General features: G+C 44.0%; 1 long non-coding RNA gene across 1 annotated transcript; it reads left to right on the top strand.

Annotated features, from left to right (window-relative positions):
* The first annotated feature begins 23,304 nt into the window (after positions 1 to 23,304).
* On the top strand, positions 23,305 to 36,287 carry LOC140578752 (uncharacterized). Its single transcript, XR_011983033.1, has 2 exons — positions 23,305 to 23,624; positions 36,094 to 36,287. It is a non-coding gene; the product is annotated as an uncharacterized lncRNA (long non-coding RNA).
* The last annotated feature ends 35,802 nt before the right edge of the window (positions 36,288 to 72,089 follow it).

Genomic DNA, 72,089 nt, shown 5'->3' with positions numbered 1-72,089 from the left:
TGCTACTTTGTGGTCCGAGTTCATTTGGAACAAATTAAAATATCAATTGGAATATAGCCTGGACTATGAGTAACAAATATTGGATAAGTAATAACAATAATAAGTATACTTTTAAAATAAATATATTATTAAAAATGGCTTCTCAAATGATGAAATTTAGCCATACACTGAGCTGTTTTACTAGTGAAGAACTTTTAAACATGATAAAATCATGAGGGAAATTTGTATATATGAAAGTACATGCTGACATTTGCAGATGTGCCTAATTGTTAAGCATGTTTTTAAACCCTGCAACTTCTGTAACATGGTTTCCCACTCCAAATGGAGAATGACCCAACCCCAAAATAATCGGTGTGCATCATTGTCTGTGTACTTGACAACACGATTCTGTCATTAAAAACGCCCCATCTTACTTCCATGAAAAGTCATTAAAACTAGAAAACTGAATACTGAATATGAGGCTAACTTAACCGCGGTGCAGTACCGTTGTTCGGGCTTGTTTTACTATCAGTACAGTCATTTCCGGGTCACGGCGTTTGTATTAAATGAAAAAAACAAAATCGGACATGAGCGCTCGTTATCCGTTTGTTTCTTTTTTGTTTTGAGAACAAAATGGGAAATCGGAAAACGAGCCATTATCCGTTTTGTCGTTTTGGTTTTGGAAACAAAAACTGATAAATACGAGTGGTTTTCCGTTTTTCTTGTTTTGGTTTCATATTAAAAACGGATGAACGAATGATACACGGATTCTGCAGCTTTGCCTCTTTTTCTCTACTATGAATGTGGGGATCGGTGGATTGTCATTCCCTGTTTCACTGCCAGGATTAATTGTATAGAGCGAGGGGTTTTATTATTTCTGTGTGTTTTAAGACTGTTTTTGGGTTGGGACGCCATTAGGGAGGAAGGGAACTTTGTGGTGGCATTTTGTATTGTGTGCAGCAGCAGGGCGCTGGTATATGTGTGCATGGGAGTTGTAGTGTTTTTGTTCCAGGCTGCCATCTTCTGCCTGACTGCTTAAGGGGTGGTTCCCCCAAACTCTGAGCCCAGCGCTGCGACACAACATTCATTTGGATAAATAAATAAGAAAAAGCTAACTCGTAACTATTTCTGGCTCCTTTCATTGAATATGTAGCAACTTTCATGTGTATGAATGAGCCATTGTCACCTGGCCACGTCCTACCCCCCTTTTATGGCGCTGATGGGGACATATCTGGATCGCGTTTCACCGCTGCGCTGTTAATCAAATTACCATGCGAATGTGATCTGAATACGCGCTAATGCGGCTACTTAGAATGTGAATAGCGATCTTCGGGTGAGAGCGGTACTACACGCCCCCGATGCCGATTTAACCCAATTTTAAAAACTGTAATACTTCCGACAATGGACGTTTTGAAAAGAAGACAGATTACGGATTTAGCCAGCATTTTTTTCATGATTGTACAGATGTAAGATTTCAGCGAGATATAAACTGAAATAGACGCGAAAACTCGACAACGATGCACTGGACCCCCAAGAGTTAAACAATGCAGTTAGTCCCTTTTGCTGGCCAAGCATGGCTGAAGCTCAATCGGTGGCAAGGCCACTTAACTTGTCAAATGGTACAGTAATTCAAATTTGTTCATTGCCAAAACAACTTGCTCAAACAAATCATCACCTTTGGTATGGCAAGCAATATGGCTTGCAAAGACAGCAATGCCTCGGTCGTTTCAAACTCAGCAGTGATTCCGCGCTCAAAGATGGCTATTTGGGCAGTATTTGTTATGTCTGTTGTTTCACAGCAGGCAGCCAGAGAGAAAAGTGGATTTTTTTCCCGGTGTCATTGTTTCTCGCGCCATATCGTCATTATGTCTCGCGCCATATCGGTAATTCATTCTGTATGTAATGGCAAAGTATTTATAATTTCGTTTCTTTTTTATTAAGTTAATTTAGAAAAAAAAAGTTTGGAGCATTTTTTTCGTTAAACGTAAGCTTTTTGTTTCTTAAAGTAAAGACCAAGCGGCAGACAGTGAGTTGACCTACTCTGTTTCAATTTGCCTTCTCAAATCACGAATTGGCTAAAATGAAATCTATAGATGTAAAATAATAGATATAAATAATAATAGATATAAATGTGCGCTAATAGGTGCATATCCAATCATTTGTGCGGAGAGTGAAAGCTAAAACACGTTTTTCGGACATGACGCAAGCGCGATCAGAAATTCATTATAAATTTCAACATTTTAAAGCAACATCAAATGAAGATGCGCATGTTTGACAGGTAGCTCGTCTTTTTCAGGGAACAACCCTGGACAGGGGGCCAGCCCATCACAGGGCACACTCGCACACCATTCACTCACACATGCACACCTTCGGGCAATTTAGTATCCCCAATTAGCCTCAGCGTGTCCCAGAGGTGTGAGGCAACAGTGCTAACCACTGCACCACTGCACCACCATGCCGCCCCGATAGCCTAAACAATCAAGTTTTTACTATATGACTGACAACGAATACAACTGTTAAGTATCAAAAGTGTCACGCCCATGTTCCTTGGAAACAGTGACTGCAGCAGGACATCTACGTTCAATTAGAACAGCCTGTAGATGGTAACATTAAAATTAGTGGTGAATATGATGTTCACACCGCAGACAGGCATATGAAGCTATACTGCACATGGCGCTGCTTGCGTAATAATAAAATAGCAAATACCCACTGATTTCTTTTTTACAAGTCGGGTAGTCCCTATCTTATTTTTGGTCTGTGGGCTCTGCTTGTTCTCTTTGCCAGAATTCTATTGAGACAATATGTATGACACATTTCTGATGATTGTATATTTCTGATCACTTGAATAAATAAGCTTTTTTGGCATTATTGTTGTTGAGAATATGCTGTTATCAAAAATATATAATAATAACAAAAATAACGTGTCCCGTTGTAAAGTTGTTGCCGTATTGTGTACAAAGTTGTAGCAATATGAGATCCTAATAGTCCATTTTGAGAATAAAGGCATAGCATTATGTGCGTTTGAGTGGCATATTAAAACAAAAATCTAAGAAATAATTGAGAAAACGGTGGTCTATGCTGGTGTATGACGATTGAGATTGCAAAATGGCCTTCAGAAGTTAAATTAAAAACTGCAGAGCATTGTATTTCGTAATTGCATGTTGGCCTATTCTTGTGATTCATAAACTATTACTGCGCAACTAACGAGTAACACAGCGCAGATATTCCTTGCTTCTTGGACTTTGCACCCTAGCAATACCTTATGGCTTTCACAACCCTTCAAATTACAAGATCTAACCTCACAAATGTTAATAAGAGGGGGTTGTTCGTGTCACTTTTAAACGTGCCAATTCACCTTCCCCCACCCTATGAATAAAGGTGAGAAGAGCAGGCTTGTGGTGCGTTCCATTTGCCCTGGGAACTCGGATTCCGAGTTTCGAAGCCGGAAGTGATGACATGCGCGCTCCCGTTTCTCGGAGATCCGAGAAATATCTCGGATAACACAGAGGATCCCGAGTTCATAATCGAAGATGGCTGCGCTCTTTCTCAACAGAAGGGAAAGTTGTAGCTTTATCCTGTTTAAGCACTACTTCTCATTTGTGGCTCATTAAATCGGTCGCACACACTATATCGTCCAATTTATCTGTGGACGTGTTGCTACGGAGTTTTATACGTGAAGCACCGCGCATAATGTATCAAGTAATGGCTACCAATTAACCGTTCTAGAATTGGATTTCATGATTAGTCGGATTATTTGTCGGATTTAAGGTAGTTCGGGCTAATTGTAAGTGAACGAAGATAAAGGCCATTTAAACTGAGGTACCTTAAATCCGACAAGTTGTCCGGCTAAGCAAAAAATCTTGCTTTTTCCATATGGATCCATGGTATTGCTACTTCTGGGGCAAATGGAACGCATCCGACTCGGTTTTTCCGAGTTTTTACCGGATGTGACGTAATCTAGGATTCCGAAAATCGGATCCCGAGGCAAATGGAAATCGCCATTGGCTCTGGGGGGGTTAAAATGTAATTTTAAAATGTAATAATTTTAAATTACTGCTGGTTAAAAATACTACTTACAGGCCTAATCACAGTGAGGTGATGCTCATGCTGAATGGCACAGACTGTATGGACTATTTAAATTGAGCAGTGCAACGTTTTATATGTTCCTTTAACTATATTTGATTTTGATAATGAACAGGTTGTCAAGTTAGCAAAATATATTGCGTGTACTGGAGCCTGCGTGATCACTGCATTTTTTAGCCTTCTATGAGAAGAGACGGTTACTCTGTAATTTATGGTCATACAGACAGAAGCTAAACATAATTCAAAACTAAAATATTTCACGAAATATATTTTTGTTTCTGTTTTATACCATTTCATTGATTGATTCGTTGTAAAATAATGCTTACATTGTCCTTGAAATAGGCTATAGGAATTAAAAGAATCGATAAAGGCTTGCTTTATGTTATGTTTGTTTATTAACCCGTGTTTTTTTTTCATCTACAGAAAAAAATAAACAATGTTTGATGGTTAAGCTCCAGCTTATAGCGAATGTTTTAACGGGTTTTCAGCTTTTAAAATGTATGTTTTCTAACAGGAAATAATACACCCCAACATACCCCTTATATTTAACGATCAAAAAATACTCCAAACGTTTTTCTAAATTAACTAAAAAAACTAAACTAAATTAGACTAAATATAATCACTTTGCCAATACATACAAAATTGAACTAACGGGGAAAATATTTTTGTCCCGTCAATTGCTTCGATATCACTGCCAGTCACCGCTCTTTCGAGAATGAACCCAGCATAAATATGCAGATGTAAATAAATATATTTAGCATAGCCAAATGTATTATTTTAAATTACTGCTGGTTAAAAATACTACTTACAGGCCTAATCACAGCCTAATGGTAAATGGACTGCATTTATATAGTGCTTTTCTACTCTTACGAGTACTCAAAGCGCTTTACAATTTATGCCTCACATTCACCCATCCATACACACATTCATACACTGGTGGCGGAGGCTACCATGCAAGGTGCCAACCTGCACACCGGGAGCAATTTGGGGTTCAGTGTTTTGCTCAAGGACACTTTGATGGGGTCAGGAGGAACCAGGGCTCGAACCTGCAACCTTCCAGTTGCCGAACGATAGCACTACCCCCTGCGCCACCACACTCAAAAAAAGGAAATTAGCTGGTTATTACCTTAAAAGAAGCGTAACGTGTAATTTTAACAAAATTATTTCATGTTTCAAAGGTGAACGTGATAAAATAATGTAGGATAAGCATGAAATTCAACAAATTAACATTTGTTAAATTCAGTCATGTTGAGATAACGTAATTCAATATAGTCAGACTGATCTTCCACCGAAAATGGATTAGTGAGATCACGCGAGATGACAAACCGCGCGCTTCGGAAAATAACGAGAATTATCACATGAAGAACTTGCCTGCCGTGCCTGGAGTTCATTTGGAAAAGGTAAGATAAAATCTGTTTTCATCCATCTACAAAACTATGTGTATAAAGTCATCAGCAGACTGTCCATCATTTTCAGCAATATTTGGGCATGATTGTTTGTTATTTTTGTACTCAGGCCGTTAATGTCATGCTGGCACATTCATGCTAACATACGTGACGATAGTTGGCTCGCAGTTAAAGGATAATTCTGGTATTTAGCACTTTGAGTCTGTTTTCTGGTTTATGGATGAACTAGAGTAGTGGACACAGAAATGTTGACGATGGGTCCTGTCTCGACTTTCTGACTCGTTTAGATTCGCCTTTGACCGCTTCAGAGTGGCTGGCTACCGGCATTCACAAACATGTCCTTAAAACAAGCCTTAACATTCGTTTTTAAAACTGTGCAACTCACTGAGTGGTTAGTGGTGTTCGTTGATGATTAAAAACAAATATATCCTCGCAATGTATGATTTCAAACTGTGTTATTTGCTATAGTGGAACTATTTTTTCAGATACCTCAAAACCGCGTATAAACTTCCGCTCGATATTTGAGTCTGAAGCGCAGTAATATCAACGAGCACTGAGTCCTCCAACAGAAATCAATGGGATTTTACGAAATGCCACATAAAACACAACAGAAACTGTATTTCGCTACGCTACTTGTTTTTAATCATCAACGAACAGCACTAACCACTCGGTGAGTTGCACAGTTTTGAACACGAACGTTAAGGGTTGTTTTATAGACATGTTCGTGAATGCTCGTAGACAGCCACTCTGAAGCGGTCAAAGGCGAATCTAAACGAGTCAGAAAGTCGAGACAGGACCCATCGTCAACATTTCTGTGTCCACTACTCTAGTTCATCCATAAACCAGAAAACAGACTCAAAGTGCTAAATACCAGAATTATCCTTTAAATAAAAACTCACTACCACATAAAAATTATTTGGCCTGTTTTTTTTCATCATGTAATTCTTCTGTACATGAACAAAAACAGTGTATCAAATGTCTGTTTGCGGTAAAGTAACTTATTACTGATCTTTTTGGAAATAACCGGGCCGGTTTGGGAGCCTCTCTCCTTGTCTTTCTCTCAGACAATAACACACACACCCCATAATTTTCCTTTAATAAGACAATATACCTTTATTCGAATGGAATAATTAACTCATGATTACAACAGACAGGCCCTTGGTATGTCTTAGTTGAACTATTTCACCAACTCAGCTAAACAATTTTAATGTCAATTGGTTATTTGATTACATTTGCATTATTATGAATATGGATCAAGTTAGTGATAGCTGTTTTACAGAAATACTGTAAAGATTGTGTGCTATAAATATACATGTAATGCACATCAGTAAAAAAATCTTTGTCCTTGTTCATTTTACTTTTTGTCACAGGATGTCGATGAAAGCACTCAAATGGCCATAGCGGAGACAGTATTTGGAATCTTTGTGATTCAACAAGAAGGTGCAGAGCCTGGCGATGACCCCGTGGATGTTGGTATTGTCCTGGAAGGGGTGGAAGTGATGAGTGAGTTGGGCAATGTAGCTTTTGCTGTGGTGATGTTGCTGGGGCTTGTCTACGCGCTAAACCTGAGCTACCCCCAGGAGCTCAAGTACACTTTTGAGGTTCTGCAGAAGATCATTATGGAATTGGATGGAAACAAACTATCCAACAAAGGACAAGTTCTCAAAACACTGCTTTCACGTTAAGAAACATCGGCATAGCAAAAGCTACACCAGAAAACATGTACCTTCTGTTTTGTTGTTTAGGTACTCCAGCACATTAAACTCACATTCCCCTTCAAGATTTGAACTTACACCTTTAGTTTAAAGACAGGGCCCCATTTCCCATATCAGTGTTGAGTTCATCTGGGGGGTTTTTTGTTCTCTGTTTTTATTAAAAAATGTTCTCTCTGATGCAAGGTCCAGTGTATTGGCACTTAAGGAAAGCTGTATGCTGAATTATTTTTTCAGTTTCTCATAAAAAATTAAAGGGATAGTTCGGCCTATCCCTTTAAGACTAAGCTATGTTTAATTTTTTTTAAGTTTAAACATTTACAAATTTCGGGAGTTTAACTTTATTGTAAGATCTCCATTTGTCTTGTTTTTACCCTTGATGCCAACCCTACTGTAGACATTGTTGAAACTTGTTTAAAAAATGTCCCTACGTTTTAATAAATTTAAATATATATTTATGCAAAAAATGTTCTAACTTTGGTAAATATTTTTTATTAAATTCTGTGTGAGTTCACCATCACATAAAACCACAGGTGCAAGATGCACAAAGTGCAAATGTTAAGAGTAGATCAAGTGGGATGCGAGTGAGAGGGCCCATTTCCCTGTATTCTCATAACAAACTTGAGATATATTTCCTTGTGTTATCAACAAGCAACTCAACTGTGTAAAACAATGTGCATTATAATTTTGGAAATACAATTTGATTGCACCTTTTCTCATTTGTTGTGTGTTGTTTCCACCATTAGAGTTTGTTAAAAAGGTTTTAATTTATTCACCTCAAAAGCTATTCTTTGAAGTAATGTAATTAAATCATGGAAAGGATTTCCATGTGATTAAATGGCTTTCGTTCAGCATTAAGCACTTTTGTTAGGCTAACTTAAATAAATTAGTTGGTCCAAAACATTGCTAATTAGTTGGGCTGACACTATTAATTTAAGCTGTGCCCAACCATAGTAAATAAGTTGAATCAAACTTAATAAATTAAGTTGACCCAACGTAAGTACATTAAATTGGAATAACAGAATTGCATAATGCTGAAATAAAGCAAGTTAATCATGTGGAAATCCTTTCCATGATTTTTTTATGTTCATTCAAAGAGTAATTTTTTTGAGTGCATCTTCACTTACAGGCCTAAACCACAGACTGTATGGACTATTTAAATTGAGCAGTGCAACGTTTTATATGTTCCTTTAACTATATTCGATTTTTGATAATGAACAGGTTCCTATGTCAAGTTAAAAAAGTGGAACAGAGCTCTGGAAGCGGAACAGATACCTACGAGATCAAATGCGGATATCGCGTTATTCACACTCACGTGCTGTGTTGCTGATAAACAAGATATAGTTTCAGTTCTGTTGCTTTTATATGGAAATAAATACGATACACAAGACATGATATTAGATTAAAAAATAAAACATTTTAGAAGAGAATGCAACATCACAGTTGTTTGAACAACTGTGTCCTCAGCCAGTCGTTTCCCATCGATTCCGCGCAGATTTGGCTCATCTCAAACGAGCCATTTACTGTACAGTAGCTCGCGGTGATGTTCGCTGCCGCTTCAGTTCAGTGCGTTACATGACTGCCCCCTACTGATCATGTCTTTCCTGTGTCAATGCATTTTCTGTGTTCACGGGAAATACTGTGGTGTCACGCGAGATCACTTTCCTTCCCGTGCGCAATTTGAATGGCCAGATCTGTACATCCTGCTGTGATGGTTCATATTTTAAAACTAACACATTACTTTCATCAGGAGAGTTCAGTGTGCCGCTCCAACTATACATTGATGAATTAGAAATTGCAAACCCACTTGGAACATCAAAAAAAATCCATAAACTATGTGCTATTTATTGGGTCTTTGCCAGCCTTCCCAGTAAGTATCGCTCAGCCCTGCATACAATTCAGCTGGCACTTCTATGTAAAGTAGCTGACCTTAAAAAGAGTGGGTATAAAGCTGTGTTCTCTCCACTGTTGAAAGACATTAGCATTCTTGAGGAAGAAGGTGTTTTTATTGAGTCATTAGGGCAGAATGTTAAAGGAACTGTCTTTTGTGTGTCTGCAGACAATCTTGCAGCACATGGATTGGGAGGCTTCACAGAATCATTTAGATCTGAGTATGCCTGTAGGTTTTGTTTAGCCACTAGAGATCAGATGAAATCTATGAGTGTAATTCAGGGGGATTTCCCCATGAGAACAGAGACCAGTCATGACATTCATGTTCGTGATGTTTTGCAAAGTAATACCCAAAGCAGTAAGTTTGGTGTAAAAGGAGACTGTGTGCTGCGTGAAGCATTGAAACATTTCCACCTTGTCACCGGATTTGCTCCAGACATCCTTCATGACCTCTTGGAAGGTATTGTACCAGTTGAGTTGTGTTTATGCCTTCACTTTAGACTACCTAAACAATAAGATTGAGTTGTTTCCATATGAACACACTGACAAAACAGACAAACCACACCCAATACAAAAAACCTGTTTCACAAAAGGTAGTGTTGGTGGAAATGGTCATGAAAACACCACCTTACTTAGACTGTTTCCGCTAATGGTAGGTAGCAAAGTTCCAGAGGGAGATAAGACATGGGCTGTCTTAATGGATTTAAAAGACATTGTTGAGCTGTCATTATCACCAGCATTTACGGAAGAAACTATCCAGTATTTGCAATGTAAGATCAGTGACCACAGGCAGATATTTTCTGAGGTTTTCCCTGAATCGTGTTTCCGCCCTAAACATCACTTTGTGGAGCACTACCCGAATCTTATAAGGTGTTTCGGGCCACTAGTGCATCTCTGGACAATGAGGTTTGAGGGGAAGCACAGATTCTTTAAAAGAGTTGTACATGACACCCAAAACTTTAAGAATGTCACTTCTACTCTTGCAACTAGACACCAGAACATGATGGCATATCATCTGAGCTCACCATCATATTTTAAGCCACATACACATACTTCAAGTGTCTCTTCAGTGCTAGTCTCAACACTGCCTGATTGTGCTAAGGTGTTCATTCAGGGACAGACAACTACTAGCATAGTCTACACCACATCTAGGGTCACCATAGATGGCACTGACTATGCCCCAGGAATGTATGTGTCTGCAGAAGCCTGTGGTGGATTGCCTCAGTTCTGGAGGTTTGATGAAATCTTTCTTGTCAATAAGAATGTGTCGTTGCTCTGGAGTTCATTTGAGTCATGGTATGTTGAACGTGCGCTGTTATGAGCTGTCACCAATGCCAGGAAGACACTCTGTTTTTCGGATTTCGGATCTGAATGACACGATCACACTTGCTGCGTACTTCATTGATGGTCAGTTAATGCTGTCTCCCTGGAGATACATCTTGCAAAGGTATTGCTGAAGTTCAACATGGGTAGTTTAATGGGAAATGTTTCTGATCTGTGTTACAAAACACATTTTCAGATGTTGTGCATGTGATTGTTCATTTAATTTTTATTACTACTCTTCAGTCCATAGAAAAATGGCAGCTTCTTCCTGTTTGATGCTTCGTGTCATTGTTGATGCCAGGACTACTCGGAAGATCACACTCGCCTCCTATCCTGAATCCACCGATGAACTGAAAAATGTTTTAAGAGAAAAACTGAACTTGGATAAAAACTTCAGCATACAATACAAAGACCCAGATTTCGATGGACAACTTGTATCTTTGGTGGACATCAACGAGTTGCCACCAAAAGCTACTGTTAAGCTTTTTTTTGATGGAGGAAGTAGTTCTACATCAACAACAGACAGTGAATTATTAACTGCTGTTTCCACACCTGAACGTGTTTCAGGGTGGCCTCAAGGCAATTTTCCAGTGACAGCATTTTCTTATGAGGTCGAACACATACTTAGAGAAGGAAATTCTGCCTTTGAAAAAACAGGAAAAGTGCTGCAGCTAACCAGAGACCAGAAGCATGATGTCCTTGACAAATTAGCAGCTGCAATCTATAATTTTAAAGCCTACCCAAGTGACAAAGAGCTGTCAAAAGCAGCAGAAGCTCTGGTCACCAAACACCCATGTCTGAAAGAGCTGGGTTCAGACACCGGATGGTTTGGATGGAAAACTAGCATCAAATTTAAAATGGGAAATTACCGAAACAAGCTGAGGAGAGCAGGATGTATGGAGGTTGCAGTGAACACTGGAAAACGAAGCAAAAGCAGTCCAAACAATGAACCATCACACTTGAATATAAAAAGGGCAAGACGTGCCGAAGTAAACTACTTATCAGACTTCCCCCAAGGGAAGTATTATTGTTGTTTAATGCTTCAACAGACATTGTTTTGACTGTATATACTGAATATTATCACTTGATTTAAATATATGTCTAACTATGACTTGGATTTATCATGTACTAAGTGATGAGTAAACCTTTTTCAGAATTTTTTGTATTTAATTTAGAGCAGTGGATCTCAAACCTGTCCTGGAGGACCCCCTGCCCTGCACATTTTGTATATCTCCCTAATTAGACGCACCTAATTTAGTTCTTGCAGTCTGTACAAGGAGCTGATGAATGGAATTATGTGTGTAGATGGAGACATACAAAATTTGGAGGGCAGGGGGTCCTCCAGTGGCCTGTACTACGAAGGGGGTTTAACCAAATCAGACTTAACCCCGAGGTAATTTGCGAACGCGAGGTTAACAAAATCATGTTGACTCCATCAGGGCTAATCAGTACTACGACGCCAGTTAAGAAGTTGATTTGTTAAATCGGTGTTAACTGCATTGGAGTTTGTGCGCGTTCACATATATGGAGCACGTTCGGCAACGCAAGGCACCGTTTGACTCATAGCGCGATCTCCGTCACGGAGGAAGACTGCATGCTAATTATGCAGCGTTATGAGGAGTTTAAATCAACCCTTTAAAGAAAGTCCAATACCACTGCAGGTAACAAAAGCAGGCAGGCTTGTTGGCAACGTATTGACGACGAAGAAAATGCATACGTACATTTTCACGGTCATAAAACGTGGTGTAAAATATCCCACGACCGAGTATTAGACAATGTAGTGTTTTCTGAAAAGAATTGAAATACTGTTAATAAATACAGAGGCTAACAGATGCGACACAATTCAGAAGTCACCTATTATATGCTGCTAAGTAATATAATGCTCCCTGAAGTTCCATTACTATATGTTACTCATAATGAAACCTAATGTTAACAATAACTGATCCGATTTCAAATGCAATAGTAGTGGAAAGCGTTCGTCGCAGCAAGTCAAGATGAAATATAGAAACATCATGTCAAGTGGTAGGGCTATGTATTCATATTTCTACTCATTATGAAAGATTTGTTGTGTCTAGCCTCCACTAATAGCGTGTTTCTATGTTTTACAGCTAATAATAAAAGGTGTCTGTTAATATGACACTTAATAGAAGGTGAGCCACTGTTTAACAAACAATTAAATGATTTACAACAGGACAAAACGAAAAAAAGAAGCATGTGTGTAGTGAGAAAATGACTTGGAACCTGTCACCGCGGTTAAGTTAGCCTCATATTCGATATTCAGTTTTCTGGCTTTAATATCTTTACGGAATTAAGGTGGCCGTTTTTAATGACAGAATTGTGATGTCCAGTACACAGACATCGATGCACACCGATTATTTTTCTGCTTCAAAACATTTTGTGATTTGTGCCAAATCATGTTAATCGCTAATATAATATAGGTCCTTTCAGCTGTAATTATATATGGTGGTTTAGTATTTTGGGCTCATGGCGACTGTTGCACACCCCTTTGTTTCCCAGATTGCTTTACATGCAAATTTTAATTAATTTTTGTATCCGTATACTGTGCAGGCGACAATACATGAATGGGTTAATAACTTTAAAACTAGACAAGACAGGCACATCTAGTTACGTGTGCTTTGATCAGTGGACAACAGGGAACAATGCACACCCCTTGGGTTTTCAGAATAACTTTCTCTGTAACAGTTATTAATTAATACAATGAATGCATATTATATGCCATTGCTCCATTTCATACATATTAACAGAGAGAGCCCCTCACGATTCGCGCGCCAATGTGGTACGGATCATCCAGGTACGCCGGCATTGTTTTCAGAGAAATTGTAGTGGGAGGGGCGGTGCTCATATAGGGCTGGCTTACGCAGAAACCTCGACTTAAACAAGAACAAAAACTGCTCGGAGCAGTTTTGAGACTTAGGGTAAATTGCCATAGCAACATGTCTCGACTAAAACCTACCCACCTTTCATAGTACGGGTTAATCGCGAAGTTACACCACACGTACGTCATCAAGTTACTCGCAAAGTTACCCCGATAAGCCAGTAACCCTGCTTCGTAGTACAGGCCACAGGACAGGTTTGAGAAACGTTGATTTAGAATACATTAAAAAAAAAACTTCTGATGTATCTTTGTGTCCTTTTAAAGGGATAGTTTATAGGGATAATGAAAATTCTGTCATGAATTACTTGCTCATTGTTCCAAATCTGTATAACTTACTTTGTTTGGATGAACACAGAGGAAGACATTTGGAAGAATGCTGGTAGTCAATGGGGTCCAGTAATTGTTTGGTTATAATCATTCTTCCAAATATCTTTCTCTGTGTTCATCAGAACAAAGACATTTATACAGATTTGGAACAACTTAGAGTAAATGATGAGACAGTTTTTATTTTTGGGTGAAGTATCCCTTTAAGAATCAGGGCTCTTCTTGTGATTACTTATTTTATCTATGCCTTAATCAACTTTTTGGCATTCATTCCATGTCAAGTTAGCATTGTTTGGTTTTGTGCTGGCTAAAAAGTGTGTGTTCCACTTTTAACACTGTTTTCAATGTGAACTTTAAGGATCAACATGATGTACACACAAGGCGAACAACAGTGCTCTGTGCACTTCCTGTGTATCAGAGAAGACACCTCAAAATTCTTTAAAACATGCATGGTAAGTCACTTATTCTGCATATTTCTTAGGATTATATTTCAGCATATTTTTCACACTGGTAAGATAGCATTTGGTAATTGTATTTCAATAATTTTTACATCCAGATTGAAGATGATTCAGAAGAGCCAGATGTTGATTCATCAGTTGCCCTTTTGACAGTCGTCTGAGAACTCCCAGACGTTGCTTTTCAGTACAATCCAGAGAAGATTTTGATCATCCTTGAGAAAGAAGTTGTCATAACAAACCTTCAGAGTCTATCTGATGCTTTCCTTTTGATGTTTGGCTTAATCTATGCATTGGATCTCTCATATCCAAAAGAGATGGCCAACACATTTGAATTTATTCAGAAGGTTCTTTTGGGTCTTGATGATGGCAAACTTAAGCCAAGGGTGCTGGCTCTAAAGAATGACTTGCTGTTTCATGCACAGTAATTTTACACTGTGTGCCTGTGTTGTGTTGTTTTTTTTTATATCAGGCGTATGTGCAAGATTTCAACAAGAGTTCTAATAAAATTGGTGCTCTGCCTAAAATAAAAACAAAAATAGCAATTTCTTCTGTCGCAAAGTTAAAAAAAGACAGCAGATCAAGAAAGTTTAATCCTGTTTTGTATTCATTAAGGTAATATTTTAATTTATTTTCTTTGACCTGGTGTGCCTTTTTGTTGCACAGTACTGTTGTCACTAATTTTGTTTGCATAATGCATATTCATTTATGTAATATGACAATTGATTTTCTTTGACCAGGTATGCCTTTTTTTGTTACACAGAACGGTTGTCACTGTTTTTGTTGGCATAATGGCTGTTTAGGTATTATTTCAGTGTATTTAATCTGGTGTGCCTTTTTATTGCACAGAACTGTTTTAATGTCTCGTTTTATAATAAATTTTTGTACTTTAATGATTTCAGATTTGTAATTTGTACTGTTAAGTTGTAAAATGTAGATATTTGAGTACAGGAAACTTAAAAAAAACAAGGCAATCATTTGCCACAAAATATTTAACATTACTACTACAATTTAAGTTACGTAAATTATATAATTTAATTTAGTAACACTTAAAGTTCCTTAAACTAAGTTTAGATAAATTAAAAATTGATATATATTTGAGGGATATTTTAATTAAGTGAAATAATTAAAGTTGTCAGTACTCAAAACTTTGAGTTGCACTAAAGTAAAGATGAACAAAACATTAAATATATATTTTGATTTAAATTAATGTTTGTTTATAATTTACAGGTACTCAAGTAAGTAGCTATATGCTTACTGATGATATTTAAGTTTTGTTGTGGTAGGTGAGCGAGCGAACCGGGAAGCAGGCGAAGCAAGCCAAGAGTGCAGGCAAACGGGGTTTATTCCGGATAACAGGGTACAGACACCAACAAACATCAATGACGGATCTGGGGTAACAGACTCAGACGCGGACTAAATACAGCAGACAAGCCACGATAACAAGGAACAGCTGGGCACGATCGGGAAAGCACACGTGGATAATGAGGGGGCGTGGCACACATCAGGAGCGGACGGAGCAGGGTGTGACATAACCCCCCCCCAAAGGCGCGCACTCCGGGCGCGCCAGAGAGGAGGCGACGGACGAGACGAGACCGGGAAACAGGACCTGAAAGACAAAACCAAAAACCATCAACGAAGAACAGGGAACAAGACCGAAACACAGAACAAGAACAAGGACGAAACGAAAGACAGGACCCGACAAAGAACAGGAAACGCGGACAGGCAGACAGAGAAAGGAGACACAGAGGGGACAGAAAACGGAGGAACAACAGGGCGAGGAGTGAACACAGGAGACACCGAGGGACGAGGAGCAAAGACAGGCGGGACAAAGGGACCAGAAGGGAACGGAGGAGACACAGAGGGACGAGGAGCAGAAACAGGCGGGACGGAGGGAAAGGGAGGAGGAAGCAGGGGAGCCCAAGGGAACCCAGGCGGGCGAGGGAAGGCAGCCGCAGGGGCCGCAGGCGGAAGGGAGGCCGGAGCAGGAGGGGACCACACAGGGGACAAGGAGACAGACGGAGGGACCGACAAAGGAAACGAGGAGGGAGCAGGAGGGAACCCCGGCGCAGGCAGGCAGAAGGGGGAAGCCGCAGCAGGCGGAGGCGCAGCCGGAGCCAGGGAAGGCGCCGTCCGACGCCCAGCCGAAGCGGGGGGGCCCGGAGGCGGCCGACGAGGCGCCGACGGAGGGACCGCAGGCGGGCGACGAGGCACCGGAGGGGGACCCGGAGGCGACAGCCGAGCCGGAGCCGTAGGACCCGCAGGCAGCCACCGAGCCACGGCCAGGGGGCGCACGGGCGAGCCAGGGGGCAGGGCGGGCGGGACCCGGGCCCGACGCCTGTGTCCCCGTCCCCCACGGGAAACGGACAGGCGGGGTCCTGGGGGGTGTCGGCCTCGCTGAGGCAAGGGCGTGGGAGTCAGGGCCTCTAAGGAGGCAACAGGCGGGGCAGTCGGCGGCGTGGCCGTGGGCGTGGCCGCAGGCGGGGCAGCCAGAGCCGCGGACAGGACTGGAGAGCTAGCCTCAGGCGGGGCCGCGGGCAGAGCGGCGGCCTGGACAGGCGAGCAGGGCTGGGCCGACCGGACAGGCGAGCAGGGCTGGGCCGACCGGACAGGCGAGCAGGGCTGGGCCGACCGGACAGGCGAGCCGGGCAGTTCCGGCGAGCAGGGCTGGCCGGACAGGACAGGCGAGACGGGCAGGACCTGCGAGCAGGGCTGGCCGGACAGGACAGGCGAGACGGGCAGATCAGGCGAGACAGGCAGGTCAAGAGCCGGCCGGACAGGCAGTTCAGGAGCCGGCAGGACGGACGAGACAGGCAGTTCAGGTGCCGGCAGGACAGGCAAGACAGGCAGGACCGGCGAGCAGGGCTGGCCGGACAGGACAGGCGAGACAGGCAGGACCGGCGAGCAGGGCGGGCCGGACAGGACAGGCGAGACGAGCAGGACCAGCGAGCAGGGCTGGCCGGACTGGACGGGCAGGTCAGGCGAGACGGGCTTGGGCATGCGGCCAGCAGGGGACGCCTCTGCGGGCACCTCGGGCGTGCGGCCAGCAAGGGGCGCCTCTGCAGGCACCTCGGGCGTGCGGCCAGCAGGGGGCGCTGCAGGGGGCGCCGCCGTCACGCGGCCAGCAGGGGGCGCCGCGGGTGTGGCTGCTGGCGAGCAGGGCAGGACGGGTAAGTCAGGCAGTTCAGGTGCCGGCAGGACGGGCGCCGCCGTCATGTGGCCAGCAAGGGGTACCTTGGGTGTGCGGCCAGCAGGGGGCGCCTCGTCAGGCGCTGCAGTCGTTTGGCCAGCAGGGGGCGCCGCAGCAGGCGGCCAGCAGGGGGCACCGCGGCGGGTGCCGCAGCCAGAGTGGTGGCAGCTGCAGGGACTGCAGGCAGGACAGGCGGGTCAGGTGGGTCGAGCAGAACAAGCGAGTCAAGCAGGACAGGCGGGTCGGGCTGGACAGGCGGGTCAAGGGGTGCTGCAGGCAGATCGGCGGCGGCAGCAGGCAGCGCAGCCGTGGGCAGATCGGCGGCGGCAGCAGGCAGTGCAGCCACGGGCAGATTGGCGGCATCAGCAGCAGCAGCTGCGGGCGGATCGGCGGCGGCAGCAGGCAGCGCAGCCGCGGGCAGAGAGGCGGCGGCTGCAGGCAGCGCAGCCGCGAACAGAGAGGCGGCAGCTGCAGGCAGCGCAGCCGCGGGCAGCTCGGCGGCAGCTGCAGCAGGCAGCGCAGCCGCGGGCAGCTCGGCGGCAGCTGCAGCAGGCAGCGCAGCCGCGGGCAGCTCGGCGGCAGCTGCAGCAGGCAGCGCAGCCGCGGGCAGTGCGGCGTCAGCATCAGCAGGCGCTGTTGCTGCAGGCGGTGCAGCGGCGGTGTCATCCCAGGCGGGGAGTAAGGAGCAAGCCCCCAAGAAGAGCGTCGGGGCGGCTGCTTCTCCTTTCCCCTTCCGCTTCTTTTTTTTCTTGCGGCTGGGGCACGTCGCTTGCGGCGGGGTAACCTCGGAGAGGGTGAGCGGTTGAAGCCGCTTCTCCGTAACCCTGTCGACCAGCTGCCGGAGGTTTTCGCGAACCTCCGCCATGACAGGCGCTGCCGTGAGCGGGGTTACCTCCTGTAGGAGGGTCCCGCTTTTGCTGGCTAAGTCCAACAGTCCGGAGTCCTCCTGGACCTCCGGTTGGTGAAGCCAGTACAGCACCTCGTGCAGCAGATCGATGCGCTGGTTATCGACCTGCGGAGGTGCGTTGGGGAGATCCGTCATTCTGTTGTGGTAGGTGAGCGAGCGAACCGGGAAGCAGGCGAAGCAAGCCAAGAGTGCAGGCAAACGGGGTTTATTCCGGATAACAGGGTACAGACACCAACAAACATCAATGACGGATCTGGGGTAACAGACTCAGACGCGGACTAAATACAGCAGACAAGCCACGATAACAAGGAACAGCTGGGCACGATCGGGAAAGCACACGTGGATAATGAGGGGGCGTGGCACACATCAGGAGCGGACGGAGCAGGGTGTGACAAGTTTGCAAACTTAAAAAAATAGCGCCAATCAGTTGCCTCAATTTTTTTGAGTTAGTAGAACTTATCCGGGTTTACAGTGTGGTTAGCTGGGTAATTTTAAGCTTAGTCTGACAAACGAGTAATAAGGAGACAGTATAGTGTGTGACTAAAGTGATCAGATCAAACCTCATTTTAAAATTGAGGTTTAAATGTGTATGGAAGGGGAACGGAAGTTGTGATGCTGTTTGAGAATTATATGAGTTTGAATTTTATTTTGGAATTATATATTTTGTGTTTTGCAGGCATGGATTTGGTATCATCTAGCAACATTAATGAGAGACCTATCATCTCTGAGGGTAAAGATTAAACTGCACCACACGCATGCGGCTAGAAACTAAAAAACCGGACATGCAGTTAAAGTCTCACATATCCACACATCTGCTCAGTTTATAAATTATATAAGTTGTTTAATTTTCACAAGATACATAAAGACCTTTTTATTAGTTGATCGTTCCAATCTAAAACTAAAAAGCAGCCAATACAAAGAAGCCAAGATAGAAGTAATGTGCTCACATTTACGAGTCCTAGCCTAGCTGCTGCACTCGGACAAGCTGAAGGTGAGGTAAAAGGGATATATTCACTCCAAAGTGCAGTGAGTTACAGTAATCAAGCTTAGATGATACAAAGGCATTAATGACTATTTCAGAGTCATTAAAGCAATCGAGAGTTAATCTTATGGGCATTTTTAACTGGAAAAAAGTCCAAGTGGTCAGTTGCCCTCAAATGCTGATAAAGAATTTCTACTAAACTTTTTACTGTATCTGGGATGGTACTTTATGATATGTACCATGGAGTGACAGGGTATACAGGTTTTCATTACTATAATAATGAGCTCCATATGTAGTAAGCACCTAGTGATGTTTAACACCATTCCTCACAGCCGCATGACTGTTAGTTGTGCAATCACCATGCTTACCAAATCAACTGAAACCTCCTAGTAAATTATTGTTCATTCGTCTATTAACCCTGCGGTACCCCACTATGAACGGAGGCCCACTGTGACATTGTGCCTCTAATAACTACTCGCTGCTTCCTGTCAGTTAGCCAGTTTTTGATCCAAGTTGCCACAGTTCCTAAAATCCCTGCAGCTTTAAGCTTTAGCAAGAGACGTTTGTGGGGGACAACATCAAAGGCCTTCTGGAAATCTAAGTAAATCACATCATAGGCCTTTTTGTGATCAATTTCACTTGTAGCTTCCTCAAAGAACTCAAGTAGATTCGTTAAGCAGGATCTACCTCTCCTAAATCCATGTTGGCTATCCTTTATGATGTTATTTGCATCTAGGTAATCTACCATTTTCACTTGAATTATAGCTTCCATTATTTTTCCAGTAATGCTAGTTAAACTGATTGGCCTATAGTTTGCTGGATTACTTCTATCCCCTTTTTTGAATATGGGTGTTATATTAGCATGCTTCCAATCTGATGGTACCACACCCGCAGATAACGATTTCTGGAATATTAAAGTTAAAGGTTGGCTAATAATATCCCTCATCTCTTTTAAGACTATTGGTAAGATGCCATCAGGCCCATGCGATTTATTTATTTTGAGTTTAGCTAGGCTTAGTATCACATCAACCTCAGTTATACATATATTGGTCATAGACGATGCTGTATTCGTTTTAATTGGTGGTAAGTTACTTGTGTTCTCTATTGTGAACACCCTTGAAAAATAATCATTAAACTCATTTACCATATCAATTTCATTATCAATTATAAGTCCCTTACTATCCTGCAAATTAGTGATTTCAGCTTTTAGTGCTCTCTTGGAGTTAAAATATTGGAAGAAACCTTTACTGTCATGCATAGCCTCCAATGCAATTTTTCTTTCTACATCCCTCTTGGATAGCCTAATGTCATTTTTTAACTCTGCCTGTAGACTTAGATACTCATGCTTAATTTTGAAATCATTAGTTATTTTCCATTTTTGGAACAGAGCCCTTTTCCTCCTGACTTTATTCTTAATTTCCTTAGTAAACCACCTTGGTGTCGTTTCCTAGATTTAGTTTTGCTGGAAACAGGTATGAAGTCCTCTTGCACTTGCAACAATGTGCTTTTGAAAAATTCCCATGCTTCTTCTACTGTTTTGCTATTTAACTCTGTCCAGTTTACAGTTTCTAATTTCCGTCTCATACCATTAAAGTTAGCCTTCCTAACATTGTATACTTTTAATTTAGACTTTGCTCTTCGGACACTAAAATTAACCTCGAATTTAACCATGTTATGATCACTACCGTATAATGGGTCTAAAACCTCTAATTTTCCAATCCTATCCTGGTTATTACAGAAAACCAGATCAAGAAGGGCTTCTCCCCTGGTAGGAGTATTAACAAACTGAGTAAAAAAACAATCCTGTACTAATTCCACCATCTCAAGTTCATTTACAGAAGAGCCAGAGATTGTGTCCCACTGTATCCCAGGTAAATTAAAATCACCCATAACCACCACATCATTTTTATTACTCATAATCCTGATATCATCATATAATATTCTGCTTTCCTCTACAGCTACATTAGGTGCTCTATAACAAACCCCGACAATTAGGCCATTTGAATCTTTAGCATCAAGTTTTATCCATACAGCTTCTGAATTTTTATTTTTATCAGTGAGATCCCTTGCCTGCAAGTTTTCTTTTACGTATACTGCAACACCACCTCCCTTCTTGCCTATCCGGTCTCTACGGAACAACGTATAACCATCCATATTATATTCATCACCATCATTGTCACTCATCCATGTTTCAGTTATTCCTATAATGTCATAATTGTCTGAAGAAATTAAAGCCTCTAAGTCAGTAATTTTGTTTCTAATACTCCTAGCATTCAAATACAGACCACTAATGGTAGGCCTTTTACAGTGTCTACTTTTAATATTTATTTGGGCATTCCGTCTCTCCCCACATAAATTCTTAACTGACCTCCCTGCCCCCCCAGTCCCTAGTTTAAACATTCCTCAACTATTCTGCACATACGCCTCCCCAATACACTGGTTCCCCTATGGTTCAGGGGTAACCCATCCGGCTTGAACAGGTCCCACCTGTTCCAGAAGGTCTGCCAGTGCCCCATAAACCTGAACCCCTCTTTCCTACACCACCATTTTAGCCACGCATTTAATCCCCTTATCTCAGCTAACTTTGCCTTACTTGCACGTGGCACGGGAAGTATTCCAGAGAATACCACTGTGGATGTTCTGCTTCTAAGCTTATCCGCGACTTCTATAAATTTATCTTGCAGAACAGCCCTTCTTCCCTTTCCTATGTCATTGGTGCCAACATGCACCACGACCACTGGATCCACCCCGGCTGGGGCCAAAAGCCTGTCCACTCGATCTGGAAATATGGCGAACACCCCACAAGCGCCGCAAAACCACGGGTACACACACAAGCACGCACTCAAGGGTAGCCCCGGCGAAACAGTTGTAATTTTCTCAAGCCGACAGTAGACGCGCCTTAACAAAATGGGTATTACAGGGCCCCTAACAGCCACAACTTCACTCGCCTTATAAAAAAACACCAGACATATATAGTTCACGCTTTTCTTAAAATTGCATAAGGATTGTTTTGTCATAGCGAAATTTTAAATTAGGATGAGTGTGATATAAATCAGTTAGGCAACAAGAGCGGTATATATCAACATACATCAAAACATTTTAAAATCTTTGGTAGAATAAATTAAGAATTATCTTAATTTAAGGGATAAAAAACATTAGTTGTGCTTGTCAACGTGCTATTTTATGTAATAATGCATTATTTTCTAATGGCAAAAACACTGTCATCATGTTTTACGGTGAAATTATATGGGCTAGTTTTGTTTTACAAGACATTACAGGATACTGATTCACACTATAGCCGTTACAAGGCACCCCAGGCATGCAGAAGTGTGAAGTTTTAGCACGAGTCAAGGATGGGTTGAGGGGGAGGTATGGGGAACGGTCAAGAATTAGCTTTGCTTCACAAAAGTTTAGTCAAGAGGTGACATGCCACTCTCTTTGAAAATGAGCAGGGCATAGCCACTGATGATTCAAACAAGGAATAAAACAGTTTAGCAGTAAGTGTTATTTCGGTATTTTGCTAAGAAATTTAATGAAGTGGCCATTAGAGGTTGATCATAAAACTGAATCAAAAAACACCAGACATATATAGTTTATGTTTTTCTTAAAATGCATAAGGATCGTTTTGTTATAGCATAATTTTAAATTAGTATGAGTGTGATATAAGTCATTTATGCAACAAGATTTGAGGAAGCACCTAAATAGCGGCTAGAAATGATCGACCAGGCAGACAGAAGGGGGGCTTTCTTATCTTACAAGCCATGGAAGGGTAGGGGGATGCAGGAACTGCGGAATCAGGCAAGTGTGTAAGAATTTAGGATATACACTCACCTAAAGGATTATTAGGAACACCATACTAATACGGTGTTTGACCCCCTTTCGCCTTCAGAGCTGCCTTAATTCTACGTGGCATTGATTCAACAAGGTGCTGAAAGCATTCTTTAGAAATGTTGGCCCATATTGATAGGATAGCATCTTGCAGTTGATGGAGATTTGTGGGATGCACATCCAGGGCACGAAGCTCCCGTTCCACCACATCCCAAAGATGCACTATTGGGTTGAGATCTGGTGACTGTGGGGGCTATTGTAGTACAGTGAACTCATTGTCATGTTCAAGAAACCAATTTGAAATGATTCGAGCTTTGTGACATGGTGCATTATCCTGCTGGAAGTAGCCATCAGAGGATGGGTACATGGTGGTCATAAAGGGATGGACATGGTCAGAAACAATGCTCAGGTAGGCCGTGGCATTTAAACGATGCCCAATTGGCACTAAGGGGCCTAAAGTGTGCCAAGAAAACATCCCCCACACCATTACACCACCACCACCAGCCTGCACAGTGGTAACAAGGCATGATGGATCCATGTTCTCATTCTGTTTACGCCAAATTCTGACTCTACCATTTGAATGTCTCAACAGAAATCGAGACTCATCAGACCAGGCAACATTTTTCCAGTCTTCAACTGTCCAATTTTGGTGAGCTCGTGCAAATTGTAGCCTCTTTTTCCTATTTGTAGTGGAGATGAGTGGTACCCAGTGGGGTCTTCTGCTGTTGTAGCCCATCCGCCTCAAGGTTGTGTGTGTTGTGGCTTCACAAATGCTTTGCTGCATATCTCGGTTGTAACGAGTGGTTATTTCAGTCAAAGTTGCTCTTCTATCAGCTTGAATCAGTCGGCCCATTCTCCTCTGACCTCTAGCATCAACAAGGCATTTTCGCCCACAGGACTGCCGCATACTGGATGTTTTTCCCTTTGCACACCATTCTTTGTAAACCCTAGAAATGGTTGTGCGTGAAAATCCCAGTAACTGAGCAGATTGTGAAATACTCAGACCGGCCCGTCTGGCACCAACAACCATGCCACGCTCAAAATTGCTTAAATCACCTTTCTTTCCCATTCTGACATTCAGTTTGGAGTTCAGGAGATTGTCTTGACCAGGACCACACCCCTAAATGCATTGAAGCAACTGCCATGTGATTGGTTGATTAGATAATTGCATTAATGAGAAATTGAACAGGTGTTCCTAATAATCCTTTAGGTGAGTGTATTTTTGTCATTTTAAAGAAGGTGGACATGGTTATTTAATTACATTTTATAGGAACTAGTAAGCTGCATTTAGCATCACGCATCAAATACACATTAAAAACTTTAAAGAATAATGCCTTACTTATTTTAATGAAGACATTTTTCAGTAAATCTCAGACATCCTACAAGGTGACCCCACGGCCCCAGCTTATATCATCTACAAGCTTGATTTGAGATGCGTGCTGGAGTAGCATGTTAAGTTGACAATGGTAACTGAGATGCAGCCTGCTTGATAGTTAATGAAACATAGGCCACATTCAACAGTGCTAGCAGTCATCCACTATGCAGCGAGACTACAGATTGACTATAACCCGTTTACCCTCTGGCGTTATTTTTCTTTTTAATTTTGACAGAATAAAGCCTTAGTTATTTTAATAAATACGTTTTTTCAGTAAATGTTTGTTCATGCTCATGTGCACAAGCACACACACACATACGGGTTTATGTGGTTTAGAAGGACATTTTTCTCAAACCTGCCCCATTGTGGTTTATGGGGACTACTGTACCCTTTCCTCAGCTCCTAGAGCTATGTCACATAGATAGAACTGCTTCAAAAAATCAGGGCTACAGAAAGCTCACTTTAGATTTGCTATACACCCTACACAGACCTATACACATCATCCTGAAGTTATGGTGGTTTGCAAGCCCTTTTCTCTTGGTGACATATACACGGCTTATAAGGTCAAAACAATCACTAGTAGGACTTTAAAGGGCCATTTAAATGGAACTTAATATGCACACATACTAACCTGATAGGATACAGCATTACGAGGACTGGCATTTTAATTACTACAGAAATGTACACTCTCTTACTAAATAAGGCTATATTTCTTATTGGGCGAAGAACCGTATTTTGGGACTTCAACGGACATCCAAAATGGCCTCCCCATGCCTCTCCCTGAGGTCGTGGAACTACATTTCTCCCAGGCAATCAGCGAACATCAGTCAACGTCACAGATAGTGATGTCATGACATCTGATCAATCAGCAGTGGCCCGGAGCATTTCAAACTAGAAGAAGGGTTGTGCGCCCCCTACCTACTCCCACATCAACAGTCATCGAACAACATTGAAACTAACAATGGTAAGTCGATGATACTCACATTATATGGTTGAGTAGTTGAGCTAAATATTGATATAGGTGTTATTTGCATAGGATTTCTAGAAATCAGTGAATTTTTGGCATGAAAAATAGTGTGACCATATTTGATCCCCCCCCCCGTACACCTAAGTAGTACGTAAATCCATTTTTAGACATATGCCTGATGTGTCTAGTAAGCCATAGTTAGGGATTTTATTTAAATATTATTTTTACACAAATAATGTACTACGTTATAATACAATCTTACTCAATATGTCACCAGTGATGATGGAATCCTGGCCCTCAGAAGGAAGGACAACAAGATCATCATTCTGCTGTCAAAAGACATGGGGGTGGAGCCATACCACTGGGGTGGGGAACCTGACCATGGAGAGCCAGTATGGGTCAGGTTTTTGGGATTACCCCCTCAATCAGCCAATAACAGTGGGCCCCCAGGACTGGGGTTGGGAACCACTGCTTTATTACTGGCTGATTGAGTGGTCATCCCAAAAACCTACATGCACAATGGGTCTCCATGGATCAGGTTCCACACCCCTGGTCTACCAGTACTGCAGTGACAGATGGGACTGCAAAGCTCTTGCTGTGGATTGCCTGTCACTAAAGAACTTCAAGATCAAAGTGTTCAGGGGTGCCAGCAGCCAGAAAGCAATCACATCTCTCACCTGAAGAAGCTCAGCATTTCCAGGCAGCCTCAGCACCTCTGCTGATATCCCCAAGCCTGCCTAGGAACACTACAGGCAAGCCCCAGATGGCTCTGTACAGCAGGGATCGAATTTATCGACGGCAAAAGCCGCCGTGCCTTAGCAATTTGCCGTGCTGCCCTGAATAACTTGCAGTGCCCTCTTCCTCAGATGCCTTTGTGCCCTATTGTGTATGTTTAGATCATAATAAAGTCAATAAACTTATGAAATCAAGAACAAGTTCTTCCGTTTTTTACTTCTCTGTCGCCATGTCCATGATATCTGGGTTGATAAGCGCATCCCATAATTTTACGTTAGCCACGCCTCCATGGTTAAATTATTCAGAGCGGCTATTCTAGCCGATGCTTACCTCCCTCCGAAACTAATAGCAACATGTTCATAGAATAGGGAGGGTGAGAAGGTTTAGAAGTTCTTTTGAAAGTGAGGCTGTATTGGTGGTATTTTTGGCACGTGAACAATCATCAATTTACATCGACAAATACATGTTTAGGACCTGTTATAAGGCCACAAAGTTCCAATTAAAATGCCTACCAAAGATCGGGTGAAAAAAAGAAAGCAGGCTGAAATGACGGCCGCTGCTTCTAAGACCCTGAAAATAACCACATTTTTTAGGTAATTTCGCTGGTTATGCATGTCTTTCCCAATCATACCGCATCTATTGTTATGGAAATTATCTGTCATTACTTGACGTTGTAATAATTTATAATAGACTGTAATAATTCATAGAAGATTGAAATAATTGATACCAGATGTGCATTGAATTGAAGTGAAAACGGAGAAGGAGTTAGAGCATACAGTAAACTGTACTGTCCTGCAGCTGCTGTCACGGGACAGTTCGTAGTGGCTCGCGGAAGTGTTGCGGGACAGTTCGTAGTGGCTCACGGCACTGGGCGGGACAGTTCGTAGTGGCTCGTGGCATTGGGCGGGACAGTTAGCGAGTGGCTCGCGACAGTGTTTGAGTGGCTCGGGACAGTTGGCGAGTGTTAGTTAGTTGGCTTGAATATGGTCACTCATGCATTATTTTGAAGTTCTGTTAGTCATGTTAGTGTCAATGTCTCAGTAAAAATAATGTTCATTAAATTAAAGTTTTTATCACTGACAATAGCTGGTTCTGTTTTTTTTCATAAAACATTTCGTCATTACTGAGTAGGTGAATGAAGGCAACAGCATCTTTTTTTCAATAGCTAGTCTAACACTATTTCACAGGGTGCTAATGCATTTATTGCCCTTGAAAATGTCAGAATGCTAAATATTTCATGCGTCCGGCTATATACCTTTTTGCCTCTGTGCCCTGGCCAGTAATTCTTGGTTGCCTTGGTGCCCTCCGAACCTACGGGAAAATGCCTTAGTGCCCTCCTATATTTGAGGGGATAAAAAGCAAACATTGCTGTGCCCCCCGAACAAAGTAATTCTACCCCTGGTACAGTTTGACCTATCCCTGTTCCATACCCCTGTCTACACCAACTGCCAGACCTGCAAGTACTGAGGCTGGAAGGAGAACATCTCAAGGTCCAACGCGGCCTACAGGGTCTGCAAGGTCCATTTGTGCCCTACCTGTCCTGCCTGCCCTGCCTTCCTCGCCTATCCTGCCTGCCCCAACAACCTCACCCGCTTGTCCTGCCCTCCTGTCTGGCGTCTTTCCCAAGGACTGATCCTACCCGGCTACCGACCTTCTGGAACGGTCGCCGACATCGGCTCTTGTCTCTCGTTTTGGCTTTGGTTGTTACGGATCCAGTAATAAACTCCTGGTCTCTTGCATATTGGGGTCTGTGTCCTGTCTGCTTCGCTGCTATCACAGAAGTAAAGTAATATCCTCCAACAACACTCTAGGGCTCAAAATTTGAATTTCCAAGTATTTCAATTAGTGCCCTATAAAGGGTTAAGTTACATGAAGTGACCCATTGTGCATGTAGTAAACTAAAAAAGGAGTACATCAACTTTTGCTAAAAAGCTCTTAATGACCATGGCAGTACCCAAAAGATCACTAATCCCCCCAAAAATGTTAGGCCTAGTGATGGAGACATCACTAAAATGTTATATTATGCTTACAGTCAAGGGCGTAGATTTGCTCTGGACATTGGTGGGGACCTATGACTCCACCCCTCCCCCCGCCCCCACACCCATCCCCTGCCCCACCCACCAACCCCGCCACCCCAACTCCGTCCACGGAATGCATGTTTTTTTAATATGCTGCAAAATGCAAAATCACTTTACATTAATACTAGCAATGCTTCGACTGGTACCTGACAGGATTGCCACCTGATGAAATAGCGTGACAAAAAAGTGAGACATGTCAGTTCAAAACTTTTGCCAAAAACACTAATGAATCACTTACATCCTCAGCCTATCACTCCTCATAATGTTAAATATTAGTATAATCAACATGTATAATACACACACACATATTATATGTTATATATAATCAACATTCAGATTCACCTCCTGTGACCTTGCCTCTTCACCTGAACTACAACATGGCTGATCTGCTTCTGTCCCCTAATAAAAAAACATTGAGGGATTCCTTATGAGCATTGACAGAGAATGCCTCAGCCTATTATTGGTAACAATGTTAAATCTCAGGACAACTAGGTATAATAATATCAAGTCATCGTTCAACATCACCTGTGACCCCTTCTCTCCATCACTGTCTGATACACAGCACAGTTGTTTAGGTTCTGTCACCTGACAAAACAGGATAAACACATGCCATTTAAACAGCAATCATTTTATTTCACTTTTTCTGAGTCTTAGTGTGCAAATCTCGAATCAAATCATTAATGTTTGCCAAGTCAGTGAATGCATTTTAAAAACTATTTGTGCGAAGTGGATTGTCTATTGGTGAACTGTCAATAAAATTCTAGCCATGGCAATATTAGTATGTAGCATACTGTATCAATTTCTTTCACAAGACTGATTTCTGACAAATAGTCGTCATTAGATTAGGAGAACTGACATGGATCATATTTATACTTTTACATTTAGCTGTTTAATCTGCTGTTAGTTTTAAGTCCGTATTCACAGACTATAGCCTGCCCTGCTATAATGAATGTGCGTCAAAGCGGTAAAAAAAAACCCACTAGCATTAGCGTTAACTGTTGTCGTTACTTTGATGGACTTTGATGGATTCACTAGCGAACTTGAAGAGACTTACACTTTTCTTTGAAAAAAAGCTCCTTATGTCCAGCTTCTTTTTTTTTTCTGCCGCCATCCTCACATGTGTCACCCAACACACCTTCTTGCACGAGGAAAAAAATCCACTGCATTTGGCGCTGCTTGTATCTGAACGCAGCCACAGCCTCTCACATGATAGCTGGGAAATGCACAGCCAATCAAAATGTTCATATGTGTTTTGGAGGCGGGAGGACTCAAGGAGAGAACGTGATTTATCCCTTTCTGCGTGTCTAGGTTAATGTTGACAGCACGATTGTTTTTTTTTTTTTTTTTTAAGTGGATTAAATTATTGGTGGGGACATTTCAATGGTCGGAGAATATTGGTGGGGACACATCCCCTCCGTCCACCCTAAATCTACGCCCTTGCTTACAGTACAGTAAAATTGCTGATAGGATGCCAAATTACACACTATATTGATTGTTGTTAGCATAAAGCCCCAATATAATCTATAGATTTTTCTCTGATTGCCTTTTAAACGTTATACCCCTGTTCCTCTCTAAGTCTCTAATATTTTGAATTGTTCTACCATCTAAAACTGGATGCTCAGCCAGTCTACACTGGAGGCATTCGTTTTTAGTCGCCAGCTTTCCTCTTGTTACATGATTTTAAAATGCTTCATCACAGCAGCAACCTCTGCTTTGGACCATGCTTTCTTCTTCTTTGAAACATCAATGCCCTTAATGGCATTACTTCCTAAAAGAGATACAAAAAAAGGTTACAAAAATCATACTTTTACTACAAATATACTAAACTAATGTAATAACTAAACAGAACAATTCAGTCAAGTGTGGATAATGACCATTAACATTATTTAACAGCATCACCTCTTGAAAACAACTTGTTTAATAGTCACAACATTATTTCTGGTTGTTTAAATTTTAGGACCTCTATTGTTCCTAATTTACATTAATGATATTGACACAAATACATACAGTAAACTGGTTAAATATGCAGACGACACCAAGGTGGGCGGGGTAGCAGATACTAATCTAGCAGCAGAGAGGCTTCAACGGGATCTGGATTTAATTAGCGAATGGGCTGATACATGGCAGATGAAATTTAACACAGATAAATGCAAGGTAATCCATGCAGGGAGCAGAAATATAAAGTACAGATATTTTATGGGTTCCACTGAAATAAAGGTAGCTGATTACGAGAAATATCTCGGTATGTATGTTGATGCTTCCATGTCCCCCTCTCGCCAGTGTGGGGAAGCAATAAAAAAGGCGAACAGAATGTTGGGTTATATCTCTAGATGTGTGGAGTTTAAGTCAAGGGAGGTGATGTTACACTTATATAATTCCTTGGTAAGACCCCACCTAGAATACTGTGTGCAGGTTTGGTCACCATACCTCAAGAAGGACATTGCTGCCTTGGAAAAGGTGCAACGAAGAGCTACGAGAATGATTCCTGGTCTTAGAGGAATGTCTTATGAGGAGAGGTTAGCGGAACTGAATCTGTTTAGCCTTGAGCAAAGGAGACTAAGGGGGGATATGATTCAGGTCTATAAGATTCTAACGGGTCTGGATGCTGTTCAGCCAAATGACTATTTCAATATTAGTCTAAATACTAGAACTCGTGGCCATAAGTGGAAATTAGCGGGAGAACATTTTAAAACAAATTTGAGGAAGCACTTCTTTACACAGCGTGTAGTTAGAGTATGGAATAGTCTTCCTGCTAGTGTAGTGGAAGCTAAAACCCTGGGTTCCTTTAAATCAGAGCTAGATAAGATTTTAACAACTCTGAGCTATTAGTTAAGTTCTCCCCAAACGAGCTTGATGGGCCGAATGGCCTCCTCTCGTTTGTAAATTTCTTATGTTCTTATGTTCTGTAGTTAAGGCTGAATTTTTATACCAATTTAACAAATACAGCTAAAGTTTTTTATACCTTTAACACTAGAATCCCTAAAGCCTACGAAAAATCTCGGACGCACTTCTGGTGGAGCCCCCCTCACTCCCCACACAAACTGCCCACCCCCCTCATTAGCGCCAATCAACACCTATTGTTTTGCAAATGAAAGCGAGTTTCACGGTTTCAACCTCGGATCTGCTCAGAAATGTCTTTCTAACAGTGTGGTCTGAGGAATCGTAAAATAAATGTGTAGTATAATCGTAATTTGAAATGCAATTTAATCCCCATTTCTCTTGATTCAGCAATTGCGATTTCAGTTTCCCGAAAGTATTTGAAAGAATAAATAAATGCATTTGCTTACTGACTGTAACAATCGGTGTTAATCTCTTTTTCAGTTTTAAAGTTCGATCAGGGCTAAAAGACAAATTAATTAATTTATGTCGTTAAAATTACCCTGGCATGATATTAGCGCGATATATGCATTATAAATGTGCCGACAGACAAAGCATTTTTATAAGTAATGAAGAAAAAAAATGGAACTTGCAACTTAAAATGTGTAAAGACCGTATGAAGTCCAAGTATCTTACAAAATACAATAGAGGTATGTGCTAAAACACACATTCAGCCTGTTAAAAAATGGCACAGTGCACCTTTCAGGGAAACTTCGTACGTTACATGTGAAACATTGCGTAGTTATGAGCACAAAAAAGACTACTGATTACTATGTCCATCTGTTATGAGATGGCACAATGCACTTTGCAAGTATAGGCTACACACTGACATCGCTACGTGCGAAAAACATTGCGCAGTTATGAGCACACAAAAGATTATAAATTACTCCGGACGTATATGCAATGCAGTGCTCCTCCTTGGATTGCCACCTTATCATGGTGGAGGGGTTTGCGTGCCTCCATGAACCTGGGGATGCTTCCAGAGATACATCCGACTTGACTTCCGTTCATCAGACTGGAGGGCTGCATAGACAGCCTAAGGGAACATTGGATACTGATAGTTACACGCACACAACTGTTACTGTGTTTTCTTTATTTAATTTATTCAGTGACTGTCACCTCCTCCTTGGATTGCCACCTTATCGTGGTGGAGGGGTTTGCGTGCCTCCGTGAACCTGGGGGCTAGGTTGTCAGGGGCAATAGCCCCTGGTAGGGTCTCCCAAGGCAAAAAGGTCCCAGGGGAGGGGCCAGACAAAGAGCAATCCGAAAGAACCCCATGAAAAAGTTAAAAATCAAAGTCCCGTTTCCCTCGCCCGGACTAGGGTCACCGGGGCCCCACCCTGGAGCCAGGCCTGGGGGAGGGGCCCGTTGGCGAGCGCCTGGTGGCCGGGCCTTGGCCCGTGGGGCCCGGCCGGGCACAGCCCGAAAGAGGCACGCGGGACTGTCCCCAGGTGGGCCCACCACCCGCAAGGGGAATGTCAGGGGTTCGGTGTATTGTGGATCGGGTGGCGGCCAAGGGAGGCCCTGGCGGTCCGATCCCCGGCTGACAAAACTGGCTTTCGGGACATGGAATGTCACCTCTCTGGTGAGGAAGGAGCCTGAGCTTGTGCGTGAGGTTGAGAGGTATCGACTAGATATAGTCGGGCTCACCTCAACGCATAGCTTGGGTTCTGGAACCAATCTCCTGGAGAGGGGCTGGACGCTCTTTTACTCTGGAGTTGCGGCGGGTGAGCGACGCCGGGTTGGGTTAGGGCTATTGGTGGCCCCACAGCTCGGTGCATTAACACCGGAGTTTACCCCGGTGAACGAGAGGGCTGTTTCCCTGCGCCTTCGGGTCGGGGATAGGTCTCTGACTGTCATCTGCGCTTATGTGCCGAATGTCAGTTCGGAGTACCCGGCCTTCTTGGATTCCCTTAGCGGTATGCTATTTGGCGTGCCGCAGGGGAATTCCATCGTTTTGCTGGGGGACTTCAACGCTCACGTGGGCAATGACAGTGTGACCTGGAAGGGGGTGATTGGGAGGAACGGCCTCCCTGATCTGAATCCGAGTGGTGTTCTGTTATTGGACTTCTGTGCAATGCATGGTTTGTCCATAACGAACACCATGTTCGAGCATAAGGGTGTCCATAAGTGGACATGGTACGAACATGCCTGGGGCTACAGGTCGATAATCGATTTTATAATCGTATCAACTGATCTGCGGCCCTCCGTCTTGGACACTCGGGTAAAGAGAGGGGCAGAGCTGTCAACTGATCACCACCTGGTGATGAGTTGGCTCAGGTGGCGGGGGAGGAAGCCGGTCAGACCTGGTAGGCCCAAGCGCATAGTGAGGGTCTGCTGGGAACGTCTGGCAGAGGCTCCTGTTTGCTGGAGCTTTAACTCATGCCTCCAGCAGAATTCCGACTGCATGCCGGGGGAGGTAGGGGACATTGAGTCCGAATGGACACTGTTCCGGACCTCCATTGTGGAAGCGGCTGTACGGAGCTGTGGCTGCTGGGTGGTCGGTGCCTGTCGTGGCGGTAACCCCCGTAGCCGAAAGTGGACACCAGAGGTGAGGGGGGCCGTGAAGCTGAAGAAGGAGGCTTACGGTAGGGTGACCAGATAATCCATGTCAGGGAGGACACTCTGAGCTAGGACAGGAATTGTAAATTACCATTTCAATTAAAAGGACCTGGATTTCACTTGAGCACTGAGTTCTTGCTGTGTGCTGATTGGTCAGTCTCCTATAATCATGCATGTGTCACTAATGCTAATGTGAAACAGCTGGATGAGTCTTTCAGTCAAGGAAACAAACCAGTCAAAGCACAAGAAGAGCTGAACTATTTAGCCGAGCACAGGAGCCTTTCAATTTGAAAGTAGTTTGTAAAACCCGAAGTAGCTCAAAGTGTCCTCCCTGACATGGATTATCTGGTCACCCTAGCTTACGGGGAATTATTAGCCCGGGGGTCTCCGGAGGCAGCTGACGGGTACCGGCGGGCCAGGCGGAACGCGGCTCGGGCGGTCGCAGAAGCAAAAACCCGGGCGTGGGAGGAGTTCGGTGAGGCCATGGAAAGTGACTTTCGGTCGGCCTCAAAAAGGTTCTGGCAAACCATACAGAGTATCAGGAGGGGGAAGCAGCTCCTGGTTCCTACTAATTATAGTGGGGGGGGGGGGGGGGCTGTTGACCTCACCTGGGGACATCATCCGGAGGTGGAAGGAATACTTTGATGACCTCCTCAACCCTGCCTCAGATACATCTACACATACTGCCTTTGAGACATCTGAGGGCACAGAGCCCAAGGGTGCTGGGGGGGGGCTTGCCCATCACTGAGGCTGAGGTGGCCGCGGCGGTTAAACAACTCTGTGGTGGCCGGGCCCCGGGGGTGGACGAGATCCGCCCGGAGTACCTGAAGGCTCTAGATGTTGTGGGGCTGTCGTGGCTGACACGCCTTCTCAACAGTGCGTGGAGGTCAGGGACAGTGCCGCTGGATTGGCAGACCGGGGTGGTGGTCCCCTTATTTATGAAAGGGGACCGGAGGGTGTGTTCCAACTACAGGGGGATCACACTTCTCAGCCTCCCTGGGAAGGTCTATGCCAGGGTACTGGAGAGGAGGGTGAGATCGATAGTCGAATCTCGGATTCAGGAGGAACAATGCGGTTTTCGTCCTGGTCGTGGAACACTGGACCAGCTTTATACCCTTGCAGGGGTACTGGAGGGGGCCTGGGAGTTTGCCTATCCAGTCTACATGTGTTTTGTGGATTTGGAAAAGGCTTACAACCGGGTTCCCCGAGGTGCTCTGTGGGGGGTGCTTCGAGAGTATGGGGTCCGGGGTCCACTGTTGTGGGCGATCCGGTCCCTGTACGAACGGAGCAGAAGCTTGGTCCGCATTGCCGGCAATAAGTCGGACGTGTTCCAGGTGCGTGTTGGGCTCCGCCAGGGCTGCCCTTTGTCATCGGTCCTGTTTATCATATTTATGGACAGGATTTCTAGGCGCAGCCAAGGCGTCGAGGGTGTCCAGTTTGGTGACCTCAGGATTGCCTCGCTGCTTTTTGCAGACGATGTCGTCCTGTTGGCTTCATCTGCTGGGGATCTCCAGCAGGCACTGGGGCGATTCGCAGCCGAGTGCGAAGCGGCAGGGATGAGGATTAGCACCTCCAAGTCCGAGACCATGGTTCTCAGCCGGAAACGGGTGGTTTGCCCTCTTCGGGTTGGGGAAGACGTACTGCCTCAAGTGGAGGAGTTTAAGTATCTCGGGGTCTTGTTCACGAGTGAGGGTAGGCGAGATCGGGAGCTGGATAGACGGATCGGAGCGGCGTCTGCAGTTCTGCAGGCGCTTAACCGGTCCGTCGTGGCTAAGAAAGAACTGAGCCAAAAAGCCAAGCTCTCGATCTATTGGTCCATCTTTGTCCCTACCCTCACCTATGGTCATGAGCTATGGGTAATAACCGAAAGAACAAGATCGCGAATACAAGCGGCCGAAATGAGGTTTCTCCGCAGGGTGTCTGGGCTGTCCCTTAGGGATAGGGTGAGAAGTTCGGATATCCGGGAGGGCCTCGGAGTAGAACCGCTGCTTCTTCACGTCGAAAGGAGCCAGTTGAGGTGGTTTGGACATCTGGTGCGGATGCCTCCTGGGCGGCTACCCGGAGAGGTTTTCCGTGCCTGTCCTACAGGGAGGAGGCCCCGAGGCAGGCCCAGGACTCGCTGGAGGGATTATATCTCTCGGCTGGCCTGGGAACGCCTCGGTGTCCCCCCCGAGGAGCTGGTGGGGTTAGCTGGGGAGAGGGAGGTCTGGGTGCCTCTACTGAAGCTGCTACCCCCGCGACCCGAACCCCGGACAAGCGGCAGATGATGGATGGAGTGACTGTCACGCCCACGTCTGTCACGCCCACGTCTGTCACGCCCACAGGGGCGGATCAGACAGGTGTGGGGCATCAGGGACTGATTACCTCCTCAATATAAGGAGAGTACCTCACACAAACAAACCGTGAAGTATTGCGCTATGTACAGCCTTACTGAGCGTTATTCTGTCCTCTGTCTCCCTTTAATCCCGTCCCTTGCCTGTCTGCCTGTTGTACAATCCTTACCTCTCATTCCTTGCCTCCTCAGTTCAGCTCCCGTCCTTGACCCGCCTGTCCTGCTGAGCCCGGCTTCCCCTGTTGTCCAGCCCGCCTGTTCCCCCGTCCTGTGTGTGCCTGTTGGACTGACTCCCCGGCTTTCGACCCCTGCTCCTGTTTTACGACCACGATTTCCGCTCGCCGTCTCTGGACTTGTTAGCCTGATTAAAGCTCTGTTTCCCTGTACTTCTGGATCCGTGTCTCCCTTATTTACCCGGTGTGACAGAATACTTCGCCTACGGATGGATCCAGCGGGGAACCTGGAGACGCGGGTCTCCGCAGTGAAACGGATTCTCTCCTCTCAGGCGGCGCAGATTCCTCTTCCGGCTTCTCCCTCTCGCCCCAGCGCTCCGCTGCCTATTGCCCTTCCGGAGCGATACGACGGGAACTCCGACCAGTGCCGGGGATTCTTGATACAGGTGGGCTTCTATGTGGAGGAGCACCCAGAGATGTTCACCACATCTGGAGCAGAGGTGCGTTTTACCATCTCGCTGCTGACTGGAAGAGCACGCGAGTGGGCAACCGCCCTATGGAGCGACAACAGCCCGTTACTGCGATCCAGTGGTGAGTTCCACTGCGCTTTAATGGAAGTGTTTGATTATCCGGCGGTTGGCAGACGCCCGGGATTCCGACTACTTGAGTGTCGTCAGGGTAACCGGACAGCAGCTGATTTCTCCCTAGAGTTCCGTACTATCGCCGCTGCGCTAAGGTGGCCAGATGACTGCCTTCAGGTAATCTTCCTGCGTGCCCTGAACCCTGACTTATAGGACGAACTCTCCGCGAGAGGAGAGGCCCCCTCGTTTGAGGAACTGGTGCATCAAGCCGTGCGATTAGACAGTATGGTGAGAGACCGTCGACGCAGAAGAACCCAAGCAGAAAGCATGTGGGCCGTGGCCGGTCCCGGGCCGGACACCTCCGAACCCATGCAAGTCGGACGATCCCCTCTCACCTCAGCAGAACGCCGAAGAAGAACGCACGGGGGGTTGTGCCTGTACTGTGGGGGCGCAGGTCATGCTGTCGCTGCCTGCCCCATTCGGCCCCTACGAGAGGACCAACCTCTGCCGGTAGGTGCTTTCTCTTTGCCACTTTCCTTGCTAACACAATTCACGGTGCCGGTGTTAGTGGGGTGGAAAGGGAGGCAACGACCTGTGAGGGCCCTCATTGATAGCGGAGCAGCGGGTAACTTCGTGGACGCTAACCTGGCTCGCCAGTTGCGTATTCCCCTCAAAAGGCTAGCGTACCCCATCAATGTGCAGGGAGTGACTGGAGAACGCATGATGGAGGGAACACTCAGGCACCGAACACACCCCTTCGGGCTACAGGTGGGAGCCCTGCATGTTGAAAATGTAGAGGTGTTTGTCCTACTGCAGGCTAAGGATCCATTAATTCTGGGCCTCCCCTGGTTAAGGAAGCACAATCCACACATAGACTGGCGGACCGGAGAGATAATGTCTTGGTCGAATCGATGCCTGCGAGAGTGCATGTCTCTTCCTTGTAAGGCTACAGGAGTGGAAAGCCCTGAACCGGAGAATCTGGCCCTCATTCCGGAGGAGTATCAGGATTTCAAGGACGTCTTTAGCAAGGAGAAGGCCTTCTGCCTTCCCCCCCACCGTGACTGTGATTGTGCCATTGATCTACTGGAAGGAGCTACGTTGCCTCGTGGAAGGCTGTACCCTGTTTCCCTACAGGAGCAGGACTCCTTGGAAACTTACATCGAAGACGGACTACGACAAGGCATAATACAGCCTTCTACCTCGCCCATGACAGCTGGATTCTTCTTCATCAAGAAGAAGGATGGGGGCCTTCGACCAGTGATTGACTACCGAGCCCTGAACGCTATTTCAATCAAGAGACGTGAGCCCCTTCCCTTGATTCCGTCCTCATTGGAGCAGCTACGTGAGGCAGTGATATTCACCAAGTTGGACTTACGCAGTGCTTATAACTTGGTGAGAATCCGTAAAGGTGATGAATGGAAGACGTCTTTTATCACCAGTAGGGGGCAGCATGAGTACCGGGTTATGCCTTATGGATTAGCAAACAGCCCGTCGATATTTCAGTCATTTATGAATCGGGTGTTTTATGACATGCTGGACAAATTTGTAATTGTGTACATCGATGACATTCTCATTTACTCACCATCCGAGCAGGCACATGTTCAGCATGTGAGGCAAGTACTGCAGAGGCTCCGGGAACACAAGCTGTATGCCAAGGGTGAGAAGTGCGAATTCCATCAAAAGAAGGTAAAGTACCTGGGATATGTTATTCAACCAGGGGAGGTAGCCATGGATGACCAAAAGGTCACTGCCGTTATGGACTGGCCAGCGCCCCGGACTCTGAAGGAGCTGCAGCGCTTCCTTGGTTTTGCTAACTTCTATCGCCGTTTTATTCTAAACTACAGCCAGATTGCAGCGCCTCTCACTTCCCTCACCCGCGGCAAACCGACCCGATTACCCTGGACACCAGCGGAGGACCGAGCCTTCACCCGTTTGAAACATGCCTTTTGTGCTGCTCCTGTCTTAGCACAGCCTCGACCAGAGCTCCCGTATGAGGTGGAAGTGGATGCGTCAGAAGCTGGGGTGGGTGCAGTGTTGATCCAAAGGAACCCAACTTCCGGACGGCGCCATCCTTGTGCTTATTTCTCACGAAAATTGTCCTCTGCCGAACGCAATTATGAGGTGGGTGATAGAGAGCTCCTGGCGATCAAACTGGCCTTGGAGGAATGGCGGCATTGGTTGGAGGGGGCACGGCATCCCTTCTTAGTACTAACCGACCATAAGAACCTGGAGTACCTCCAATCCGCGAAACGTCTCTCCGCTCGACAGGCTCGATGGGCACACTGGTTTTCTCGCTTTTCGTTTCGTGTAAGCTACATTCCCGGGAAGACTAACCTAAAAGCCGACGCCTTATCCAGACAGTTTGACCCCCCCGAGAGTGAGGATCGCGCTAGCCCCATCCTCAATCCGTCCTGTTTCGTTTCTTCTATTACCTGGGGTTTAGAGGAGACCATCCGGATGGAGAATGAGCATAGAGCCACCCCCTCGGGGTGTCCACCTGGCCTAAGGTACGTCTCTAAGGCTCATCGACTAAACTTGTTACAATTGATTCATTCCCAACCAGGTACCGGTCACCCTGGAATCTCAGCTACTCAACGCCTGGTATCACGCCGCTACTGGTGGCCTGGGTGGCGCCAAGAGGTTCAAGCCTTCGTGGAGAGTTGTCCTGAGTGTGCCCGTTGTAAGGCCTCAAACCTTAGCCCTGCAGGGCTTCTGCAACCTCTACCTGTCCCCTCCAGACCCTGGTCCCATATAGTGATGGACTTCATCACAGATCTACCTCGTTCTGCCGGTAAGACCGTGATTCTTACTATCGTGGACAGGTTCTCCAAGATGTGCCGGCTGGTCGCTCTCCCGAAGTTACCTTCTGCCATAGAGCTCGCTGAGGTCTTGATCCAGGAGCTCTTCCGGTTCACCGGCATACCCGAGGACATTGTGTCGGACCGAGGGCCACAGTTTGCTTCCCGGGTATTCCGGGAATTCTGCCATAAATTGAAGATTACTCTCAGCCTTACCTCAGCCTATCACCCCCAGTCGAATGGACTAGCCGAAAGAACTAACCGTGAAGTATCCAAGGCGCTTCGCTTGCTGGTCCAAAATGACCCCACCAAGTGGACGTCTCACCTGGTGTGGGCTGAATACTCCCTCAATTCCCGGGTGAGTCCTTTAACTGAACTTACCCCTTTCCAATGTGTATTAGGGTTTCAGCCTCCCTTGTTCCCGTGGGATGCTCCTGTCGGGGCTATTCCTACAGTGGAGACCTGGTTCTGGGAGAGCAGAGACACCTGGCGAAACATACAACACGCTCTACGCACACAGGCAGCGCGAACTAAGACCCAAGCAGACAAAAGTCGACGCCCAGGGTTCCCCTTTCGAGTCGGACAGCAAGTTTGGTTATCTACCAAGAACCTTCGGATCCCGGGATGTCGTAAGCTTACGCCCAGGTATATAGGGCCCTTTCGGATACTGTGAAGGGTAGGTCCAGTGACCGTGAGGCTCCTGTTGCCTAGAGTGTACCGGATATCTCCCACGTTTCACGTTTCCCTTCTGAAACCAGTCAAGTACAGCAGCCTGCGTCCTGGCTCAAACTCACCTGAGGTGGTCCTCCCTCCGGTGACCACTGCCTCTCCTTCCTCCAAGATGCGCGCCCTCCTCGACTCCCGACGCAGGAAAGAAGGCCTGCAGTACCTCGTCGACTGGGAGGGTGAAGGGCCTGATGAACGTAGCTGGGTTCGGGCTGCGGAGGTGACGGACCCTGCCCTGAAGGAGGACTTTCACAGGGCTCATTCCGCCAAACCTGCGCCCCGGCCCCGAGGGCGCCCTCGCAAGCGACGTAGGTCTCCAGGAGGCGCCCGTCAAGGGGGGGGTTCTGTCACGCCCACGTCTGTCATGCCCACAGGGGCAGATCAGACAGGTGCGGGGCATCAGGGACTGATTACCTCCTCAATATAAGGAGAGTACCTCACACAAACAAACCGCGAAGTATTGCGCTATGTACAGCCTTACTGAGCGTTATTCTGTCCTCTGTCTCCCTTTAATCCCGTCCCTTGCCTGTCTGCCTGTTGTACAATCCTTACCTCTCATTCCTTGCCTCCTCAGTTCAGCTCCCGTCCTTGACCCGCCTGTCCTGCTGAGCCCGGCTTCCCCTGTTGTCCAGCCCGCCTGTTCCCCCGTCCTGTGTGTGCCTGTTGGACTGACTCCCCGGCTTTCGACCCCTGCTCCTGTTTTACAACCACGATTTCCGCTCGCCGTCTCTGGACTTGTTAGCCTGATTAAAGCTCTGTTTCCCTGTACTTCTGGATCCGTGTCTCCCTTATCTACCTGGTGTGACAGTGACCTTGACTTGCCTTAATTTCGTCATTATTGATAAGACCCTCTATTCCAGCTTGGTGCAGAATCCTTAGAGTGCTATCAAGATTAATAATTGATCAGTTATAGTAAATATAGTTGAGTCTAAAATTAATGAATTGCAAAGGGGCATACTAATTAGAGATTTATGAAAGTAAACTAAAGTAGCCACATACCTGTCCACATTTAAAGGCGGTTTTCTTCTGCAGCCACATATGAACCGTTCTTTTGTAGCCTGGTCACTAACACCAGCACAGTCTGTGTGTAGCCATCCTTTGCAAGACTCACACTGTACCCAGTGGAGATTCTTTACCTCAGGATTCAGTGAACTATATGTGGAAAGTACATTATTTGTCCAACATCAACAACCAAATCTCTGTTGTAATTTAATACACTCAATGAAATATCAACCTTCCACTCCCCAGCCTCTGGAAAACACAGACGTTTATATCAGCCGCCATGCACTCTTTTTGTAAACTTTTCATAATTTCCTAGGAATAAAACACGTCCACTTATTTACTTTGAAATATGTCTCATTTATGTTGCTTTGAGATGACACTGACTTCATTCCTTGCCTTTCCACAGGTGTCTCAACATTTTTCTCACTACAGTTTTGTCCTTGATTTCATCCTTTGTTATTTGTCTTTCAATTGTCTAGGTTTCTTCTCATTTATTGTGTATAAATGTTTTCTGTTTTTAGTACACAGTTTTTAGGCCAATCCTCATTTTGGATTCTGTTTTTTACTTACAAAATACATGTCACAGCCTACCTCCAGCATAACATCACAAATTAAAGAAGTGGCATGATAACGACGGAGATATTCAAGCTGAGGTCCACTCAAGGTTTCTTTGATTGGTTTTATCCCACAGACTTCCATTTCGGCCATCTGTGTTAAAATGAGTTTTAAAATGAAAATACAAAGAGGCCTGCAATAACAACATAAGAAATAATAATTATAATAGTAATTATATTAACTACTTACTGTGCAAACAAATACACCACAGTCCTTTTGAATCCACTGCTGTGGGTAATGTATGTCACACTTTGCAAGTTCCCATGTCTCCTGAAAGGCCTGTCTGTATACAAAAAAATAACTTTTTTTTTAAAAATAGATTTTTTTATAACTGAATGCAAAATCCTTTCTTAATTAAATCAGTTTATTTTAATTACCTTAGTATGTCCATCTACCATTCTTCAGGAGAAGGATAGAGATGCAGAGAGTCATATACCCTAATTTGTTTCAGTACTCAATCTATAACCTGAGAACAAGTAACAAAACAAATAAAATTCCAGTTTTTTTCTGATGAAGTTTTGGAACAGTTTTGAATACATACCCAAAGAATGAAGTGGTTCCCTCTTTCAGGTGTTTTGCCACTGACAATCCTTGGGAACAATATGAGTGTGTCTGGCTGGATGTTCTGTTGTAAATTGTAATACGAGAGCATATACACTCACCTAAAGGATTATTAGGAACACCATACTAATACAGTGTTTGACCCCCTTTCGCCTTCAGAACTGCCTTAATTCTACGTGGCATTGATTCAACAAGGTGCTGAAAGCATTCTTTAGAAATGTTGGCCCATATTGATAGGATAGCATCTTGCAGTTAATGGAGATTTGTGGGATGCACATCCAGGGCACGAAGCTCCCGTTCCACCACATCCCAAAGATGCTCTATTGGGTTGAGATCTGGTGACTGTGGGGGCCATTTTAGTACAGTGAACTCATTGTCAGTTTCAAGAAATCAATTTGAAATGATTCGAGCTTTGTGACATGGTGCATTATCCTGCTGGATGTAGCCATCAGAGGATGGGTACATGGTGGTCATAAAGGGATGGACATGGTCAGAAACAATGCTCAGGTAGGCCGTGGCATTTAAACGATGCCCAATTGGCACTAAGGGGCCTAAAGTGTGCCAAGAAAACATCCCCCACACCATTACACCACCACCACCAGCCTGCACAGTGGTAACAAGGCATGATGGATCCATGTTCTCATTCTGTTTACGCCAAATTCTGACTCTACCATTTGAATGTCTCAACAGAAATCAAGACTCATCAGACCAGGCAACATTTTTCCAGTCTTCAACTGTCCAATTTTGGTGAGCTCGTGCAAATTGTAGCCTCTTTTTCCTATTTGTAATGGAGATGAGTGGTACCCGGCGGGGTCTTCTGCTGTTGTAGCCCATCCGCCTCAAGGTTGTGCGTGTTGTGGCTTCACAAATGCTTTGCTGCATACCTCGGTTTTCGCCCACAGGACTGCCGCATACTGGATGTTTTTCCCTTTGCACACCATTCTTTGTAAATCCTAGAAATGGTTGTGCGTGAAAATCCCAGTAACTGAGCAGATTGTGAAATACTCAGACCGGCCCATCTGGCACCAACTTCCATGCCACGCTCAAAATTGCTTAAATCACCTTTCTTTCCCATTCTGACATTCAGTTTGGAGTTCAGGAGATTGTCTTGACCAGGACCACACCCCTAAATGCATTGAAGCAACTGCCATGTGATTGGTTGATTAGATAATTGCATTAATGAGAAATTGAACAGGTGTTCCTAATAATCCTTTAGGTGAGTGTATGTGCCATATGATAAGAATCGAGCACGATGGAAGGCTATAGCAAACGCTGTCGCGATGTATAGTGCAAAAGACATGGTGCCCATACATACTGTGGAAAAGCTGGGATTCATTAACATGCTAAAAGTTTTAGCCCCCGAAGTACGTGCCTCATTTTTCTTAACACTGGCAATTTTTCAAAAGCTTTCTTTTGCACTATGTCAAGCCCAATGGCATAAAGTATTTACTTAATACCAAGCTGACATGATAAAATTGTGTGTTTTTTTTCTATTATTATTACAATATTACTTTTTACTTTTATTTATAAGTTTGAGGGCATATTGTGTTGTTGCCAGTTTGAAAATAAGGTATAGAGAAAGCTTTCTAAAAGTTTTTACAAGTTTCTAAAAGTGTTTACAATGGCGTGGTCTGCCATCTCACTTACAAGCATCTTTTATGGCTTGTCAGATTGCACTTTAACCCTAAAGTAAAAAAAAGCTAAATAAAGTTAAAACTTGTTTTGAACCATTTTTGTCATCTGTAGTTTGATTTTGAGTAGGGGAGGGGAAAATCGGAAATCAGATTTTTTGTGAAAAAATCAGAGATTTTATTTTTAGGCCATATCGCCCAGCTTTATTTGTTACCATTCCGTTATTTCGTGTTTGTTGTTTGTGTTAAGTGTAATGTCTGTCTTATGTTAGTTATAGTGTTAGTTAGGAATAAATACATGTCTTTTACACAACTTCAGCCTCCGTTCATTGAGTGCTCACAATAGTCCCTGCCTCTGTGCGATCTTGCTACATGCTCTGAAACCTCAAAATCGCCTGAAACGTCGCGAGACTCTCTCTCATCAGCCGTGAGGGGAACTTCACTACCAATCGTTTATATTACCTGGTGACACAGCTCGGTGGACGAGCCTTCTAACCCAGGTCACTAAGTGATACTGGTAATTAGTGAATCCCATTTAAGTCTCACATTAACAGACTCACGGGGATACCGCAATCGAGTTTGGAGGAGCCGACCATTCGGCATAACAATTGGTTAATAATCAGCGTTAAATAATAATTAATTAAACTTTAATTAATTCAAACATATGGTAAAGATATTAAAATTTACCTGCGCTAATAATTCCTACAACCCTTAGTCAACATTGATTCAATGGCTCTTTTTCAACATAGAAATTGTTGTTGATGTAAAAATGTTGATTTAAAGTTGAAGTTGTAACTTCAACCACAAAACAACCTTTCTGACCATAATTCAACGTTGAATCAATAACGATTGCTATCTGGGTATTTATTTTAGAGAAATAATTCTCTTTAACATTGTAGGATCACACATGCACATATCACAGGGCCTAAATTCCAGGTGGCCTGAGACAAGGCCGAGCCTGGTACGAGAGGCACCAAAGGGGGGTTACACACACAAACACACACACACAGATAACCAGGGAGGCTAGCACTCCAACTTTTATTGCCCAAAGATTTAGGGACCTACAGACAAGCAGAGTGGACTTCACGGACAGGGGTCCCTCGACTTGGCACCCAACCCCCTCCACATACACTCTGCCTTACATCTCACTCACCCAACAGACGAACACCCTAAAGGAAATTTCAGTTAAGTTTGGCTTTTGTATACCCTGTATATTGATTTACTCACGACTACTAGTCTCAATATACAGATACGTTATGTTTGTATGTGTCCTTAGACAATCTTAGTGTTTTGTGTGCCACCCTTATAACCATGTTCACGGAGTATCACCTATTTCACCCCTTTGCACTTGAACACATATAAATTTAAATAAATAGATAGGTATAGCTACCATTGTATGTATGTTCTCATGGTATACCAGAAGAATCTGGAAAGTGAGTGTAATCAATGTGTCCTAACTTTTAGAGAGTCTGCTTTGTTAAAAACCCCCCCTTCTCTTCCAACATATTTCGTAATGCAAATAACATTATAAAGGATAGCCAACATGGATTTAGGAGAGGTAGATCCTGCTTAACGAATCTGCTTGAGTTCTTTGAGGAAGCTACAAGTGAAATTGATCACAAAAAGGCCTATGATGTGATTTACTTAGATTTCCAGAAAGCCTTTGATGTTGTCCCCCACAAACGGCTCTTGTTAAAGCTTAAAGCTGCAGGAATTTTAGGAACTGTGGCAGCTTGGATCAAAAACTGGCTAACTGATAGGAAGCAGCGAGTAGTTATTAGAGGCACTATGTCACAGTGGGCCTCCGTTTATAGTGGAGTACCGCAGGGTTCAATTTTAGGACCACTATTGTTCCTAATTTACATTAATGATATTCACACGAATACATACAGTAAACTGGTTAAATTTGCAGACGACACTAAGGTGGGCGGGGTAGCAGATACTAATCTAGCAGCAGAGAGGCTCCAACGGGATCTGGATTTAATTAGCGAATGGGCTGATACTTGGCAGATGAAATTTAACACAGATAAATGTAAGGTAATCCATGCAGGGAGCAGAAATATACAGTACAGATATTTTATGGGTTCCACTGAAATAAAGGTAGCTGATTACAAGAAAGATCTCGGTATGTATGTTGATGCTTCCATGTCCCACTCTCGCCAATGTGGGGAAGCAATAAAAAAGGCGAACAGAATGTTGGGTTATATCTCTAGATGTGTGGAGTTTAAGTCAAGGGAGGTGATGTTACACTTATATAATTCCTTGGTAAGACCCCACCTAGAATACTGTGTGCAGGTTTGGTCACCATACCTCAAGAAGGACATTGCTGCCTTAGAAAAGGTGCAACGAAGAGCTACGAGAATGATTCCTGGTCTTAGAGGAATGTCTTACGAGGAGAGGTTAGCGGAACTGAATCTGTTCAGCCTTGAGCAAAGGAGACTAAGGGGGGATATGATTCAGGTCTATAAGATTCTAACGGGTCTGGATGCCGTTCAGCCAAATGACTATTTCAATATTAGTCTAAATTAAATACTAGAACTCGTGGCCATAAGCGGGAGAACATTTTAAAACAAATTTGAGGAAGCACTTCTTTACACAGCGTGTAGTCAGAGTATGGAATAGTCTTCCTGCTATTGTAGTGGAAGCTAAAACCATGGGTTCCTTTAAATCAGAGCTAGATAAGATTTTAACAACTCTGAGCTATTAGCTAAGTTCTCCCCAAACGAGCTTGATGGGCCGAATGGCCTCCTCTCGTTTGTAAATTTCTTATGTTCTTATGTTCTTAACATTCCTTTGTGGTCCTTATCTGATCTTGGTGGACAGTCACCAAATTTCTTTGTTTCTACCATGCTATGTTAAAAGAACTGAATTAAGGTGTATCTTATCCATTCTGGAGAAGATGAATTGGCACAAGCCACACCAAACAAAATATGTTGTTTCCAGATGTGCAACTTATATTGATATTACCACAAACTAACGGCCACGCCTATCTATGGATAAGATGTGCTGTTTGTAATAGGAATATTCGATGTAATATCCGCACAAAGTGTAACATCTGTTGAGGTGCAACCCAAAACCCCTGTATCCTATACTGATGTGAATCAGTCACATAGATACAATAATTAATTGTTTAATCAATTAATGCAGATGGTATGAGGTATGTACCTGTGAAGCTGGTATGGCATGTTTGGTATCAAACTGATTGTTAATCACCCCTGATTCCAAATCTGGTCAGTGATTACCATAAAAGTGGATGTATCAAAAGTTATAACAGCTTAATGAAAATCATCAGTAAAGGGAGAATCAGTCGGGCCATAAATCCCTAAAGGACTGATACAGACCCCCTTCCGAAAGCCTGCCAAATGGATGGCCAGCCATTGGGCCAGGATTCGAATTCCTGGTCATCCCTATTCATGAACTTTAGACCATAAAAACCTGGACCTCAGAACAAAGCAGCGTAGAGAACACCCAGCAGCCGTACAGAAAAGACCATCAGCCCGGGAGCAGAGAAGCCCACCAGAAACCCTCCGGTGAAGGCCCAGCTGAAGAGAGAACAGCACCCAAGACAAGGCTTCACCAGGAGAGAGAATCCAAAGGGGCTCCACTCCACTACTTCAAACGCCGCGCCTTCCTGAGTGCCATCGGCTCAGCAGCTCTGCCATCAACTGCCAAGACCCCCCCCGCCCCCCACTCTTCAACCAAGTAAACCAACTTCCTTTCATTCTAACAACTTAAGCTGTTCTGTTAACCTGCTATAAGACTTTAGGGTCGTGTTTCCACAAACTGTGCTTGCTTTGCAGAACAGTATTTCCCATTTCAGGTTACTCATTTAAATCCGGTCATTGCATTTTCATAATTACATTGTTTGTTTTATTCCGTTATTTCGTGTTTGTTGTTTGTGTTAGGTGTAATGTCTGTCTTATGTCAGTTGTAGTGTTAGCTAGGAATAAATGCATGTCTTTTACACAACTTTAGCCTCCGTCATTGTGTGTCTCATAATAAGTTCCTGCCTTTGTGCGATCTTGCTACACGCTCTGAACCTCAAACTCGCCTGAAACATCGCGAGACTCTCATTGGCCGTGAGGGGAGCTTCGCTACCAATCGTGTACATTACCTGGTGATGCAGCTCGCTGGACGAGCCTTCTAACCCAGGTTACTAAGCGATACTGGTAATTAGTGAATCCCATTTAAGTCTCACATTAACAGACTCACAGGGATACCGCAATTGAGTTTGGAGGAGCCGACCATTCGGCATAACAATTGATTAATAATCAGCATTAAATAATAATTTATTAAACTTTAATTAATTCAAACATATTGGTGGAGAATATAAAAATTTATTTGAGCTAATAATTCCTACAACATGAACGTGCTGTTTTTAATACAATGTACGTGAACAGCCTAGAAAACAAGTTTTAGGGAATGAATCTATGTGTTTTTAACATAAATTTAGAAGCATGGGTGTGGTACGGTCTCAGAACATACCGCTAGGTGGGGCTGTCTACTGTTCTTTTTTTGTTAAAGGGGTTCACAGCAGGAGGCCGCACCCCTGCTGACCACTGGCTTGTGGTTCCCCGTTCCCAAGCTATTGTCCATTTGCTGGTCATCCGTTCCCAAGCTATTAACCATTTGCCGTAATGTCATAAACTGTTGCCGATGTTTACCTGAAACTGTGCATCAACCAAAGAATAATGATTGGTAAACCAGATGACAAGTATACCCCCACCAAGCTGGTGCTTATTAAGGGGGCGAGCGCAGGACCCCATTATCACTCACGTCAAGGAGTGAAAGAAGCGGCCACTTAATTTTCTGATCTACGACATATCAACGTTGGAAAATGGAACTCTCGAGGCAAGCTAAATCTTTTATCGTATTTTACAATTGCTGTTATAGATTTTTCTGCTGTGAAAACATATTGTTATTTTGACCAAGATTTTCCCATGCTGTCAAGCTCCTGCAGCGGCTGATTGATGAACTGAATGACGGACCGCCGGGTGAGGTTAACCCCTTTTTGCTTGACATGATAAGTGATTTAAATTCACCAAATTACCATGTGTCAATGGATGTGGAAATGACTGACGGCCACCCGATCGTGCCTGGTGTTAGGGGCGACAACGGACTGGACACAGATATTGAAATGCTTGATGTAGATGATGATTTGGCCATGCACTCTGAACTGCATCAGATGCTAACAGAACTGAATGGCGAGCACCCGGGTGAATTTAACTCCATCTTACAAAACTTATTAAATGATTTAAATGATGATGGGTCAGCAGAGGTGGAACCAGAAATTATGGATGTTGATAATGGGGTACAACAAGGTGGGGGTGCACCCGATGGTGATGTAAATGTTAATGTAATACAGCAGGCCACAGTTTAAACAACACTGAAATAAGGCAGCGTTTTCATTTTAATGGAATTGAGCATGATGACATAGTAGACGTTTACAGGTCTGTGATACAGACATTCCAAAACTTGGTTGACAGAGTTAATGCTTTAGCGGGGCCTGGGGCCTGCAGGTGGAACTGCAGGGAGCTTCAATAACACAGGGTTACAAAAAAAAATTTTTGTGAGTTGTCTAATATATTTCTGCTGATTTAACATATTTCTGGCCCACAGAACACGAATATGGCATCCGTTTTTGTAGATCAGGTCAGGTTTTTCAGCTAAGTTGATTTTAAAATAGTGCGATTTTCAGTCTCGAAAAATTTTAATTTACCACAAAATTAACTTTATATATGCAAATTGTATGTTCAATCATCACTGTTCAAAACTTGGGGCTTAAATTTCCTTTTCCTTGAAGTTCTGGAATGTCCAGCGGCAGGGATGTCTCTAGTCAGATTCCAACAGTAGTCCGCCATCATTACTGCATCCCACCGACCTTGGTACCTGTTCTCCATCTCCTTCATCTCCTGATGGAAACGCTCGCCCTGTTCATCACTCATAGATCCAAGATTTTCCGGAAAACGATCCATATGTGAGTATAAGTAATGCATCTTGATGCTCATGTTGCATCCGAGGTTCCTGAAAGCAGTCAACATAAGTTCCGCGTAGTTAGGGGCCTTATTGTTGCCCAGAAAGTTTTTCACAACCATAACAAAAGCCTTCCACGCTTCCAGCTCCACTTCGTTCATTGACTTTTCAAACTGAGGATCTGTGATGAGCACTGGGAGAGTCTTGGTCGCTAATTACAGGAAGTTCTCCAAAGACAAGTATTGGGATTTCATCGCAATGAGCTACAGGACGACGTGCTGATTCAAGATCAGGATATGTCAGGTTGTTCTGTTTTTTTCTGTTTATCCCAGTCACATCAATAGCGCAAAAGTAGCAATCAGTGCCATGGTTTCTCGGCTCCCTCCAGACCATGGGTATTCCAAACTACCCTTGGTCCACTGACGCAGATACTCAGTGCAGTTTTTGCATACCATGTGTGGTGCCCAAGCTTTGTCTTGGTCACCTAGTGCCATACTGAAATAAGCAAGGTATGCACGCTTTACGAAACTTGTGATTGGTTTCCTGTTATGAACAAGAGTGTATTCGCCGCAAATGTAACAAAAGACATCAGGCTTATTTCTGCAAGATCTTCTTAATGATGCCATCTCATTAACTTTGAAACTCTAAATAACAATATTTGTAATATGCAGCAACAAAATTTTAAGTATAGGCCTATAAATGAGAAACACACACGCACGCAGACAATGTAGTTTACGTAATGCTTTGCATGGCATCAGTTTATCTAATTTCGACAATAGATCAAAAAGTTGACCTGGTAGCGCAAAACCAATGTGATTTTTGGATTTAGCGCATTAAAATTATCCTAGATCAGCTATAAAAAGTTAGACCTTTTTTTCACTGTTGACCAGTGTAACCAATAACACATCTATACATGTTCGAGGTGAGATCGATCTAAATGATCTGCTATCGATGGTAGACAACCTTTCACAGAGCAATGCCAAGGTTTTCAGCGATGAAATGCTGGAGCTGGTCGTTCAGATTATTCATAATCGAAATGGTGGTGCAGCCAAACGACAGAAATTAACAAAATTTTTAAAGTCTGACATTCTGCAAAAGAAGCTCAGATGGCTTATTGTATCTGAAAATTCTGACAATAATCTATGCTTTGCTTACTGTGTAACTTATCACTGTAATGTATGTCTCAGTCCCGAGTGCCATAAACACACCACAACGCACATCCATTGTGAGGACTGCGGGTCTTTCTGCCGCTCGCGGTATTGCTTTTAGCAGCACAAAATCTCAAAACAGCAGCCAGACCGCAGTTTTTATATTTTGTGTGATTCGGTCAAGTATTGTGACAAGTGTTGCCGACGGTACATCGTCAATAAAAAAAATAACACAAAGGCTCATAAATGTACACCTAATACGAGGTGTGTTTTTTGTAAAGAAGACTTGACACCAGGGTGTGAACATCAGTGCTTTATCAAGCCAGTAGCGCCTGAAAACCTGTCAGAGAGGTATGTGTTCTATGATTTTGAATGCAGATAAGATGAGGGGGTGCACATCGCTAATTACATCTGCTGTATTGACTTTGCGGACAATTGCTGGTCCGCTTAGGGAGATGGTTGTGTTGCTGCATTTTTTAAGAAGTACCGCAACTGTAAATACAAGAGGTATACATTCATAGCACACAACTCTAAAGGCCATGACAGTTACCTGCTTATGAAATATTTAGTTGAAAATGGCGTCACCCCACACATTATCACGCAGGGCAATAAACTGCTCTGTGTGACAGACGAGGACTTTAACCAAAGATACATTGACTCACTTTGCTTTCTGCCCATGAAGCTGAGCGCATTCCCTGCAGCTCTGGGTTTTGAGAGTGAAAAGGAAGGCTATTTCCCACATTTTTGGAACACTGTAGAAAATCAACCCTACCCACCACCTGAAGCATACGGTGCGCAAACCATGATGGAAAAGGAAAAGAGAGAGTTTATGGCATGGTATGGCACTGTTGGGGGGGTGTTTGATTTTAGGAAAGAAATGGCATAGTACTGTAAAAATGATGTTGTCATCTTAAGAGAAGGCTGTCTCAGATTCAGGGGTGAGATCATCAACAACTATAATCTAGACCCTTTTCAATGTGTCACCACAGCCTCAGTGTGCATGAAACAGTTTTGCATGAATCGTGCTAACCACTCCAGATAATTACATCAGGCAAAAAAAGGCATACTCCACGCCATCTATTCCATGGCTGGAATACATATCCCATCATGAAAAGCTAGAGATTCAGCATGCACTGTGTAGAGGGGAGGTAAAAATGGGTCCCTACTACCTCGATGGCTATGCTGAAATCGATGGGGTTCGTACGGCATACGAATTTGCGGGGTGTTTTTTTCACGGGTGCCCAGAATGCTTTGATTCACACAAAGTGAATCCTGTAACAAAACTGCGTTTTGGGGACATGCATCAGCAGTTTCAGGATAAGATATTTGCCCTTAAAAACACATACAACCTCAATGTACACTCACCTAAAGGATTATTAGGAACACCTGTTCAATTTCTCATTAATGCAATTATCTAATCAACCAATCACATGGCAGTTGCTTCAATGCATTTAGGGGTGTGGTCCTGGTCAAGACAATCTCCTGAACTCCAAACTGAATGTCAGAATGGGAAAGGAAGGTGATTTAAGCAATTTTGAGCGTGGCATGGTTGTTGGTGCCAGAAGGGCCGGTATGAGTATTTCACAATCTGCTCAGTTACTGGGATCTTCACGCACAACCATTTCTAGGGTTTACAAAGAATGGTGTGCAAAGGGAAAAACATCCAGTATGCGGCAGTCCTGTGGGCAAAAATGCCTTCTTGATGCTAGAGGTCAGAGGAGAATGGGCCGACTGATTCAAGCTGATAGAAGAGCAACTTTGACTGAAATAACCACTCGTTACAACCGAGGTATGATGCAAAGCATTTGTGAAGCCACAACATGCACAACCTTGAGGCGGATGGGCTACAACAGCAGAAGACCCCACCGGATACCACTCATCTCCACTACAAATGGGAAAAAGAGGCTACAATTTGCACGAGCTCACCAAAATTGGACACTTGAAGACTGGAAAAATGTAGCCTGGTCTGATGAGTCTCGATTTCTGTTGAGACATTCAAATGGTAGAGTCAGAATTTGGCGTAAACAGAATGAGAACATGGATCCATCATGCCTTGTTACCACTGTGCAGGCTGGTGGTGGTGGTGTAATGGTGTGGGGGATGTTTTCTTGACACACTTTAGGCCCCTTAGTGCCAATTGGGCATTGTTTAAATGCCACGGCCTACCTGAGCATTGTTTCTGACCATGTCCATCCCTTTATGACCACCATGTACCCATCCTCTGATGGCTACTTCCAGCAGGATAATGCACCATGTCACAAAGCTCGAATCATTTCAAATTGGTTTCTTGAACATGACAATGAGTTCACTGTACTAAAATGGCCCCCACAGTCACCAGATCTCAACCCAATAGAGCATCTTTGGGATGTGGTGGAACGGGAGCTTCGTGCCCTGGATGTGCATCCCACAAATCTCCATCAACTGCAAGATGCTATCCTATCAATATGGGCCAACATTTCTAAAGAATGCTTTCAGCACCTTGTTGAATCAATGCCATGTAGAATTAAGGCAGTTCTAAAGGCGAAAGGGGGTCAAACACTGTATTAGTATGGTGTGGTGTTCCTAATAATCCTTTAGGTGAGTGTATATATCATTTAGGTTTATAATTCAAGACGAGCCAGATTACTTCGCAGTGTAATCTGTAATTTGTATTTATAATGTTAAGTCTTGCATTGTGTTATTTATGTTTACAGACCGCACCCTAATTCCACGTAATAAAGTATAACAGTTGCAGTTGTGTCAGAGTTCTGACCGGACTCCCCACAGCGATTCGAACTCAGCGCACAAGCACTCCATCACAAGTGTACAAGTCCTGGAGAAAGAGCAGGGGGGCACCAATGATTCGTCCTGCTGTCCTAACTGTCCGTTGCAGTCTGTTCCTGTGCTGTTTGGCTGCTGCTCCAAACAAGACTGTGATGGAGGAGCACAGGATGGACTCGATGACTGCTTAGTAGAACTGGATCAGCAGTTCCTGTGGGAGATCATACTTTCTCAGTTGATGCAGGAAGTACATCCTTTGCTGGGCCTTCTATGAGAATGGAGGAGATGTTGCTCTCCCACTTCAGGTCTTGGGAAATGATAGTTCCCTGGAACTTGAAGGTCTCCACAGATGACACAAAGGCGCTGTGTATGGTGAGGGGGACCAGTTCTGAGGGGTGTTTCCTAAAGTCCACTGTCATCTCCACAGTCTTGAACGTGTTCAGCTCCACATTGTTCTGGCTGCACCAAAATACCAGCCTCTCAACCTCCCACTGATATGCAGACTCTTTGCCATCTTGGATAAACTTCAGGAGTTTCACAGCTGGGTCCATGGAGGTACAGTCATTGTTATAAAGGGAGAAGAGCAGGGGGGATAGGACACAACCCTGAGGAGCGTCAGTGCTAATGGTCCATACATCAGAGGTGATGTCCCCCAGCTTCACTTACTGTTCCCTGCCAGTCAGGAAGCTCGTGATCCACTGACAGATGGCAGGAAATATATTCAGCTGGGAGAGTTTGGAGGAGAGGATTTCTGGGACAATGGTGTTGAACGCCTTAAAGTCCACAAACAGGATCCTTGCATAACAGAGCATGTGAGCGGAGCGTGAGCGAGGAGCAGAGCGGGCAGAATTTTAATTAAGACTGGAGCGGTCGCTCTGTCTCGCTCCAATTTTGCTCCGATACCGCTCACACTACGATTCTAAGGCGTGCCCAAATCTACCCAGAATTCATCTGTACAATTATCAAGACTGTTACACAAATTGGCCGAGATGGAATTCACAAAGTATTTCACAAAGGAAACTGATAGATCATACAAGTGTAATATTCTTATCAAACATATACAGTAGATGACAATAATGTAGAGCAAGAACAACAATGGTTTCAGAGGTTTCAGAGCTTGTAGTTAGATCGGCAGGTACTATTGTGAGCACTCAATGAACGGAGGCTGAAGTCGTGTAAAACACATGCATTTATTCCTAGTTAACACTATAACTAACATGACAGACATTACACCTAACGCAAACCACAAACATGAAATAACGGAATACAATTTTCTTTCTCTGTCTAGCCTTACTGTCAGATAAAGCTTTCAGGGCACTCCAGTTTCTTTTTATACGAGCCGACATCGTTAATATTTTTTCTTGAGAATGTAAGCGACAGGCCACTCTGGTGGGAGCAATCCAGATCTGAGTCTACAGTCCTCGGGTGTCACGGCTTTTAAATCCACGAACAGGTACCCATAAGGGACTTTTGTGGCATTTCTGAAAGCTCTCGGTGGGTAAACTTTGGCTTTGATCAACCCGAAATAGTTCTCAACGCTGTCAAAATCACTGTAAATGATTACAGGGTGGCCTACCGGGTACTCCTTAAACTTGTTGACTGAGGGGTAAAGGGTAGTAAAGTCGTAGTAATCTATGCGCTCATCACTCTGTGCTTTATAGTGCAGTTGCAAGGCATTAGTTCTGCCACCAAACAGAGCGTCCCGAGGATCAATGCGCTCTGGAAAGTCAAATTCCCTCAAGAATGCCTGTACATCAGCCTTTTCAGCCTTCAATTTGTCCCACTGGTGTTCCCAAATAACATATACACTTACCTAAAGGATTCTTAGGAACACCATACTAATACGGTGTTTGACCCCCTTTCTCCTTCAGAACTGCCTTAATTCTACGTGGCATTGATTCAACAAGGTGCTGAAAGCATTCTTTAGAAATGTTGGCCCATATTGATAGGATAGCATCTTGCAGTTGATGGAGATTTGTGGGATGCACATCCAGGGCACGAAGCTCCCGTTCCACCACATCCCAAAGATGCTCTATTGGGTTGAGATCTGGTGACTGTGGGGGTCATTTTAGTACAGTGAACTCAGAACTCATTGTCATGTTCAAGAAACCAATTTGAAATGATTCGAGCTTTGTGACATGGTGCATTATCCTGCTGGAAGTAGCCATCAGAGGATGGGTACATGGTGGTCATAAAGGGATGGACATGGTCAGAAACAATGCTCAGGTAGGCCGTGGCATTTAAACGATGCCCAATTGGCACTAAGGGGCCTAAAGTGTGCCAAGAAAACATAAGAACATAAGAACTATACAAACGAGAGGAGGCCATTCGGCCCATCGAGCTCGCTTGGGGAGAACTTAACTAATAGCTCAGAGTTGTTAAAATCTTATCTAGCTCTGATTTAAAGGAACCCAAGGATTCAGCTTGCACTACGTTATCAGGAAGACTATTCCATACTCTGACTACACGCTGTGTAAAGAAGTGCTTCCTTAAATCCAGTTTGAAATGTTCTCCCGCTAATTTCCACCTATGGCCACGAGTTCTTGTATTTGAACTAATGCTGAAGTAACTATTCGGTTGAACAGCATCCAAACCTGTTAGAATCTTATAGACCTGGATCATGTCCCCCCTCAGTCCCCTTTGCTTGAGGCTGAACAGATTTAGCTCAAATAACCTTTCCTCGTATGACATTCCTCTAAGACCAGGAATCATTCTTGTGGCCCTACGCTGCACATTTTCTAAGGCCTCTATGTCCTTTTTAAGATATGGTGACCAAAGCTGCACACAATATTCTAGGTGAGGTCTCACCAAGGAATTGTATAATCTTAGCATTACCTCCCTTGACTTAAACTCCACACACCTGGAGATATACCCCAACATCCTATTGGCCTTTTTTATTGCTTCCCCGCACTGGCGAGAATGAGACATGGAAGCATCAACATACACACCAAGGTCTTTCTCATAATCAGCTACCTTTATTTCAGTAGGTCCCATAAAATACCTGTACTTTATATTTCTGCTCCCTACATGGAGTACCTTACATTTGTCTATGTTAAATTTCATCTGCCAGGTGTCAGCCCAGTCACTAATTAAATTAAGATCCCGCTGTAGCTGCTGAGCCACTAGTTCAGTATCTGCTACACCACCCACCTTGGTGTCATCTGCAAATTTCACCAGTTTACTGTATATATTGGTGTCTATATCATTTATGTAAATTAGGAACAAAAGTGGTCCTAAAATTGAACCCTGCGGTACCCCACTATGAACGCAGGCCCACTGTAACATTGAGCCTCTTATAACTACTCGCTGCCTCCTATCCGTTAACCAGTTATCAATCCAGGTCGCTACAGTTCCTAAAATACCTGTCGCTTTGAGTTTAAGTGAGAGCCTCTTGTGGGGAACAACATCAAAAGCCTTTTGGAAATCTAAGTAGATGACATCATAGGCCTTCTTATCATCAACTTCCTGAGTAGCTTCCTCAAAAAACTCCAACAGATTTGTTAAACAGGATCTACCTCTCCTAAATCCATGCTGGCTATCCCTCAAAATGTTATTTGAGTCCAGGTAATCTACCATTTTCCCCCACACCATTACACCACCACCACCAGCCTGCACAGTGGTAACAAGGCATGATGGATCCATGTTTTCATTCTGTTATGCCAAATTCTGACTCTACCATTTGAATGTCTCAACAGAAATCGAGACTCATCAGACCAGGCAACATTTTTCCAGTCTTCAACTGTCCAATTTTGGTGAGGTCGTGCAAATTGTAGCCTCTTTTTCCTATTTGTAGTGGAGATGAGTGGTACCCGGTGGGGTCTTCTATCAGCTTGAATCAGTAGGCCCATTCTCCTCTGACCTCTAGCATCAACAAGGCATTTTCGCCCACAGGACTGCCGCATACTGGATGTTTTTCCCTTTGCACACCATTCTTTGTAAACCCTAGAAATGGTTGTGCGTGAAAATCCCAGTAACTGAGCAGATTGTGAAATACTCAGAAACACCATTCTCACCATTTTTTTTTTTTAACCCCTGTCGTGTCCAGCAGTTTAGCAAGAAAGAAGAAGAAGAAAAAAAAGAAAGAAAAAAAGGGGGGGTCAGATAGAGAGAAAAACAGGGAAAGAAAAATAATACATGACAACTTAAGAAATGTAGAGCAAAAGGAAAGAGTAACAAAAGGACAGCTTCTGCATCTTAGTACTGGACATTGTATCATCACACCAGCTGCTGTATCTGAAAAACAAGATCCAGGTGCACACACAAAAAGTATACATAAAAAGAAACCAATGGTACCATTATTACAGAGAATACGCTTGTGCCAATATCTGCTTCAGGAATTAAATACATTACAGTTTTTTCCAATCATTTTAACGCGTGTCCCAATACCATGTCCACTTTTTCACAACACTTAACACATGCACCATCCCATTGGACCATGTGAGGTAAACTATGTATACATTTGCATTGCTTTGACACAATATGCATTCAATCACCACTTCCCCCAAATTTCATGAATACTTCTCTCAGTCAGTGTTCGCCACCAGCAAAACTTTGTACAACTACAGCCGATTTTTCAGACATTTAGATAATAACTTTTAGGTCAAAACCTAATGAAATTTAGAGCACTGTCAATTGAAACATGCTGCATTTTGACAGGCAAAGGACACTATGCCCTTGCACTAACACAAATAATTATGCTTTTAGCAGAAATGTCCTAATTTTGTTTTTGTTTGCTGCTTCGTTACCATCTACACCATCTATACAAATGAGGTCATGGAGTGTCCCTTTCCTTTTTGCAAGGCAACACAATGTAATCTGTGCAAAAACAGTGGGTATGGCAACACATAAATTACAGTATAACATTTACATTTATTCATTTAGCAGGCACTTTTATCCAAAGCATCTTATGGTGAAGTATGGTAACTACAGGGACTGTCTCCCGGCCTGGAGCAAGTTGGGGCGAAGCACCTTGCTCAGGGGCACAATGTTGGCACCCCCTGGGATTGAATTCACAATCTTCCGGTGTTCCTACAGTAATAGGAGCCCAGATTCCTAACCACTAGACCACCACCATCCCCCTAGATCAGGGATCTCCAAGTCCAGTCCTGGAGACCTACTGTCCAGTAGGTTTTCTATCCTACCTGACTTCTGATGAGCCACACCTGCTCCTGGTATTTACTTGAGTATAGGTGTGACTCACCAGAAGCCAGGTAGGATAGAAAACCTATAGGACAGTAGCTCTCCAGGACTGGAGTTGGAGACCCCTGCCCTAGATCACCCCAAGCATTTTACAATGGTTGAAGCTGGAAAGCTGAATGTAACTGCCTGAAATTTCATTTTTACAATTGTTATGACAGTTTTTTCAAAACATTTAACAAGTTTCCTAAACTCTTATCACGGTTAGCACAACATCCGTATTTGTAGGCTATACAATTAACACATTTCTTGTTGCTTTGATACAAAATGCATACAGTTAACACCAATTTAAAATGCTTGAACTTCTTTTACACACAAGCTCAACCAAGACCAAAACAATGTAATTTTACAGTCAAATTTACAAATGCTTTAACACTGTATGTCAGAACAGATAACATCATGTTCTAAACATAACTTATATAGGCTAAAGTCAAAGTGAACAGCTGTTCATATTGTGAATTGAAACACAAATATATTCCCTGTATTTTATTCCATTGCCAATGAGAACTATACAAAGTTCCTTTTGAAAGGAACAGTGAGCGCATCAAAGAACTCCGTCACCAATACGTCCAGGTAAGGTTATGCAATACAGTCATTACTGTACTATACACAGTGTGTTTTGCAGTAAACTACTCCATAAATCTGGAGTGCATTAGTACATACAGTAGATATACAGTAAAGCACAGCATTTACATACACTGTGTGTAATTACTTTCAGAGAGTCATGGAGTTGGAGGCCAATCAAGTCCCACATGAAATTATCTATGTTGACGAGGCTGGCTTCAACTTGGCGAAAAGGCGTCGCCGTGGGAGAAACGTAATAGGCCAAAGGGCCACAGTTACCGTGCCGGGCCAGAGAAGAGCCAACATCACCATGTGCGCCGCAATCTCCAACAACAGTGTACTCCTGCATAAATGTCAGATTGGCCCCTACAACACCGACCGCCTTCTCCTGTTTTTAGAAGACCTGCACGAAAGACTGGTGCCAGAGGTAGAAAGGGGACAGGTGGGAGACCACTTGCCAATACATGTTATCACATGGGACAATGTGGCATTCCACCATTCCCATGCAGTCACAGCCTGGTTTGACGCCCATCCAAGGATGATGTCCCATTTCCTTACCCCTTACTCCCCTTTCCTCAACCCCATTGAGGAGTTTTTCTCAGCCTGGAGATGGAAGGTTTTTGACCATCGTTCACATGACCAAATGTCCCTCCTGGATGCAATGGATGCTGCATGCCAAGACATCACAGCTGAACACTGCCAGGGGTGGATAAGGCATGCCAAAAGATTCTTCCCACGATGCCTTGCCAGAGAAGATATCAGGTGTGATGTGGATGAGAACATGTGGCCAAATGCAGAAGACCGGGCAGAATAGAAGATTACTTTGTTTTTTTTTTTATTATAATTACGGTGCTTTTTCTGTTTGTATATCTTGCAGTAATGTCCTTTTGCAAATAAAGTCTGTACTGCAGCAGTTCTGTCTGTATTTTTTTTTTTACATAAACTGTACATTTTATAAAGCTACTCTGAGATGGTCATTCACTATTTTGTATTGAATTGAAAAGAAACAAAATGCATGCATTTACTAAACCCAACAAAACAAAAACGTAGACAGGCTTCAAATATAAGGGCAGACCTGACACATAAAATAATGCAGTTTCTGTAATTTCAGCTGATGATAGTGTTTTTTTGTCAATGTGTTATGATTGACTAAATGTTCCTGTTGGAAGAGAACTTGTGTTACTGTTTTGAATAATTATTTGATTTTAAAACATGTTTGCAGTGTTTTGCTAGACATAGTGTACTGTGGTAGTTTATTATTGTATTTTGAAAATTAGTTTTGGGGTTTAGTTTACAATGTGTGATTTTGAGCATGAAATTAACCGTTTTGCCAATTGTGTGTTTTAGGTGTGATGGTGCATTAAGAGTTTAGGAAACTTGTTAAATGTTTTGGAAAAACTGTCATAGCGATTGTAAAAAACTGTAAGAACCTATCTAGGAATTTGTTTGGTTAGTGCCAATTTGCCATATGTACAAAAGGGGCCATCTTTGGATTGGCATTTTCTGCTAGGAATGAAATATTTACATACTGCAAAAAAGAATCAGCAGCACCTACATGATTTCTAATTAAATATATTACAAATATATACATTTTAGAATTGGTTGGTATTACAATTTTTACACGCAAAAATAGTTCTTGTTTATTTTATTTTTACAATGCAACATGACAGTAATTTGTGCCAAACTAGAGGATACAGCCACACTTTATATATGCAATTTGCAATGCTGAAAGGTGTTAGTGTTTTTTTTAGCCCATTGAACATTGTGTGCCCCAGTAGTGTTGTTGGGTGACAGCATTTGTCATGGTTATGGCAGCATGAGTCACTTTTGGGTGAATTGTGAAACGTTTTGGTGGTTGTAGGGCATTTTTCACCAAAGGTTAAGTGATGTGCTCAGGTGTGTATTGGTACAGCCCACTGTGTGAAGTGTTGTGAAAAAGTGGACATGGTATTGAGACAAGTGTGAAAATGATTGGAAAAAACTGTAATACCAAAGAAAAACATACATAAGCAGACCAACAGGAACACAGTCTGGATATCACCACACCAGTATCTGCATCTGAGAAGAAAGGATGGAAGCCACACACACACACACACCCAGACAAGAAGGAGAGGGAGGGATAAAATAGGGCAAGAAGGCCCTGACCTATCTTGTATGTGCGTGTGTGTGTGTGTGTGTGTGTTTGTGTGTGTGCGTGTGTATGTGCGTGCGTGTCTATGTGTGCGCGCGTTCTATGTGTATGTGGGTGGATGTGAATTTGTGTGTATGTGTGTGCGTGTGCATATATACGTGTGTGTGTGCATATATATGTGTGTGTGTGTGCGCATGTGTGTGTGTGTTTGTGTGCTGTGAGTGTATGTATGAGTGTGCAGGTTAACATGGAATGATTCCCAATGAGTGTGCGAGACCACAACAACGCCGCCCCGGGGCCCTCCAGACAGCCAGGAAAGCCCTGAGCGATCATGGACCCAGCCGCCCCACAGCGGCCAGGTACCTGGACCTCCCACCACCGGAGGGCTGTGCGTCCGCCCAAGGAGGCAGAGGGGGGAGGCACCGGGCGAGCACGAGCCAGGAGCCCCACAGCCACAGGCGGCAGTGCGCCGGTTTCCCCCTGGGGGCCGGCCGTGCAGGCACCGATAGAGCCCAGAGCCCAGTCCACACGCACACCCCGTGGGGGCCCCACCAGCCCCAGGGAGACCGGCAGCACCTCACAGATGCAGCCGCCACACCCAGGACCCCCCACCGCGTCCGCCCCCCACCTTGATCATTGATGGTGTACAGATCTGGCCATTCAAATTGCGCGCCGGAAGGAAAGTGATCTCGCGTGACACCGCAGTATTTCCCGTGAACACAGAAAATGCATTGACACAGGAAAGACATGATCAGTAGGGGGCAGTCATGTAACGCACTGAACTGAAGCGGCAGCGAACATCACCGCGAGCTGCCTGAGGACACAGTTGTTCAAACAATTGTGATGTTGCATTCTCTTCTAAAATGTTTTATTTTTTAATCTAATATCATGTCTTGTGTATCGTATTTATTTCCATATAAAAGCAACAGAACTGAAACTATATCTTGTTTATCAGCAACACAGCACGTGAGCGTGAATAACGCGATATCCGCATTTGATCTCGTAGGTATCTGTTCCGCTTCCAGAGCTCTGTTCCACTTTTTTAACTTGACATAGCAACCTGTTCATTATCAAAAATCGAATATAGTTAAAGGAACATATAAAACGTTGTACTGCTCAATTTAAATAGTCCATACAGTCTGTGCTTTAGGCCTGTAAGTGATTAGGCTGTGATTAGGCCTGTAAGTAGTATTTTTAACCAGCAGTAATTTAAAATAATACATTTGGCTATGCTAAATATATATATTTACATCTGCATATTTATGCTGGGTTCATTCTCGAAAGAGCGGTGACTGACAGTGATATCGAAGCAATTGACGGGACAAAAATATTTTCCCCGTTAGTTCAATTTTGTATGTATTGGCAAAGTGATTATATTTAGTCTAATTTAGTTTAGTTTTTTTAGTTAATTTAGAAAAACGTTTGGAGCATTTTTTGATCGTTAAATATAAGGGGTATGTTGGGGTGTATTATTTCCTGTTAGAAAACATACATTTTAAAAGCTGAAAACCCGTTAAAACATTCGCTATAAGCTGGAGCTTGACCATCAAACATTGTTTATTTTTTTCTGTAGATGAAAACAAAACACGGGTTAATAAACAAACATAACATAAAGCAAGCCTTTATGGATTCTTTTAATTCCTATAGCCTATTTCAAGGACAATGTAAGCATTATTTTACAACGAATCAATCAATGAAATGGTATAAAACAGAAAAAAAAATATTTCGCGAAATACAGGGCTCTCAAGTGTCACGCATTGAGAGTGACAGTCACTCTTTTCAGTGTTTTGTCACGCACTCCCGCCACACATTGTATTTCTCACGCGGAAAAATAATTTGTAGGCTAATATGCCGCAGAGCCCAATTTTTCCCCAGACCGCGGCACAGTAGCGCCTCACTATAAAACAAGCGTGTCTCCTCTGGAGTCTAATAGTGCGTTCGTTTTTCTCTCGGAACTCGGAAATTCTGAGTTGAGTGACATTATGGTGCGTTCGATTATTTCTCTCCAAGTCAGAACTCGGAAGGAAACGTCAAGAAAAACGTCGCTTCCCGTCGGAAACACGCCTCTTTTATGAAGTCGGACAAGATTTGCCCCAAGAGCCTGTCACTTACCAGCCAATCAAAAAAAAGAAAGGGCCTACACAATAGCCAATCAGAAAATAGTACTATTGTATCTGGGTAAAATACAACACAACAACCAATGAAAACGCATCCTGTGGAATGTCACTCTTGCCTGTCTTCAAAACTTGACAGCCCTGGAAATATTTTACAGTTTTGAATTATGTTTAGCTTCTGTCTGTATGACCATAAATTACAGAGTAACCGTCTCTTCTCATAGAAGGCTAAAAAATGCAGTGATCACGCAGGCTCCGGTACACGCAATATATTTTGCTAACTTGACAACCTGTTCATTATCAAAATCAAATATAGTTAAAGGAACATATAAAACGTTGCACTGCTCAATTTAAATAGTCCATACAGTCTGTGCCATTCAGCATGAGCATCACCTCACTGTGATTAGGCCTGTAAGTAGTATTTTTAACCAGCAGTAATTTAAAATTATTACATTTTAAAATTACATTTTAACCCCCCCAGAGCCAATGGCGATTTCCATTTGCCTCGGGATCCGATTTTCGGAATCCTAGATTACGTCACATCCGGTAAAAACTCGGAAAAACCGAGTCGGATGCGTTCCATTTGCCCCAGAAGTAGCAATACCATGGATCCATATGGAAAAAGCAAGATTTTTTGCTTAGCCGGACAACTTGTCGGATTTAAGGTACCTCAGTTTAAATGGCCTTTATCTTCGTTCACTTACAATTAGCCCGAACTACCTTAAATCCGACAAATAATCCGACTAATCATGAAATCCAATTCTAGAACGGTTAATTGGTAGCCATTACTTGATACATTATGCGCGGTGCTTCACGTATAAAACTCCGTAGCAACACGTCCACAGATAAATTGGACGATATAGTGTGTGCGACCGATTTAATGAGCCACAAATGAGAAGTAGTGCTTAAACAGGATAAAGCTACAACTTTCCCTTCTGTTGAGAAAGAGCGCAGCCATCTTCGATTATGAACTCGGGATCCTCTGTGTTATCCGAGATATTTCTCGGATCTCCGAGAAACGGGAGCGCGCATGTCATCACTTCCGGCTTCGAAACTCGGAATCCGAGTTCCCAGGGCAAATGGAACGCACCACAAGCCTGCTCTTCTCACCTTTATTCATAGGGTGGGGGAAGGTGAATTGGCACGTTTAAAAGTGACACGAACAACCCCCTCTTATTAACATTTGTGAGGTTAGATCTTGTAATTTGAAGGGTTGTGAAAGCCATAAGGTATTGCTAGGGTGCAAAGTCCAAGAAGCAAGGAATATCTGCGCTGTGTTACTCGTTAGTTGCGCAGTAATAGTTTATGAATCACAAGAATAGGCCAACATGCAATTACGAAATACAATGCTCTGCAGTTTTTAATTTAACTTCTGAAGGCCATTTTGCAATCTCAATCGTCATACACCAGCATAGACCACCGTTTTCTCAATTATTTCTTAGATTTTTGTTTTAATATGCCACTCAAACGCACATAATGCTATGCCTTTATTCTCAAAATGGACTATTAGGATCTCATATTGCTACAACTTTGTACACAATACGGCAACAACTTTACAACGGGACACGTTATTTTTGTTATTATTATATATTTTTGATAACAGCATATTCTCAACAACAATAATGCCAAAAAAGCTTATTTATTCAAGTGATCAGAAATATACAATCATCAGAAATGTGTCATACATATTGTCTCAATAGAATTCTGGCAAAGAGAACAAGCAGAGCCCACAGACCAAAAATAAGATAGGGACTACCCGACTTGTAAAAAAGAAATCAGTGGGTATTTGCTAATTTATTATTACGCAAGCAGCGCCATGTGCAGTATAGCTTCATATGCCTGTCTGCGGTGTGAACATCATATTCACCACTAATTTTAATGTTACCATCTACAGGCTGTTCTAATTGAACGTAGATGTCCTGCTGCAGTCACTGTTTCCAAGGAACATGGGCGTGACACTTTTGATACTTAACAGTTGTATTCGTTGTCAGTCATATAGTAAAAACTTGATTGTTTAGGCTATCGGGGCGGCATGGTGGTGCAGTGGTGCAGTGGTTAGCACTGTTGCCTCACACCTCTGGGACACGCTGAGGCTAATTGGGGATACTAAATTGCCCGAAGGTGTGCATGTGTGAGTGAATGGTGTGCGAGTGTGCCCTGTGATGGGCTGGCCCCCTGTCCAGGGTTGTTCCCTGAAAAAGACGAGCTACCTGTCAAACATGCGCATCTTCATTTGATGTTGCTTTAAAATGTTGAAATTTATAATGAATTTCTGATCGCGCTTGCGTCATGTCCGAAAAACGTGTTTTAGCTTTCACTCTCCGCACAAATGATTGGATATGCACCTAATAGCGCACATTTATATCTATTATTATTTATATCTATTATTTTACATCTATAGATTTCATTTTAGCCAATTCGTGATTTGAGAAGGCAAATTGAAACAGAGTAGGTCAACTCACTGTCTGCCGCTTGGTCTTTACTTTAAGAAACAAAAAGCTTACGTTTAACGAAAAAAATGCTCCAAACTTTTTTTTTCTAAATTAACTTAATAAAAAAGAAACGAAATTATAAATACTTTGCCATTACATACAGAATGAATTACCGATATGGCGCGAGACATAATGACGATATGGCGCGAGAAACAATGACACCGGGAAAAAAATCCACTTTTCTCTCTGGCTGCCTGCTGTGAAACAACAGACATAACAAATACTGCCCAAATAGCCATCTTTGAGCGCGGAATCACTGCTGAGTTTGAAACGACCGAGGCATTGCTGTCTTTGCAAGCCATATTGCTTGCCATACCAAAGGTGATGATTTGTTTGAGCAAGTTGTTTTGGCAATGAACAAATTTGAATTACTGTACCATTTGACAAGTTAAGTGGCCTTGCCACCGATTGAGCTTCAGCCATGCTTGGCCAGCAAAAGGGACTAACTGCATTGTTTAACTCTTGGGGGTCCAGTGCATCGTTGTCGAGTTTTCGCGTCTATTTCAGTTTATATCTCGCTGAAATCTTACATCTGTACAATCATGAAAAAAATGCTGGCTAAATCCGTAATCTGTCTTCTTTTCAAAACGTCCATTGTCGGAAGTATTACAGTTTTTAAAATTGGGTTAAATCGGCATCGGGGGCGTGTAGTACCGCTCTCACCCGAAGATCGCTATTCACATTCTAAGTAGCCGCATTAGCGCGTATTCAGATCACATTCGCATGGTAATTTGATTAACAGCGCAGCGGTGAAACGCGATCCAGATATGTCCCCATCAGCGCCATAAAAGGGGGGTAGGACGTGGCCAGGTGACAATGGCTCATTCATACACATGAAAGTTGCTACATATTCAATGAAAGGAGCCAGAAATAGTTACGAGTTAGCTTTTTCTTATTTATTTATCCAAATGAATGTTGTGCCGCAGCGCTGGGCTCAGAGTTTGGGGGAACCACCCCTTAAGACACCAATTACGCCACCCTGGGAATTGCACCCAGGGAAATAGTTCCTAAGCTAAGTAAAACTCCAAAATGCACTCAGGTCCGTTATACAAGGCAGCAAGAGACGTGACTCCACTTACAGTCATTTATGAACAATCACAATAAAACACCATCCACACGGCAAATTAAAACCTCTGGGCTGGTCCACACAGGGTAGAAGGTTAAGCAGTCAGGCAGAAGATGGCAGCCTGGAACAAAAACACTACAACTCCCATGCACACATATACCAGCGCCCTGCTGCTGCATACAATACAAAATGCCACCACAAAGTTCCCTTCCTCCGTAATGGCGTCCCAACCCAAAAACAGTCTTAAAACACACAGAAATAATAAAACCCCTAGCTCTATACAATTAATCCTGGCAGTGAAACAGGGAATGACAATCCACCGATCCCCACATTCATAGTAGAGAAAAAGAGGCAAAGCAGCAGAATCCGTGTATCATTCGTTCATCCGTTTTTAATATGAAACCAAAACAAGAAAAACGGAAAACCACTCGTATTTATCAGTTTTTGTTTCCAAAACCAAAACGGCTCGTTTGGATAATGGCTCGTTTTGCGATTTCCCATTTTGTTCTCAAAACAAAAAAGGAACAAACGGATAACGAGCGCTCATGTCCGATTTAGTTTTTTTCATTTAATACAAACGCCGTGACCCGGAAATGACTGTACTGATAGTAAAACAAGCCCGAACAACGGTACTGCCCCGCGGTTAAGTTAGCCTCATATTCGGTATTCAGTTTTCTAGCTTTAATGACTTTTCATGGAAGTAAGATGGGGCGTTTTTAATGACAGAATCGTGTTGTCAATTACACAGACAACGATGCACACCGATTATTTTGGGGTTGGGTCATTCTCCATTTGGAGTGGGAAACAGAAGTTGCAGCGTTTAAAAACATACTTAACAATTAGGCACATCTGCAAATGTCAGCATGTACTTTCATATATACAAATTTCCCTCATGATTTTTTTCTTCTTTCAATTTTTATCATGTTTAGAAGTTCTTCACTAGTAAAACAGCTCAGTGTATGACTAAATTTCATAATTTGAGAAGCCATTTTTAATAATATATTTATTTTAAAAGTATACTTATTATTGTTATTACTTATCCAATATTTGTTACTCATAGTCCAGGCTATATTCCAATTGATATTTTAATTTGTTCCAAATGAACTCGGACCACAAAGTAGCAACGTTATGCATCAGGATTCTGGTGTATTTATTATTCCACTTTTAATCTTTTGTTAATAACATTTATTGGCATCCTGTCAAGTGTGCTGCAGTCTTGCAGTAGTTTAAGAAGACCTAAAAAAAATTGATCAGAGCTGCTTCGAGACGCAGACGCTTAAGTCAGTCACTCTTGTTCTTTCTATTCGTATCACGAAGCTGTAAAAATATATTTAGTTTCTACCTATATATATTTGGAAAGTAGAAGGTTTCTGAGGGTGTTTTTTAAATGTGTATATGACAAAAACTTGCGGAGTTACTGTATTTAAATGGTCTCGCGAGAATTCTGTCAGATCCCGCGCTGGCGCCCCCTAGAGCTGGCCATGGTGTTTGGCTAGAGAATGTTGTTCCTTGCGCCACCTGGTGGATATTATATGAAGCGCAACAACGTTTTAAAAAAATCTGAAAAAGCGCTTGCAGGATGCCGCGTGAAAATAGACGCATTTCTAATGGCCAGATCTGTACATGTCTGTGAACTAAGGTGTTGTTAAAATATGGGGGAGCATATGGGGAAAGGACACCCACTGGCCCCCCCAAGCCCTAAGTGTCTAAAGTGAAGTTAAAATAGAGGGGAAGGGAGCTGCGCAGTCCAGCTGTGGGCTGCCGAAGCAGCCAACCCTGGACCTGCACAGCTCCCCTCACCCTCCAAGGCCCTATGTGAAAGAGTGGTGTGACATGGTGTATGTCTAAAATGCAGTTAAAATAATGAGGGGGGGGGGTGAGTGCCTAATCATCCCCCCCCTTCCCTCTGTGGGGTGCAGTGAGATGTCTTGGTGTGGTGTCTAACGTGTAATTAAAAGAGATGGGGGGTGAATAGCTGATCACCCCCCATTACCTATCAGTGGTGTAGGTGGATGCGGGCTGGGTGGGGGGGCCGTGGGGTGATAGGTGATAGCGCCGCAGGGCAGCGGGCATCAGGCAAAGGCACGCCCGGACGCGCGGCACCAACGCCCAGGGGGGCACCACCGCCCTCCGCCGCAGCACCCCCCGCCCCAATCCGAGCCATTCATACACAAATACCCACATTCACCAAACACTCGCACCCCACCACACCCGCACCGCCCCATCACTGACGTGCTTCCCCGTCCCAGGCCATACATGCAGACATACAGAACATGCATACTCACAAGATACACACACCGACACGCACGCCCACACGCACACACTCATCTCGAGGCCTGGCAGCAGATGCCCTTGAATTGTCCACTGGACGGCTCCAGAGGATGTTCCCCCACCCCCCAGGTCGCAGGCTAGTGGCACCCCGCCGAGGGCTGGCAGCACCCTGCGGATGTCGCCGCCCCGCACCCGGGCCCGCCAGCCAACACCCGCTGCCCCCGCCATCCCCCAAGTCCCCTCGTCCACCCACCACCCCCCTTGATCATTGGGAATGGACATGTGTGTGAAACTAAGGTGCAGTTAAAATGTGGGGGGACATAAGTGGGGGATGGATACCCCAGCCAGAGCTGCGGTCCTCCCCCACCAGCCCCCACAAGCCCTCAATGTCTAAAGTGGAGTTAAAATAGAGGGGAAGGGAGCCGCGCCGTCCACCTGTGGGCTGCCAAAGCAGCCGACCCAGGACCTACACAGCTCCCCTCGCCCTCCAATGCGCTATGTGAAAGAATGGCGTGACATGAATGTATGTCTAAAGTGCAATTAAAATAATAAAGGGTGGGTGAGTGGCTAGTCACCCTCCCCCTTCCCTCTGTGTGATGCAGTGTGATGTTGTGGGTGTGGTGTCTAAAGTGGAATTAAAAGAGTTGGGGGGTAACTAGCTGATCACCCCCCAGTACCTATATGTAGTCTGGTGTAGGTGGGTGTGGGCTGGGGGGGGGCCGTGGGGGAACGCAGCAGGGCAGCGGGCATCAGGCACGACACGCCTGGATGCGCAGCACCAACACCCATGGGGGCGCCACCGTCTCCCGCCGCAGCACCCCCGCCCCAACCCGAGGGGGGTATCCGGAGTCTCACCTGCGCAGGCCTCACCGATGAGCCACTCTCACACAGACACCCACATTCACCAGACAGTCTGACCTGAGATCTGTACCTTCTGTGCCCTGCCCCAGTGCCCACCCCCCAGCATGCCCAGGGGCATGGCCACCCGGCCAGGGCCGGCGCCCCTGGGACACAAGGGACACAAGGAACGACGAAGTCATGACCCCACACACCCACTAAGTGATGGGGTCGATTATTAGGGACCAGAGAGAGTTGAAGAGTTGAGAGTTGACGTCATTTCCGTTGTTCTGCTGTTTCCTGCGTGAGCGAAACTGGTTGCTACCGCGCGAACTTTAAAACTATAGATATCACCTAAATAATAATTAGAATTAAGTCATCGGAAAAAAAATCCTCACAAGCTTAATAGTCTTCTGATAATTCTCCAAACCCCTACGGATTAATCACCTTCGCAAGCACCGACCCACGATCTCCATTCAATCAAAAAGGTGCTTCCAGCTTAAGAACTTCAGTCTTCCCGTTTCACGTAAGTACAACACCATGTCTCCTGTTCCGTGTTCTGAGTGCAATATGTTTAGTTATTCTTCTCCGGTCATTAGCAGTACGTTTACCTGTGAGAAGTGTCAGTTAGTCGCTAGGCTGACGGAGAAGATTGTAGTTTTAGAGGGACATATCCGGACGTTACAGGACATTCAGGAAACAGAGAGTTTTATTGATTCAGTGTTAGCGGCTCCGGATATGTCCGCCATAGGTATTCAGTCTCCCCCCGCTCCGGCAGCAGAGCCTTCGCAGCAAGGTGAGTGGGTGACGACCCGGCGGCATAGTCGTAAATCTAACCATAATTCACATCGGCACCATTCGCCCATTCGCGTTTTGAGGGAATAATTAATAAAATAAAGGGAATGATTCTATAAGGCTGTAATTAGTCAAAACAAGAACTGACTGGCGCGCCGGCAAGCCAAGGCTACCTAATCGGAACAGATAGGGGGGGCGACAGAGAACATCAGCGGCCCCTACTTATCTTTTAGCCTTCCAGAAGGCCAAGAACAGTACGAGCCGGCTGGAACCACACATGTGGTTGTCACGTACACGGAAGGTACCGAGAAAGGGGGGGGGATGCCCAAAGGGCTTTAAAAGGGATACAACTGATACATATGGCAGAGCCTCCTCCTGTACATGCTGAATGTATGTCAGACGGCCGCTCCCTGATTATAATCAGTCAAGACAATAAACCAGTGATTTGCAACTTCTCCCCGTGTCAGCTGTGAATCTCTTCTCATCCACGGACCCGGTGGAGACGCCCTGCTCCAACAGTTTCCAACAGGTTCTCCCCACTCAGTGAAACTCTATTCTAAGAAACGTGAGAGTAGCGACTCCAGCGACCATAGTTAATTGTCTCCCTGATGCCAGAGCAACCGACACCTCGGCAAACTTAAAAGTGCTGGCTAAAAGTAAACGGAAATACTCTAAGATTATTATCCACGTCGGCACTAATGATGTCCCATTGAGGCAATCGGAGATCACGAAGTCAAATTTTATAGAGGTGTGC

The sequence above is a fragment of the Paramormyrops kingsleyae genome, chromosome 1 (genome assembly GCF_048594095.1).
Source record: "Paramormyrops kingsleyae isolate MSU_618 chromosome 1, PKINGS_0.4, whole genome shotgun sequence".
Taxonomy (NCBI): Eukaryota; Metazoa; Chordata; class Actinopteri; order Osteoglossiformes; family Mormyridae; genus Paramormyrops; species Paramormyrops kingsleyae.
Note: the sequence above shows the minus strand (reverse complement) of the source record. Positions and strands in the feature narration are given on the sequence as shown.